This window comes from Crinia signifera, chromosome 8 (genome assembly GCF_055691185.1).
Source record: "Crinia signifera chromosome 8, ASM5569118v1, whole genome shotgun sequence".
NCBI lineage: Eukaryota > Metazoa > Chordata > Amphibia > Anura > Myobatrachidae > Crinia > Crinia signifera.
Window position 1 is genome coordinate 47717382 of NC_139224.1, and position 72089 is coordinate 47789470.

The window sequence follows — 72089 nt, forward strand, 5'->3', positions numbered from 1 at the left end:
CTCCACGGCCAATGTGGGCTCCTTGTTCCGCCCCCCTACTGTGGAGCCATCAACCAAAGTCCCTTGCCGTGATGCCCCGTCACAGGGGTATTACACAGGCACAATGGGGATCCATGGGCACAGAGGGGAGTGGGTGAGCAGTGCAGGGGAGCCGGCGGCAGAGCTCCGGCGCCAGGTGACATGCCGGCACCCGGAGCTGGTGCTCCGCCCTAGCTATGCCTCTGTGCTTATGCCCCCAATCAATACTCTTTACCCTTTTTTAAGAAGATAATTTCTGTACTGACACCCTACAGTAGGAGCAAGTTTCATCTTTGCTCCTTTGGCCATGGCTAGCCATGGCTAGCCATGGCTATTCTATTGTTCTCAGCTGCAATACGTATTGTATTGCAGTTGAGAACAATAGATTAGCCATGGCTAGCCATGGCTAGCCCCGCCCAAAGGAGCAAAGATGAAACTTGCTCCTACTGTATATGCATTTGCCTTTACCTTGTATCCTCTAACCACCTTGACAGACAGTCACTCGAACACCCCATGTAAATTACCCAAACTAGGAGTCCCAGCATTATGCAAAACTTTACACCTACTAGACACCTGGAGAGTCACCCACCCGACAGACTGCAATTTTTCTTGCATCTCTGCAGCGACGGGGAGGATGTCCCGCATAGACTACATCCTTCTTTCCCATTTTCTCTTACCCAAAGTAGAATACGCTGAGATGGCCCCAATTGTTCTCTCAGACCACGCTGTAGTTCACATACGACTTCATATTAACAAAAAACTACCTTTCTCCAATTATTGAAGATGCCTCTCAGCATTGGCATCCTCCACTCACCTCAGAGAACTAGTTAAAGAAGCATGGTACAACTACGCTAGAGACAACTCTGCAACGGCGGAGGCGGACCCCCTGTTGTTCTGGCAGGCATCCAAAGACACTATTAGAGGAGAGTTGATCTCCCACATGGCATTCTTAAAAAAGAGAGCGAAGCAGGAGCAATTACAGGCCCAGCTGACTATTGCAGATGCCTTCCGGGCCTTCAGGGTCTCCCCTTCAGCCAACACAAAAACAGAATATTTGGAAGCTAAAGCTACTTATGAAAGTAGTGTAGAGAGGTCGGAGTCTATTTACTCCTTTACAAAAAGAGCCCGCTTCCATAGATACGGGAACAAGTCCTGTAAACTACTTTCCTCCCTCTTGCAGGGACAGAGCCCCTCGGCTGTAATACGTCCCTTACGTAAACCTGATAATACCATATCATCTACAAATATACAGAGAGCCAAGGTCCTCTGCGAGTTTTACACCAATCTCTACTCGAAACCCCCCTTGAGCAAAATAACTCCAACAAATTCTGGGAAAACCTTATCACCCCACAGATGTCACAGGAAGACTCAGACTCTTTAACACAGGCTAACTCTCACCAGGAAGCCCTGCAAGCTTTGTCAAATCTTAAATTAGGCAAGGCCCCAGGCCCAGATGGGTTTACTCCTGAATTTTATAAACTCCTAGCCCCCAAACTGGTCCCCTTTCTCACTAATGTTTTCAATACTATTCTATCATCTAACTTCATCCCAAGGTATTTCAACTCAGCCTCTCTCCGAGTAATTCCAAAGCTGGGTAGAGACCTATCCTTACCTAGCTCCTATAGGCCAATCTCACTATTAAATATAGATTATAAGCTACTCATGAAAATATGGCTGAGAGACTCAAGCTGATTTTACCCAAACCAATACACAAGGATCAGACGGGCTTCGTCACGGGAAGGAGCTCTGTGACCAATATCAGAAGAGTCTTGTCGGCAATATACACGTCCCAGTGTGCCGTGTTGGAAGACCCAAAAGCAATACTCTCCTTAGATGCAGAGAAGGCTTTCGACATGGTACACTGGGACCACCTCAGGGACACAATGAGACGTTTCTCTTTCCCGGAGAAGTTTATACATTTAATAGCATCTTTTTACGCCGATGCATCATCTAGGATTATATGTAATGGCCTGTTGTCGGATCCCTTCCCTATATTGAGAGGGACGAGACAGGGTTTGCCCCCTGTCTCCACTATTATTCGCCCTGGCACTTGAACCCCTGGCAATAACGTTAAGAGAATCCCCTGAATTTCAGGACATACAGATCCGCCATATTGATCTTCAGATTTCTCTATTCGCGGATGATATGTTGATATTTGTGTCCCATCCCCAACATGCCATTCCATTGATATATAAGAAACTACAAAACTTTGGAAACTTCTCAGGCAACAAAGTCAATATAGATAAATCTGAACTATTAACCATAAGGGGCCCCGCACAAGTTTTTCCAACTACTGACGTAGTACACTCCATAAAAAAACAACCTTCCCAAATAAAATATCTGGGTGTCCAGATCCCCAATAAATTGCCAGATCTTTATAAAATAAACTTTCCCCCAGTTATCTCAAAAATACTCCATACATTAAAGCTGACTCCTACTCCCCTTACGAGCTGGATAGTGCAATGCTCTTTCCTTACTCACCCAAGGCACTCATACATCTGAACAGAAAACCCTTTAAGTATTTATCATAACCCCTTATTTAAAGATATCCATGATGATTGGCTCCTGGTAAGTTCAAAGACAAACATTGACTTGACACCCTCAGAGCTAATTCCTATATGTGGTAACCCTTTATTTCCCGCAGGAATAAACAATCCCTGTTTTAAAAGAATGCAGAACAAGGGACTTCAATTAATTTCACAAGTATTCGACCCAGGAGGAAAAATCCTATCAGTTTCTACTTTAAGGAATACATTTGGCCTACCTAGTAATGCATAATACAACTACAGCATTTTGTCCAATCATCTTCCCCCAAAACGATTGTATCAGCTCCACACTACCTGCTACACAAATGGGCTGACGGGATTTTAAACAACACTTTCAAACCAAAAATGATATACTGTACACTGAACTGCAGAAGGATTCTTTATTAGCATTACATGATAAAACTCGACAGACTTGGTCAAGGGACTTTCCATCTATACAGTCTACAGACATTTTTGATTATTATGCACCCACAATGAAGACCCTTGAATCCTCCGCTCTCCAAGAGGTGCGCTTTAGAGTGGTTCATAGAGCTTATATGTCTCAGAAACAGAGAAGCTACTTTGTCCCTAAGGAAACAGGCAGATGTCTGAAATGTGGCTTTCACTCAGCCACCTTTCTTCATCATCTCTGGACCTGTGGGTACATAAAAAAATTCTGGTTTAAAATGTTGTATTATGTGGAGAGGGAACTACACCTAAAGAATAAACTGCAACCAGTCCCGATTTTGTTCTTAAATTTTAATGAATGTAACCTAGCGGCTCACCAGAGCCACTTAATACCGTTTCTAACAATTTTATTCACGGTCGCAAAAAAGGTCATCTTGAAGTCAAGGACCAGTAAATATACACCCAATCTAACAGATGTGGAAGAACAGCTTAATAGCTATATGGCACTAGATAGATATAATTCCACCCACCCAACCCAATCGCTATCCCGTAACTTCTTGAAGAAGTGGGAGCCCTTCATCCGCACAAAGTCATCAGATCTTCAAGATGGCCTTTTGTAAATACTAGATCTGGGACCTGCTCTAGAATGATGTCCCGGTAGCACGCTCCATCAAGAAATAAAATGTGGATAGATGCGGGGGTCTCCTCCATGCTACTACTAATATATCTTTACATGCACCAATCATCTTTCATGTGTTCTGACAGCCATTGAGAGTTTAGTATTATTCCAACGTGAGTTCATGTTAGAACTATATGCTACGATTAACTGTAATCTCTCAATTCACTTCTTCATCGCCTGAAGGACTATGTCTTATAGTGTTCATTCTAGAACCCGCCATGTTTGAAAACCCGTGCAGTTCCTCTTCCATGCCTGGGGTGTCGCTGTCTGCTGTAGTGCTTCTATCACAGTGTGGTCTGTATATCAGCCCTGATATGCAAACCAGACCTGTGATAGAAACACCAGAGCAGACAGCGACACCCCAGGTTGGGAAGAGGAACTGCATGGGTTTTCATATATGGCGGGTGCTAGAATGAACACTAGTCTTATGTAATTGTCCACTGTATGCTCAACTGTACAGATACCCATGTCATATCTCGTGAACCTTAACATCATCATATCATCATAACCATTACCTGTGTCTTTTCTACCCCCCCCCCCCTCCCCCATTTGTTCAACTGTTACGTTAATCTTTGGATGCTATTGTTATCACAATGCTTTGATTATGTAATTATTAGAAAAACCTAATAAATATACTTTTCAAAAAAAAAAGAAATGGGACTGTAATCGCCCCGTGTGAATGGTCCATAAGTGTCTTTGTGTACTTTGAAATTAGAGCATACATAAAAAAAAATATTGGAAATATAAAGAAAATTATAGAATATTTTCCTTTAACAAAATGTAATCTAAATACTTCGCTCATTAGTGCAGCCACCATATACAGATCTAATCGGCGATAACACTTGTGCTGTTCTTTCTACATTGCAAAGCAGCATCTCACGGAAAGGTCTTCCCAAACCTGCTGCAGAAATTCTCGCACATGTGTTGCACTTGTAGGATACTTTCACCCTTCTGTTCAGTTCATCCCAATCAGCTGGATAGGGATAATGCTGGAGACTGTGCTGGCCACCCCATGATTTGAATTTTCATCTGAAGCAGTGACACAGCTGGGTGATATGTTTTTGGTCATTATCTTGCTGTAGGATGTACCTTAGACCAGAAGGTACAGGATGGTGCTGTAACAAGTTGTGGTAGATCCTTTGGTTCACAGTACCGGTCACCCTGTTTATGTCATCAACACCATATCTAGTAAAAGAGCCCCAGGCTATAACACTTCCTCCGCCATGGTTGTCGGACGGTGTCACTAATGTTCATTTATTAAGCATCAGCTTGTAAATGTCACATTTGAATAGACAGCAATTAAACCCCTACACAGAGGAACCATCTCCATGGCTTCTTAATACTATAAAACACCCTGCCTGAGGAACCAAAAATTGAAAATCCGGGGGGAGGCGGCGGGTAGCGGTGAAAGCACCATAGCCACGGGGCGTGCGTGAGTGTCTCGTGCGCGCACGCCCCTGGTGAGAGCCGGCCGCTAGCAAGAAAGAGGCCGGCTCCATCTGTAACTAGGAGAAACATTACTTTTAACAAGAGAGGCATTATTTTACTCTAATCAATGTGTGTCTCTGTAGTGTGGACTACAGGTCAAAGGTTTTAGAGTCACTTTCCCAGTTTGTATTGAAAGGTTTGCATGTTATGCCCCATAAACACACGGCGACGGGAGCAGTGTGCTGAGTGATCTAGTATCTACATGGCTGGAATGGGAGTTCTGTAGATATAACAGACGCTGACACATTGTTCATGATCTTTTTTTACCTAGTGCTGAATGCAAAGTAGTTTTTTACACTCACCTTTTCAATGATGTCTCGTGTATTCGGGCACAGATGACGGCCCACCAAAGCCGAGATATGGCACTTGCCGGGATATTGTCCTGTTGACATCTGGAAAAGGACAACCCCAACAGAGTACCAATCTACTCCCGCATCATATCGCTCTCCCATCAGGATCTGTTAATAAAAGGTAACAGTTCACTAAATGACACTGTATAAACAGGAGCGCACATCTGGGCACAATACACCTGCCATCAGATGTTATGACAAATGATACCATATATGTGAGATGACTGAGAATTCAGATCATGTATACCATTTATAGACATTTTGGGTACACGGTTACCGGGACAGATGATCTGGGCACACAGTTACCAGGATAGACGCGGTGGGCACACAGTTACCAGGATAGACGCGGTGGGCACACAGTTACCAGGATAGACATGCTGGGCACACAGTTACTGGGACAGACATGATGGGCACACAGTTATCGGGACAGACGCTCTGGGCACATAGTTACCATGACAGCACTGGGCACACAGTTACCAGGACAGACACGCTGGCCACAGTTACCGGGGCAGATGCACTGGGCACACAGTTACTGGGACAGACGCGCTGGGCACATATATATAACATAAGTTCTGGACTCCGACCTCCCCTGACTAGCCAGCAAATCACACACCTTAGATGTTATATTTTATATACATTTCAGAAGATAACTCTTCAATGTACACTTAACTTAGATAGGGCCTGATTCTGCTTGGATCACATATGATAAGCTGCTCCCAGCAGCTTATCATGTGTGATTCTTAAGCAATGAAAATGCAGGAAGGAGGAGCAAACCACCACCTGGCTGCATTTGCAAACTGCAATGTGATTACAGTTTAGAGGAACATTGCAGCCATCAGTTGCGGTGTTCCTCTGAGACTTTAGCCTTAATAAGTCTCACCTTTCTCAGGCTTAAGTTCGCTGGCCTGCTTGCGAGGTCAAGGAAACTGCCCCTGGCAGTGCTGTCCTTGATCTGGCCACTCCCGAGTAACGGGGCAACACATTCTGTTTTTAGAAACGCTGGCTGCTCTACCCACGTTCATTGTTCTGCGCTGTCATTGCATGCGCAGAACCCAAACATAGGGCATAAAGTGGGTTAGATCGCTTATGCAATCCACCCTTAATTAGTCCCATACTTACCCAATCAGAGTTAGAGAGTTGATGTTACGGTCTCTCGGTATCCAGTACTTGATGGGCATTGGAGAACATACTGTAGGTGTTAGATAAGGGGCGATATTCTTCCACCTTGTGCAATTTTGGCTGACGGAGGGGCCAGGTGTTCTTCTGGAAGCTGGAAGTTGTTCTGTGGCTACTGAAAGAGGTAGCGGCTGCTCCTATGTGAGATGTTGTTCCTCCAGCATCTGGGGAAGTGGTGGTACCTTCAATGTGGTGGCTGCAGGTAGAAATTGGGTACGAATGAGTCCTGCAGATATTCTAACCTCTCCCAATTGATACCTGGGAAGAAAGGATGGTCTCCCATCTCACCATTATCACCCAGATGCATCTCTGGGTCATCACACAGGAGCTGGAAAGAGGAACTTGAGTGTAACTTAAAGTTTTGGTTTGTTTCCTTACAGCACATACAGATGAAGCGCCCCTGGTTCTTGGTCGGGGATTGCCAGCATGCTTGCGCTGGTGATCGCCGACACAGAGGCGCTCCATCTGACTGGGACGCGCGTGCGTCTCACACGCACGCGTGTCCCAGTTTCCGGACGGCGCCGCTGCGGGTCCCTGCCTGTCTTCACTTCAGGGAGACGGGCAGGGATAGGGGGGACAGTGGGTGGCGAGGGGCACCGGGGAGGCGGTGAAAGCACCGTAGCCACGGGGCGCGCATGAGCGTCTCGTGCGCGCACGCCCTTGGCGAGAGCCGGCCGCTGGCCAGAGAGAGGCCGGCTCCATCTGTAACTAGGAGAAACATTACTCCTATGATTTTAACAAGAGAGGCATTATTTTACTCTAATCAATGTGTGTCTCTGTAGTGTGGACTACTGGTCAAAGGTTTTAGAGCCCCATCACTTTCCCAGTTTGTATTGAAAGGTTTGCATGTTATGCCCCATAAACACACAATCTAGTATCTACATGGCTGGAATGGGAGTTCTGTAGATATAACAGACGCTGACACATTGTTCATGATCTTTTTTTACCTGGTGCTGAATGCAAAGTATTTTTTTACACTCACCTTTTCAATGATGTCTCGTGTATTCGGGCACAGATGACGGCCCACCAAAGCCGAGATATGGCACTTGCCGGGATATTTTCCTGTTGACATCTGGAAAAGGACAACCCCAACAGAGTACCAATCTACTCCCGCATCATATCGCTCTCCCATCAGGATCTGTTAATAAAAGGTAACAGTTCACTAAATTACACTGTATAAACAGGAGCGCACATCTGGGCACAATATACCTGCCATCAGATGTTACAACAAATGATACCATATATGTTAGATGACTGAGAATTCAGATCATCTATACCATTTATAGACATGTTGGGCACACGTTTACCGAGACAGATGCACTGGGCACACAGTCACCAGGATAGACGCACTGGGCAGCCAGTTACTGGGATAGACATGCTGGGCACACAGTTATCAGGACAGATACTCTGGCCATACAGTTACCTTGACAGATACGCTGGGCACACAGTTACCGGGACAGATGCTCTGGGCACATAGTTACCTTGACAGCAATGGGCACACAGTTACCAGGATAGACACGCTGATTTGATCTTGATTGTGGGTGATCTCTCCCCTGCTTGTTTCGCTGGGTTAAGAAAACCATTGAAAACCTCTGATTGGTGTAGTTCTGTTTATGAGCTTTTATCTTGTACTTTCGAGCTCTAAAATATACGTTTGTTTGGTATAAAGAATATCCCCTGACTGTAAACCTTTATATCTGAATCTGTACTTTGCATGGCCCCTGATGAAGTCGTGTTGACGAAACATGTTGGGCTTCTTTTAATAAAGAAAATATTTGTGTGAACGAAGTCTTCATCTTACTGCTGAACTTCACAAACTCATCATGGAAAATCAATAATTGTCTAATCATTCCTTATGTTGATGCATGCTAGGTGGCATGATTTGAGCGCACTCTGATCTTCCCTTTTAACTTAGATAGGTCCTGATTCTGCTTGGATCACATATGATAAGCTGTTCCCAGCAGCTTATCATGTGTGATTCTTAAGCAATGAAAATGCAGGAAGGAGGTGCAAACCACCACCTGGCTGCATTTGCAAACTGCGATGTGATTACAGTTTAGAGCAACATCGCAGCCATAGGTCGCTGTGTTCCTCTGAGACTTCAGCCTTAATAAGTCTCACCTTTCTCAGGCTTAAGTTCGCTGGCCTGCTTGCGAGGTCAAGGAAATTGCCCCTGGCAGTGCTGTCCTTGATCTGGCCACTCCCGAGTAACGGGGCAACACATTCTGTTTTTAGAAACGCTGGCTGCTCTACCCCACATTCATTGTTCTGTGCTATCATTGCATGCCCAGAACCCAAACATCGGGCATAAAGTGGGTTAGATCGCTTATGCGATCCACCATTAATTAGTCTCAGACTTACCCAATCAGAGTTAGATGTTATGGTCTCTCGGTATCCAGTACTTGATGGGCATTGGAGAACATACTGTAGGTGTTAGATAAGGGGCTATTTTCATCCACCTTGTGCAATTTTGGCTGACGGAGGGGCCAGTTGTTCTTCTGGAAGCTGGAAATTGTTCTGTGGCTACTGATAGAGGAAGCGGCTGCTCCATAGTGAAATGTTATTTCTCCAGCATCTGGGGAAGTGGTGGCACCTTCATTGTGGTGGCTGCAGGTAGAAGTTGGGTATGAATGAGTCCTGCAGGGGGGCGTGGCCTGGAGTAGCTGGTGGTCGGACGTGTTTACCAGCTCTCCCACAGAAATCCTTATAAATTATCCTGTTTGTGGCACAGTTGAGGATATAAAGCTGGATAGGACTCTGGGGTAACCACTCCTGCAGCCCCCAGTCTATCCTGGCAGTTTCTACTCTGGACGCACACATACTTACAGCTTCTGAAGATCGGGCGTGACCTGAGGCATGGGCTCCGGACCGCTGACGCGGTGATCCTGTCCCTGCGGGTTGCGGTGTTCTGCTGTGCCCGGCGGCGGCTCTCTTCTTTGGCCCCTGTCTTCATCCTCCTGGTGCCTGGCGGGGATCCATCGGGCTCCTGGTTGGTCCCTCATCGGCTGCTAGTTGGTGGCGTAGCTGGGTTGCTCCGGCGGGCTGGGCACGGATGCAGCCATCTTGGGATCCTCTTGCTCCTACGTCTCAGCCTGGTGAGGATGGCTTGTTGCCGGCTTGTTTCCTTTGCCCTATCCAGTTGCGGTACGGCGTTTCTGTGCTTATTTGCACTTCTGCTGTCGGTCTCCCCTGAGTGATTGACGGTGTGCTAGCCGCTACCAGTTCCTATTAAGGACTCTCTAGCAGCAGTTCCACTGATCTCCAGATATGACTGCAACTATAACTGCCCAATATACAAGCATGGAGACACAGATTGAATAATCCTGCGGGCTATATACAGTATGCCTCCACTGACCGGCTTATTAATAGACTCGCTGATATACAGGTGAGTGATTCCTCTGTTCCCTGTGTCACTGAAGAGCTTATTGCTGGAAATATGAAAATCCTATCTCCTGTGACACCTGCAGCAGCTGTAACTGCCTACACTTTGGGGCTTTCCATGATGGAGATCTTTGGTTCTGATTGTACAGATCCTTTAGCTCCTAAGACAGCTGACTATGTGGACTTATACTTTTCTGCGGTCATTTCTGCACCTGTGGCCCCTAATACCTCTTTGCCTGGTTACCTTGGGGACATTGCCCTTTACCCATTTACTCCTGATGTGCCTCACATTTATAATCTATACCTGTTGCTATACTGGATCGCACACCCTAGACGTCATCCTGGCTATCTCCGTATGATACGGGCTCAGATCACTTATACATGGGTGACATTCCTGGAACCTGTGACATGGCCGGACTGATGGTCCAAGATTTGGACTCTATTACCGTTTGACATGCCACCTCTGCTATGTTTTGTATCTACCGTGTATATATTTTGTTTTATATTTTATTTCTATATTCTGTCTTATTTTTTATTTTATTTTTTGAGCGATATGCCGGACTGATGGCCTAAGATTTAAATCTTTCTGTCGTTTGTCACGTTTCCTCTGTTATGCTTTGTACCTACACACTTTGCTTTGTATACTATTTTTACATACTGTATTATCACCTTTGAGCAACGTATATTCTGGTATATTCAAGATTAGTGTATAAGTGTAAAAATAAAGCAGCCAGTGTTTACCCTGCACAGAAACAAAATAACTCACCCAAATCTAATTCTCTCTGCACATTTTACATCTGCCCCCCTTCAGTGCACATGGTTTTGTCCATCTAAGAAAGATTTTGTCAGAAACAGTGAACTAGAATAAGGGCCTCAGTTCCTGCTGGAGCCTGCTGAAAAATAGCCCTGAGTATACCAAAGTTGGGGCTAGGTTATACAGGGTGGGGGGATAATGGGAGGGTTACTTTGGGATTTAGTGGTTTTTTTTGTTTTTGTTTAACGCGCTAATATACATATACTAATTGAATACTCCTGAATAGTTAAGTGGTACCCTTGACTGTACTTTGAGACAGCTGTGCTCGTACATTTCACTGTCATAACATTGTCTAACTATACTCCTGCTCATCTATGCTAGACGTCTACCCGAATGGTGCCTTTGGGTATATATATGACTTAATTTGCATCAGTATTATCCTGCACTGTTTGTTTGTTTACTACGAGGCTGCTCTTGTAATATGTTACCACCTGACTGGGTACCACAAGCATACTGTCACGTCTAAACATGTAGTTAGTTTTTTTTTCTGTATACAAAAATTAATAAAAACTATTGAATTTAAATGAATGAGTCCTGCAGACGTTCTAACCTCTCCCAATTGATACCTGGGAAGAAAGGATGGTCTCTGATCTCGCCATTCTCACCCTGACGCATCTCTGGGTCATCACACAGGAGCTGGAAAGAGGAACTTAATTGTAACTAAAGTTTCGGTTTGATTCCTTACAGCACATAAATGGGAGAAGTATTACTCGTATGATTTTAGCATCAAACTCGAACATGTTATGCCCCATAAATACGTGACGACGGGAGCGGTGTGCTGAGTGATCTAGTATCCACATGGCTGGAATGGGAGTTCTGTAGAAATAACAGACACTGACACATTGTTCATGATCTTTTTTTTACTTACTGCTGAATGCAAAGCATTTTTTTACACTCACCTTTTCAATGATGTTTCATGTATTCGGGCTCAGATGATGACCCGCCAAAGCCAAGATATGGAACTCACCGGGATATTGTCCTGTTGACATCTGGAAAAGGACAACCCCAACAGAGTACCAATCTACTCCGGCATCATATCGCTCTCCCATGAGGATCTGTGGGATGGGGAATAGTGTAAGAGCCATAGAAAAGGCAAAGGAAGACAAATACAGGTATAATAGAGTCATAGTACGAAGAGACAAAGTGATGGGCATCCAACAAATATAGTACAGGGTATGTAAATAAGTGTGTGTGTGTGTTTGTGTGTCATTCCCTAAACTGTAAGCCCCTATGAGATTTTCTCCTGCATACAATAACACACAGTTATACCCCATTATGCCTAGATCTTACATTGTAGCCATAGACTCAAGACGACCTCTTTCACACAACAGGTCGAATAGGTCTCCCTTGCTGGTATAGTCCATGATGAATGCCAAGATGTCCTCAGTCTGGAATGTCAGGAGGCCATGTACTAAGAATGGGCTCCCAGATGTGGATTTAGGGCTCTGGTCTCCATTCATGCCTTCAGTTCTTCACTATCTGACAATCCTTGGTTGTTTAAGACCTTTATGACTACAGCCGTCTTGGTGATGTTATCATATGCCAGTAGGACCACTCCATAGCTGCCTCCGCTTAAGTTACGGTGGATGATAAATATCTCAATGAATTGAGATTCGTCCTCGGGGCAGTCTGGTGGTGAGATGCTGCTTGGTCCTTGTGGAGTAAAATAAGACACAGATTATGAATTTATTGTTTAACAGATAAGGACACTAATATTATGATAACTGAAGTGGGAATACTGGGACCACAACATAAAACACAATGTAGGGTTTTACAAAGCTGAATATGCTTACAGCTAATAGGAAACACCATGCCTCTTTGTACAAACAATACTTTTAATGTACACATTGTTTAGAATTACCTCTTTATACCCCTTTTTTTGGTTATTTTGGTCAAAATAAAATTAAATCGATTTTGGGACATCTTTGCTAAGTTGCACATATTTCTAGCATTTCTCTTACAGAGCATGTCAGTTGTTCTTCCCATTTCCAGCTGTGCAATCCCCTCTACTTTTTCCCTATCTGTGGCAACAGCTGTCCATTCTATGTATAGTCCAAGCTCTCTGCCCTTCTCCTGTCTATTTCAGGCTCTCTGCCCTTCCCCTTTATTTGGTCTGGGCTCTCTTCCTTTCTCCTGTCTGATCCAATCTCTGCCCTTCTCCTGTCTGATCCAATCTCTGCCCTTCCTAACCCACTAAAACTGTAGTTTTAGTGGGTTAGGAATAGATAGTTAGCGGGGGGGGGGGGGGGGGTTTGGGATCCAAGTATACCCAGGGCTATTTTTCAGCAGGCTCCAGCAGGAACTGAGGTCCTTATTCTAGTTCACTCTTTCTGACAAATATTTCTTAGATGGACAAAACCATGTGCACTGCAGGTGGGGCAGATGTTACTTGTGCAGAGAGAATTAGATTTGGGTGGGGTTTTACTTCAAAGTGAGATCTATATTGAAGTGTAAAAATAAAGCAGCCAGTGTTTACCCTGCACAGAAACAAAATAACTCACCCAAATCTAATTCTCTCTGCACATTTTACATCTGCCCCCCTTCAGTGCACATGGTTTTGTCCATCTAAGAAAGATTTTGTCAGAAACAGTGAACTAGAATAAGGGCCTCAGTTCCTGCTGGAGCCTGTTGAAAAATAGCCCTGAGTATACCAAAGTTGGGGCTAGGTTATATAGGGTGGGGGGATAATGGGAGGGTTACTTTGGGATTTAGTGTTTTTTTTTGTTTTTGTTTAATGCGCTAATATACATATACTAATTGAATACTCCTGAATAGTTAAGTGGTGCCCCTGACTGTACTTTGAGACAGCTGTGCTCGTACATTTCACTGTCATAACATTGTCTAACTATACTCCTGCTCATCTATGCTAGACGTCTACCCGAATGGTGCCTTTGGGTATATATATGACATAATTTGCATCAGTATTATCCTGCACTGTTTGTTTGTTTACTACGAGGCTGCTCTTGTAATATGTTACCCCCTGACTGGGTACCACAAGCATACTGTCACGTCTACACATGTAGTTAGTTTTTCTCTGTATGCAAAAATTAATAAAAACTATTGAATTTAAATGAATGAGTCCTGCAGACGTTCTAACCTCTCCCAATTGATACCTGGGAAAAAAGGATGGTCTCTGATCTCGCCATTCTCACCCTGACGCATCTTGGGGTCATCACACAGGAGCTGGAAAGAGGAACTTAATTGTAACTAAAGTTTCGGTTTGATTCCTTATGCCCCATAAATACGTGACAACGGGAGCGGTGAGCTGAGTAATCTGGTATCTACATGGCTGGAATGGGAGTTCTGTAGAAATAACAGACGCTGACACATTGTTCATGATCTTTTTTTTACTTACTGATGAATGCAAAGCATTTTTTTACACTCACCTTTTCAATGATGTCTCATGTATTCGGGCTCAGATGATGACCCGACAAAGCCAAGATATGGAACTCACCGGGATATTGTCCTGTTGACATCTGGAAAAGGACAACCCCAACAGAGTACCAATCTACTCCGGCATCATATCGCTCTCCCATAAGGATCTGTGGGATGGGGAATAGTGATTTGGAGGAGTGGGGAGGGGGAGAAGAGTTGGAGTAGATCCGCACTGGTATTTATTAGGGGTAATGAATAAGGGTGATTGGGAGATCTGAAATATAAACTGACTAAGTTCCTATTGGAAAGGAATAGTAGGTCCCAGAGCACTCAGACAGGGTATGTCATGTGGTGCCTCTGTGTGGGACAGTCAGTGGTGCGCCCCGGAGTAATGATTGTAGTCAAACAATGCCAAGGGAGGAGGAGAGAAAAGAAAACTCTGGGTGGGGGCACCCTGATATAACAGATCAAAGAACGTTTAGGTTTAACAATAAAATATAGCTTTTATTCGATATGCTTTAAAATATATAGATCCCTGTACAGGAGATAATTATTTGTATAAAAAAGCGTAGCAAAAATATTAGAATGATGAAGAGACCCTGGTCAGGCTCAGGACGACTGAAATCCTCATTAGTCCCCTAATAAGCACCAGGTTATGGTCTGATTAGTGTGGGGAAGGTGTTAAATCATCGGATTTTTTCTGAACCAGGTTTTTTTGTCTCACAGCAAAGCAGGGATATACAGCAGTGTGTAGTATGGTCATATGACTACTGATACATTAACTGGTGAAAACATGTAAGAAAAGAATCATGTATCACAGGTATGAGCGTTAGGCAAGCAGTGAAAATAAGCGATAGTAGAAGAGAAAGGAGTGAAAGAGATCCACTGGTAAATACCAGTGGTTAACCTGAAGGTACCCCACCGATGTGGTATCAAAGTACCGGAGTGTAGTGTGCTGCTGTGCTGGGTTGTATGCGTTCGCTGCTGGCTGCTGGCGTCCCTGCTAGGGAGAAAAAGCCGGTCACGTGAGTGCACCACGTGTCCTGGCACTGTCCTCTGACGTACGTTTCGCTACGCTTGGTCACAGAGGTGACCTCTCCAGTGGATCTCTTTCACTCCTTTCTCTTCTACTATCGCTTATTTTCACTGCTTGCCTAACGCTCATACCTGTGATACATGATTCTTTTCTTACATGTTTTCACCAGTTAATGTATCAGTAGTCATATGACCATACTACACACTGCTGTATATCCCTGCTTTGCTGTGAGACAAAAAAACCTGGTTCAGAAAAAATCCGATGATTTAACACCTTCCCCACACTAATCAGACCATAACCTGGTGCTTATTAGGGGACTAATGAGGATTTCAGTCGTCCTGAGCCTGACCAGGGTCTCTTCATCATTCTAATATTTTTGCTACGCTTTTTTATACAAATAATTATCTCCTGTACAGGGATCTATATATTTTAAAGCATATCGAATAAAAGCTATATTTTATTGTTAAACCTAAACGTTCTTTGATCTGTTATATCAGGGTGCCCCCACCCAGAGTTTTCTTTTCTCTCCTCCTCCCTTGGCATTGTTTGGATGGGGAATAGTGTAAGAGCTATAGAAAAGGCAAAGGAAGACAAATACGGGTATAATAGAGTCATAGTACGAAGAGACAAAGTGATAGGCATCCAACAAATATAGTACAGGGTATGTAAATAAGTGTGTGTGTGTGTGTTTGTGCGTCATTCCCTAAACTGTAAGCCCCTATGAGATTTTCTCCTGCATACAATAACACACAGTTATACCCCATTATGCCTAGATCTTACATTGTAGCCATAGACTCAAGACGACCTCTTTCACACAACAGGTCGAATAGGTCTCCCTTGCTGGTATAGTCCATGACGAATGCCAAGATGTCCTCAGTCTGGAATGTCAGGAGGCCATGTACTAAGAATGGGCTCCCAGATGTGGATTTAGGGCTCTGGTCTCCATTCATGCCTTCAGTTCTTCACTATCTGACAATCCTTGGTTGTTTAAGACCTTTATGACTACAGCCGTCTTGGTGATGTTATCATATGCCAGTAGGACCACTCCATAGCTGCCTCCGCTTAAGTTACGGTGGATGATAAATCTCTCGATGAATTGAGATTCGTCCTCGGGGCAGTCTGGTGGTGAGATGCTGCTTGGTCCTTGTGGAGTAAATAAGACACAGATTATGAATTTATTGTTTAACAGATAAGGACACTAATATTATGATAACTGAAGTGCGAATACTGGGACCACAACATAAAACACAATGTAGGGTTTTACAAAGCTGAATATGCTTACAGCTAATAGGAAACACCATACCTCTTTGTACAAACTATACTTTTAATGTACACATTGTTTAGAATTACCTCTTTATGTCAGGTCCCCTGGCCGCCGGTTCTGCAGAGCATTGCGCCGCGTGCTTTACTCACCTGCACGGGCGCTGTACTCCTGGCGGTGCTACACCCGTCACTCAGCGCTTCCCCGACTTGGTGTCACTGGCAGGGACGGCGGTATATCCTCTGGGGGTCCGGCTGTTCCCGCAGTCGGCTCCTGGGATGGACGCCGCCATCTTGCTTGTGGCATTAGGCAGAAGGGGGCAGGGTCTGATATAACCTCTGATTGGAGGTTGGGCCTGTGACATCACTGCCTGGAGGAATAAAAGGCTAGGCAGCCTATTCTCCAATGCTGCTGCTACTTCTGCTTTCTGCTCAGTGTCCTGCTGACAGCCAGTGAGAGTGTACACAGCTCCAGGTCTCTCTGAGTCCTGTTTGCAATCAGAAGCATCTCGTTATCCTTTGAAGTGCCTGCTGATTTCAGTTTACCTTCCAAGTGTCTCCTGAGTTCCGTTAACCCTTCGAGTGCCTCCTGAGTTCAGTTTACCTTCCAAGTGTCTCCTGAGTTCTGTTAACCCTCCGAGTGCCTTCTGAGTTCAGTTCACGTTTCAAGTGTCTCCTAAGTTCTATTATTATTTCAAGCGTCTCCTGATTACAGCTATATCCATCTGTTCCAGCAAGCGTCCTAATCTCCTTGGAGGCTCCTGATTGGAGGGCCGCGACCTGCTGGGTGGACGCAGCTAAGTCCAAATCCCCTTGCGGGGGTCCCTGGTGAAAACCGCCACTCAGTTAGACTCCGCGCCTCTGATTAGGAGTATAGCCAAACTCCTTGGAGACTCCTATGAGACGCCAGTATATTCGACCAGCAGTTCTTTCTCCACCATTGGCATCCGTGTCAGAATCCACGCCCCCAGTGGATCCACAACAATCCGTTGTGATACTTTATACCCCTTTTTTTTTGGTTATTTTGGTCAAAATAAAATTAAATCGATTTTGGGACATCTTTGCTAAGTTGCACATATTTCTAGCATTTCTCTTACAGAGCATGTCAGTTGTTCTTCCCATTTCCAGCTGTGCAATCCCCTCTACTTTTTCCCTATCTGTGGCAACAGCTGTCCATTCTATGTATAGTCCAAGCTCTCTGCCCTTCTCCTGTCTATTTCAGGCTCTCTGCCCTTCCCCTTTATTTGGTCTGGGCTCTCTTCCCTTCTCCTGTCTGATTCCATCTCTGGCCTTCCACTGTCTGATCCAGGGATTCCGACATTCAGTATACCAACATCGAAATCCCGAATGCCAGTACTCCGTCAGGCAGGCAAGTGCATCAAATCCAATTGGGGCTCACTGCGCTCGCCATGCTGTGGGCTCAGTGGCTTGCTGTGCTCGCTACAGGTTCTATCCTCCTCTATGAGGGTTGTGGACCCCCACAAGGGAGAATAGCCCAGTATGTCGGGACTCTGATGTCGGTGTACTGACTGTCAGAATAATTGGGAACCCCTTTGCCCTTCCCTTGTTAACAGCAGTGCCTTGGCCCTTCTCTTCTTGTCTGGTCTAAGCTCTCTGCCCTTTTCCACCCAGCACCAATGTTTCCTTTGTGCCCCTCAAACTTTAGACACAGTATTGCCCTGCACCTTGAGCAATCTTGAACAACCGAATAGTGCTTTTTATATACTGTATGGATCATATGCATTGTGTCAGGGCTGGGGTAATTGGTGTCCCCAGCTGTGGCAGCAGTGAGCCAGTGGAGGGTTCTGGGAACTTCAAAACTGGGGGTTTGATGTGATGATGGTTTATATGACGCTGGGAGTTGTCTGATCAGAGGCGTGGAGTCTATGCCCACAGATGGTCTTCACCTCTGTCAGAGTTACCACACCTAACTGTGCTATCACTGTGGAGTTAATGCTCTGCAGCAGGGACTGGGAGTAGAGCATGAGACTTGGAGAGGTAATACTTGGCCTGAGTCACATGACACACTCTGGGCTCCGGGGATTGGAGTGCATGGGTCAGCCAAAGGTGGCCATACATCTACAGATTGATAATGGATGAGTGACAGTTTTTGGCAGTTTTCCAGCATTTCAAAGGAAATGGTCAACTGTCATTTACTTTCATCCATTATCAGGTTTTTGTTCCAAACAGCCCAATCTGACAATCGATCTGTAGATGTATGGCCAGCTTAACCCCGGGTGTCATGGCGGTGCCCATGTAGCTGCACACCGACATTTGAAAAAATTCACAGTCGGAGCAGTTGGGGGACATGAGGACCAAGGTTGGGAACCTCTTTGCTACATGAACAATAGAGACAAGACCCACAGAGTGAGGGTGTTTCCAACATGTATCCAACCATCTCCAGTTGACACCTTGGCTGGCTTTCCCAGGGGGGTTGGGCTCTCAAGCAAAAATGCAAGCACCCCCCCTCCCACCACCCTGAGATTTGGGTGTGAGGTCAATAAAGTAATAATAATATTAGGATCAGGCTGCAATTTGGTTAGGTAAAGGTGGAAGTGTCAACATTCAGACTGTGGTTTCATTGTGTAAATGACACAGTTAATGTTGATATTTGTGCCCATTCACCAACAGTTTTTAATCAAAAATAATACATATAATAGCAAATATTGACATATATTTAATGCCCCTTTCCCACTGCAGCTAAAAAACGGTAAATTGCCGATTTTCAGTGCAATTTACCGTTTTAAGGCTGCAGTGGGAAAGTGACAGAGTTGTTTAAAGTTAAATGGTATTTCAACACGTTTTTAAAGCAGAGTCCTACACGTTAAAATAACGTTTAAGAGGCAGTGGGAATGCCTCTTAAACGTTATTTAGCCTCCAGGCAGTCCCAGTGCCTGATGAGACCTTGTAGTTCTCACTTTGTGCATGTGTAATGTGTGCACGTGCATAATAATGAGCCGCTAATTACATATGCGCATATGTAATGAGCGGCTCATTAGTATGCACGTGCACTCATTACACATGCGCAAAGTGAGAACTACTAGGTCTCATCAGGCACTGGGACTGCCTGTATCCTGCATGGACCCCCGCTGCCTCCCCACTGCCCACAGGTAAGTACAAGGGGAGGGGAGGTAGGGGCACAGGGCAGGTACGGGGGTTAGGCACTATTTACACTGGGGGGGGGGGGATTAGGCACTCTTTACACTGAGGGAAGGGGGGGGGGGTTAGGCACTCTACATTTTACACGGTTCACTGCAATGGGAATGGTACTTAAATGGTATTTAAAACGGTAATCTGCTGCAGTGGGAATGCTAATACCGTTTTAAATACCATTTAAGATTACCAGTACTTTAAACTGGTCTGCAGTGGGAAAGCAGCATAATATAAGTTGATATTTGTTATTATTTCTCTTAAAATGAGTAGAAATAAATAGGTTTTACTTACATAAATTTATCAGTGGGAAACCTGTGCTTGGTGATGTCTCATGATGTCTCTTGTCTGCAGACGGATGGTTGACAAGCATACCCTCAAGCGTAATTATACAAACACGCGTCCCTCATTGTAATTCCACACACACATGCCCCCCCTTAGTAATTCTTCATACACCTGCCCCTCCTTAGTAATTCCACACACACATGCACCCCCCTTTAGTTATTCCACACACACATGCCCCCTCCTTAGTAATTCCTCACATACCTGCCACTCCTGAGATATTCCAAGCACCAACTCCCCTTTAAATATTCGGTACTTCTGTACTTTCACAGCGCCAGCATGGCGCCGCGCGTCAGAGTCCCCTTGCGGGGCTCGCTTCGCTCGCCCACGCTGCGGGCTCGGTGGCTCGCTACACTCGCCACGCTAATTAAAATCAACTCCATGCCAACATGGATAGTGGAGGTATGAACTATCCATGTTGGCATGGCGTTAACTTAGTTTATTTTACTTACCGTATATGCCGGCGTATAAGACGACTCGGCGTATAAGACGACCCCCCAACATTTCCACTCAAAATACAGAGTTTGTTATATACTCGCTGTAAAAGACTACCCCCTCTTCCGCACACCTTCCACAGACTGCTGCTATTGACATGGAGTCAGGGAGACAGGGAGGGCAGACAGGGAGCAGGGACCAGTATTATAGTACCGTACCATATATTAACCCCTTGAGTGGTGGGTTTTGCTGGGGCAGGACAAACCTATCAGGGCAGGTTTGTCCTGCCCCAGCAAAACCCACCACATACAGTTTTAAGACCCCCTCATGCCGCTGTCCCCCCCCCCCCCCCTCCCCCAGGCATAAAATATATTGTAGGGTAGCTCTCCTCAGCCCCCCCACCCCCCTTCTTATGCACACGGTACCTTGAAATTAGAGTATCCAGGTATGCCAGCGCTGCTCCTTCCGTTCTGCCTAACCGCCGATCACGTTGAGCGTTGAAGTCGGCGGCAGGCTCGGGTAATTTCGGCGCGGCTCGGGGGGACTCGGGAGCGCTCAGGCACACAAGTCCTCCCGAGCCGCGCCGAAAACACCCGAGCCTGCCGCCGACTTCAATGCTCAACGTGATCGGCGGTTAGGCAGAACGGAAGGAGCAGCGCTGGCATACCTGGATACTCTTATTTCAAGGTACCGTATGCATAAGAGGGGGGTGGGAGAGCTACCCTGTAATAATTGTATGACGCACCCGGAAAATAATAATACCAGTATGTCACGCCGTGCACCCGGCGTATAAGACAACCCCCCACTTGGAGGCATTTTTTTCTGGGGTAAAAAGTCGTCTTATACGCCGGAAAATACGGTAGTTAGTGGCGAGCGTAACCCGGAAGTACGCGCGGCGCCATACTGGCACCGTGAAAGTAAAGAAGTACCAAATATTCCACACACAAATGCCCCTCCTTAGTTATTGCTCACACACCAGCCCCTCCTTAGATATTCAACACATGCCACTCCAAAGGTAATCAAAACATATTGTGCACCTGCCTTGTAAGATGGCGCTAACAGAAGCCACACTGTCCATGAGGTCCTTTTGCGCATGCGCCTGCTATGCACAGGCTGATCTGACGTGCCTGGCGCCTGCTACGTACAGGCGCATCCCAGTGTCGGCTCCACAGGACAGCACCACGTGCGGACACAGCGCCGCGCACGAGCCCCCTCGCATGTCACTACACACAGTGACAGTGCTCCCACCTGTGATTTCAACTTGGTTAACCGCTGTGACCCATGCGGTATACCTGATAAGTGCCGTGGCACACCTGTTGAAAATGGGTGTGTTATGGGCCCCATACATCAGCAATCACAATTTATGGATTTCCAGATACAGGGATTTTTTGGCCAGATAAATGGATTTTACAATCTATTTGACTGCCCACACATTACAGATTTATTTCAGTGATCGGCAGATTTTTCCATCTAAAGATTGCATCTTCATATCTGGAAATTGCCCAATCGATTGTCATTTCAGCTGTTCATAATGTAAATAAATGAAGAAGACAAATTGGGAATGCCCACACATATAAAAAAGATCTGCAGATAATACCAGATTATTAAATATGTTTAAAAACCTGATTAAGCAATCGATTGGCGATTTTGATTGGGATTGCAAAAAGGGGGAGCCCACACATCTAAAATTAATTGTGGCAATCATCTCCATATCTGAAAATTGTCACAATTAATTAAGTGCAACTAGTGAGCAGTCAGCTACCTGTGCATACACCGAATAACCTAAATTTGTTCTAGCATTATATCATAGGTAAAGTATTAATTAAACTTTGGTTTTTCTGTGTTCTTCTTCACTCCTGCCTTACTCTTCCATTTCTTCTATTCAGCCCAAGCTGCTCTTTCACATATGGGTCTGTAGAGATAGAGAACTTTAATGTTAGCATTAGTAGTTTCTCTAAAACTACTGTGCCCCGATCTTCCAAGCCTAAATTCTAAAATACCTACTGTAAAACTTGTTTTTTTTTAAAGCAAAAAACAGAAATCACCTTTAGTAAAAGTGTTTTTAGTAACCAAAAAATGTCATGAGGTGTCGTTTCCCCCAACCCCCCCATAACCCCCCCCCCCCCCCCGGTTGGGCTCTTGGACCGGTTCTGGTTCAAGTAATACGAGGGCCAAGAAAACTAGGGGTCCCCTGTATTTTGTAACCAATACAGGGCTCCAACAGCATATAGGGTGATGCCACAGCCGGGGGAGACTTTATCCCTGGTTTCTTTCTGTTTGCTTCACTTATTTTTTATCTCTGCTTCAGATCTTGAGCTATCTTCTGTGCTATGTTTCCATCGCTCTTTGTTTCTGCGCTATGCCCCAGGTCTCTCTTTCTGTCCCACGTCTCTCTCTCTCCTGTAGGTATCTCTAACCAGTGGGTTACATCCTGCCATTAATGCAGAAGACATCTCAACAGGATATTGCGGCTTCACTAGCCATGTACATTTTCATTGTCTTCTAGCCTTGGATGCTGTGGTCATTGCTCATTCTGGAATGCCCATTCAGATTCTTGCCTGGCCTGACAATTCTCATCAACAACACATCTAGTGCTGTCACACTCCGGAGGATGTTTTGCCCTCCCTGATTGTGGCGCAGGTCTCTTGGCTAGGTGGGGCAGAATGGTTGTCATTTTGTTTTATTATTGTCCCTTGGGCCTTGGCCCAATCAAATCTGGTTTTGCCTCTCACTGTAGGGACAGTTAATAGCAATGTTCTTCTTTACACTGCTGCATGCTTAATTTCCCAGGTCTCTCTCTCTCTACTCCAGGTCTCTCTCATTATTCCTTTCTTCCTCAGGTCTGCTGGGCTGGCAGCATGGCACAGTGCATGCGTTGGGAAGATCTGTGGGCAGCTGACAGCATGGCACTGTGCATGTGTTGGGAAGATCTGTGGGCAACTGACAGCATGGCACAGTGCATGTTGTTGGGAAGATCTGTAGGCAGCTGGCAGGTTGGTACAGTGCGTCTCTGAGATCTGCTTGCAGCGTGGTACAGTGCGTGTGTTGAGGAGAGCTGCTGGCAAGGTGGCACAGGGCGTGTGTTGGAGAGATCTGCATCTAGGTGCATCACACACAGCCGCGCAACATCTCCTGTATGTGTACACGTCACCCGCAGTGTAGCAGGTCTCGCCCTGTACAGTGTCAGCGGCTACTTGCTGTAGCTACAGGTTGGTACACACTATTGGGTCAGTATATAAGGACTGGAGGCAGAAGAATCACCGCCTGTCACACAGGCACAGTCGGTCTTGGTCTATCTACATTCTACAGTCGGGTGGGTCTACTACTACTACCTACCCACTCCCAGCTCTCAGACCTGCGCTTGCGCCGATTGGCCGGCACCGCCGGGTTAAGCAAGGAAAACATTACCACGTGACCGCGGCGCAGCGCGGGACTGTCACCCATCCATGAATTCCTACACTGCAACCACACATGATTACCGCAATCTGATTCGCTGACACCACCCCGCTGCTGTTTCTGGATGATTGGGGATATTTTTCCTATCTGTCACCTGACCTCGCGTCACTACCGGCTTCGTCAAGCTTGTCAGACCGGGAGACCTTGTAGGCTGTGAGCGAGGAGGTGTGACTGGTCCTAAGCGCCGTGTGTAATGGGGAGAGAGGTGTGACTGGCAGCCGGCACTGTGTGCGTGCGGGGAATGAGGTAGATGTGACTGGGAGCACTATGACTGGGGTCACTGTGTGTTTTGTGGGCAGGGGGTGTGCACTGGGTTCACTGTGTGTTGGGGGCAGGGGGTTTGCACTGGGTTCACTGTGTGTTGGGGGCAGGGGGTTTGCACTGGGTTCACTGTGTGTTGGGGGCAGGGGGTTTGCACTGGGTTCACTGTGTGTTGGGGGCAGGGGGTTTGCACTGGGTTCACTGTGTGTTGGGGGCAGGGGGTTTGCACTGGGTTCACTGTGTGTTGGGGGCAGGGGGTTTGCACTGGGTTCACTGTGTGTTGGGGGCAGGGGGTTTGCACTGGTTTCACTGTGTGTTGGGGCAGGAGGTGTGGACTGGGGGCACTGTGTGTGTGTGTGTGTGGGGGGTGTCGACTAGAGGCACTGGGGTGGGGGGGGGGGGTTGCGCAACTGGAAGTATGTGGGGGAGAGGTTGGTGGGGAGGAGGTTGCGCGACTGGGGGCACTGTGGTGGGGAGGAGGTTGCGCGACTGGGGGCACTGTGGTGGGGAGGAGGTTGCGCGACTGGGGGCACTGTGGTAGGGAGGAGGTTGCGCGACTGGGGGCACTGTGGTGGGGAGGAGGAGGTTGCGCGACTGGGGGCACTGTGGTGGGGAGGAGGAGGTTGCGCGACTGGGGGCACTGTGGTGGGGAGGAGGAGGTTGCGCGACTGGGGGCACTGTGGTGGGGAGGAGGAGGTTGCGCGACTGGGGGCACTGTGGTGGGGAGGAGGTGGTTGCGCGACTGGGGGCACTGTGGTGGGGAGGAGGAGGTTGCGCGACTGGGGGCACTGTGGTGGGGAGGAGGTGGTTGCGCGACTGGGGGCACTGTGGTGGGGAGGAGGTGGTTGCGCGACTGGGGGCACTGTGGTGGGGAGGAGGTGGTTGCGCGACTGGGGGCACTGTGGTGGGGAGGAGGTGGTTGCGCGACTGGGGGCACTGTGGTGGGGAGGAGGTGGTTGCGCGACTGGGGGCACTGTGGTGGGGAGGAGGTGGTTGCGCGACTGGGGGCACTGTGGTGGGGAGGAGGAGGTTGCGCGACTGGGGGCACTGTGGTGGGGAGGAGGTGGTTGCGCGACTGGGGGCACTGTGGTGGGGAGGAGGTGGTTGCGCGACTGGGGGCACTGTGGTGGGGAGGAGGTGGTTGCGCGACTGGGGGCACTGTGGTGGGGAGGAGGTGGTTGCGCGACTGGGGGCACTGTGGTGGGGAGGAGGTGGTTGCGCGACTGGGGGCACTGTGGTGGGGAGGAGGTGGTTGCGCGACTGGGGGCACTGTGGTGGGGAGGAGGTGGTTGCGCGACTGGGGGCACTGTGGTGGGGAGGAGGTGGTTGCGCGACTGGGGGCACGGTGGTGGGGAGGAGGTGGTTGCGCGACTGGGGGCACTGTGGTGGTGGGGAGGAGGTGGTTGCGCGACTGGGGGCACTGTGGTGGGGAGGAGGTGGTTGCGCGACTGGGGGCACTGTGGTGGTGGTGGGGAGGAGGAGGTGGTTGCGCAACTGGGGGCACTGGTGGGGGAGGAGGTGGTTGCGCGACTGGGGGCACTGTGGTGGGGAGGAGGTGGTTGCGCGACTGGGGGCACTGTGGTGGGGAGGAGGTGGTTGCGCGACTGGGGGCACTGTGGTGGTGGGGAGGAGGTGGTTGCGCGACTGGGGGCACTGTGGTGGTGGTGGTGGTGGGGGGGAGGAGGTGGTTGCGCAACTGGGGGCACTGGTGGGGGAGGAGGTGGTTGCGCGACTGGGGGCACTGTGGTGGGGAGGAGGTGGTTGCGCGACTGGGGGCACTGTGGTGGGGAGGAGGTGGTTGCGCGACTGGGGGCACTGTGGTGGGGAGGAGGTGGTTGCGCGACTGGGGGCACTGTGGTGGGGAGGTGGTGGTTGCGCGACTGGGGGCACTGTGGTGGGGAGGAGGTGGTTGCGCGACTGGGGGCACTGTGGTGGTGGGGAGGAGGTGGTTGCGCGACTGGGGGCACTGTGGTGGGGAGGAGGTGGTTGCGCGACTGGGGGCACTGTGGTGGTGGTGGTGGTGGTGGGGAGGAGGAGGTGGTTGCGCAACTGGGGGCACTGGTGGGGGAGGAGGTGGTTGCGCGACTGGGGGCACTGTGGTGGGGAGGAGGTAGTTGCGCGACTGGGGGCACTGTGGTGGGGAGGAGGTGGTTGCGCGACTGGGGGAACTGGTGGGGAGGAGGTGGTTGCGCGACTGGGGTCACTGTGCAGAGGAGGGGAGGTGGTTGCGCGACTGGGGGGCACTGTGCAGAGAAGGGGGGGAGGTGGTTGCGCGACTGGAGGGCACTGCAGAGGGGGGAGGTTGCGCGACTGGGGGGGGGGGGTCACTGTGCAGAGGGAGGGAGGTGGTTGCGCGACTGGGGGCACTGGTGGTGGGGAGGAGGTGGTGGTTGCGCGACTGGGGGCACTGTGGTGGGGAGGAGGAGGTGGTTGCGCGACTGGGGGGCACTGTGCAGAGGAGGTGGTTGCGCGACTGGGGGGCACTGTGCAGAGGAGGGAGAGGTGGTTGCGCGACTGGGGGGCACTGTGCAGAGGAGGGAGAGGTGGTTGCGCGACTGGGGGGCACTGTGCAGAGGAGGGGGAGGTGGTTGCGCGACGGGGCACTGTGCAGAGGAGGGGGGATGTGGTTGCGCGACTTGAGGGCACTGTGCAGAGGGGGAGGTTGCGCGACTGGGGGGCACTGTGCAGAGGGAGGGAGGGAGGTGGTTGCGTGACTTGGGGGCACTGTGCAGAGGGGGGAGGAGGTTGCGCGACACTGTGCTGGGGGAGGAGGTTGCGCGACACTGTGCTGGGGGAGGAGGTTGCGCGACACTGTGCTGGGGGAGGAGGTTGCGCGACACTGTGCTGGGGGAGGAGGTTGCGCGACACTGTGCTGGGGGAGGAGGTTGCGCGTCTCGGGGCACTGTGTGAGGGAAGCTGGGTGCTACTTTGTGGAAGTAGTAAGGATGGTGAAGTTGTGTCTGTGAACTATCATGTGGAGGAAGTATGGATAGTGGATAGGTGGGTCAGAGCTATCTTATACAGCAAGGTTTCCCGAAATCTGACGCTGCAGTAGAAGTTTAATGGATATTCATGCTTGATCACAGGTGACTAAATTAGTATCTGTTAATTTGATTTAACCCAGGGGTGTCCAAACTTTTTGCAAAGAGGGCCAGATTTGGTGAGGTGAAAATGTGTGGGGGCCAACATTTCAGCCTGAACCATGAATCACATCAGAAGACTAAACAAATACCTTGTCTTACCTGCTCCAGTGTGAAGGGTGATACTGAGATCTTGACTGCAGTAAATAGTACAGGTCTGCTCCCCCCTTCTCTGCATGTCCCCCACTCTGCCCCCATTCAGTGTATTTCCTCCAGCCTGCTCCCCCTTCTCTGCATGTCCTCCACTCTGCCCCCATTCAGTATATTTCCTCCAGCCTGCTCCCCCTTCTCTGCATGTCCCCCACTCTGCACCCATTCAGTATTTTTCCTCCAGCCTGCTCCCCCTTCTCTGTATGTCCCCCACTCTGCCCCCATTCAGTGTATTACCCCCAGCCTGCTCCCTGCATGTGCCCCATTCAATCTATTTTCCCCAGCCTGCTCCCCCCCCCTTCTCTGCATGTCCTCCACTTCTCTGCATGTCCTCCACTCTGCCCCCATTTAGTGTATTTACCCCAGCCTGCTCCCTGAATGTCCCCCCACTCTGCCCCATTCAGTGTATTTACCCCAGCCTGCTCCCTGCATGTCCCCCCACTCTGCCCCATTCAGTGTATTTACTGCAGCCTGCTCCCTGCATGTCCCCCATTCTGCCCCAATTCAATCTTTCCCCCAGCCTGCTCCCCACTTCTCTGCATGTCCCCCACTCTGCCCCATTCAAGCGTTTGGGTGGTGGTAGCCGGCCATTTTCTGGGAATGGAAGAAAAACCTGCAGGCGTGCCCAGGCACCTTCATGGAGGGTGTGTGCTGTCAGCTCTGGCCTCGATTCGGCTGTCTGTCGTAGTGTTGTGGAAGGTTCAGAGCTATGCACACTTGCACAGACTGGTAAACTCATTCAATGATGAGTGAGTTGCGTATGGACTTGCAGATTAAGTTTTCCCTCTGTCTGGGCAGTGACCATCTGATCCCAGCAGGACTATGCCATTTCGCACAGCAGAAATCAGGTCTGAATAACCCCCTAATGGTGTGTACACACGGTCAGATGTGCCTTCAGATACTATCCACGATCCGATCAGATCGTGGATAGTATCTGAAGGCACATCCGATTTGCATACAATCTTGACTTGATAGTGCAGATCTGCACTATATAGTCAAGGCAGACAAGACTTTCTGCCTTGTGATACGTGAACGCGCATCAGAATCGGATCGGGATTTGAAGGGTTAAAACCCTTGCGATCTGCATCCGATGCGATGTTGACTATATCGTCAACATCGGAAGGCAAAAAGTACCATGTGTACACACCATTAGTAGTGATCTCAGTCACCAAACATCTTTTTTTAAAAAGAAAAAAGTAGCTTCTTTTAACTTCTGTTCTGCATCATCTCAAAATATTCATGTCAGGGTATTGGGAAGTGATTGGAAATGTCTGATTGAAAGAATAGAAGAGAAACCTGGGATGGAAGCCCTCTAGGAAGCATTGTGGATTGGGGTGGTCTGGCCCAGATGCATTGTGGAAGTGGAGCTGTGGTTGGGAACCTTTTATTGGCGGTATGGTAGACTAAATAGAGAGCACTGCTTTAAGGTAGTCCAGCAAGAAACCTGAAATTTATATAGTGTAATGGGGCCTACACACTAGGGATGGCAAAAGTGCAACATTGCATCGATAGTGTAAAACTATGCAATGGGTGACCATCGGTAGTTTTACATATCGATGGTCATCTATTATGTTTGCGTGATTAGCCTGTAGGCCAAGCAAAACACATGGGCGGGGCTTTGCTCAGTGTCCCAGCACTTTGAAGAAAAAAAAAATGAAAAACATTAGGTCTGCTGTGCCATCGATGTAGGGAAACCATCTGGTTCTCCCCCATCGATGGCAAAAATATTCAACATCGGCCATTAACCATCGCTGATTATGAATCATCGATTGTTGATGGCCATCGCTATTACACACTGGGAGATGAGCGTTCTGAGCAATGCTAGATCGCGCTGCATACAGCGTTGCACATCGATGTGCGCTAAATGATCTGTCAGGGCCCTGACACCGGCAATTCTAGATTTATTCAGCCTGCTGGATATTAATTTCCGGTGCGATAGCGATGCCTGGGGCCGGGATCTAGTGAGATAGCATAGAAAATGCCTGGGGATTGCAACGTGTGTAGGCCCCATTACTTTCAGTCATACTCCTTTCACACTAGTAAGTGCTCGCAAGCCGGGTACAAAATCGCAGGTGTGACCCGGCTTAAAAGCGCTTTCACATTAGCTGCACGACCTGGCATAAAGCCAGGCGGGTGATGCAATCGGGAGGCCGGGGCAGTGCTGGGAGATGTCAGCATCTCCCAGCGGTGCCTTTACAGTGCATTCAATGGGACCCTGGTCGAGTCGACCCAGGTTACCTGTTCACGCTGTCCCTGGACCCGCTAGCATCAAGACCCGGAATGAAATCCCGGAATGTTGGGTCCGGGACAATCTTTCAGGACCCTTTCACACGGGCCAATTTCCCAGGTTGTTGATATTGGCAGTGTTGTGGTCATGTGCAATAACCTGGGTATCCTTGTGGATAGAACTGATGAAGTGTCAGTGATAACCAGGGGGATGCGGTCATTTGGTCTACTGCATTATGGTCTACTGCATTATGGTCGACATGCTAAAAGGTCGACATGACTCTAGGTCGACATGGGAAAAGGTCGACATGATTCTAGTTCAAAAGGTCATTAGTTCGACAGGTCATTAGTTCGACAAGGTCATTAGTTCGACATTGTCTATGTCGACATTCACAAGGTCGACATGGAGTTTTTCACTGTTTTTTGAGCCAACATGTGCCGACAGGCGGTATTTCATGCCCTACCATCCACTAGGGCGTGGTGGGAGAATAAAATAGTGTGCCAAGCGTAGCGAGGCACCGTGCCCGACGCATTGCGAGCGCAGCGAGGGGATGCAGTGCACTTTAAACTGTGTCCATGTCGACTGTTGACATTCAGGTAAAAAAACTGTGAAAAACCCCATGTCGACTTTGTGAATGTCGACATAGACAATGTCGAACTAATGACCTTGTCGAACTAATGACCTGTCGAACTAATGACCTTTCGACCTAGAATCATGTCGACCTTTTCCCATGTCGACCTTTTAGCATGTCGACCTAATGGATTCGACCTAATGACTTTCGACCATAATGCAATAGACCAAATGATCCCAACCCTAACCAGGGTAGAGGGAAATGCTTTAGACCAGTGATTCTCAACCTCGGTCCTCAAGGAATCCCAACAGTGCAGGTTTTCCAGGTCCCCACACAGAATCACAGGTGAAATGTGACCTGGAAAACGTGCACTGTTGGGGGTCCTTGAGGACCGAGGTTGAGAACCACTGCTTTAGACCATACATGCCCTGGAGAGAAAAAGTGGAACAGATTCTGTAAACTTGCCATTTAGCCTGTGTATGTTGTGTGCAAGTCCTGAAGGTGCCCATACACGTTACAATTATTGTATACAATATCGCATCTCAGTTTTGCGATGAGATCTAGTACAAAAAGTATGTGCTGCAACTTTTTGTACTAGATCTCATCTCATCGCAAAACCGAGATGCGATGGGATGCGATATTGTATACAATAATTGTAACGTGTCTGGGCACCTTTAGTCCGATGTGAATGTGTTTTGGATGAAAGTTTGATTGCCAGCTGGTGTGGAAAGAATTTTGAAGAATGTGCTTTCAGCATTTTGGATTAAAGTGTAACTGAGATGGAATCAGTATACAGGGAAATGGGATAGGGTAAGGGCAATTGACATCCATCATAGATTCCAATAGAATGGAGTGTTTGGGAAAGAGTGCATTGGGATTGTGGATATGGGAAGTGTAAATTGGGTACAAGGATGAATGATGTGAAAGTTAAGCCCCATACATACTAGGTGATCTTGTAAACAATATTGCTCAGAAAGGGCTTCACCCTCTCCCTGCATGTTCAGTTCGAGGGAGGTCCCCGTTAATATTGGCCGTCGCACCTTGCCAATATCGGCAATGGCGGGGAACGGCTAGTGTGTATGGTGCTTTATTGTGATCCAATCACATAGCAATGTTCATACAGTGCTTCAGTATATTAGTTTTCATGTCATTTATTCACTGAATAAATGACATGAATCGCATTCCATCGCACCTCCCGCAAAATCGCATGCGATTTTATAGGGTATGCGATGCCATTACATTAGGTTTAAAATAATATGATTGTATGTCCTAAAAAATAGGTTTTACGCACCCCCCACTATCCACGCCACTCCGAAGCATGGGGAGCGGCGGCGCAACTTTTTCATACCCCCCACTATCCACGTCGGCGTGGAGTTGATTTCATATAGTGTGGCGAGCGGACGCGGAATACATGTAAAGTAATCCGCGTCCCCTCGCCGGGCTCGCTGCGCTCACCACACTATATGAAGTCAACTCCACACCGACGTGGATAGTGGGGGTATGAAAAGAACGTAGGACGCATTCCGCCGCCGCTCGCCACACTTCGGGGTGGCATGGATAGTGGGGGGTGCGTAAAACCTATTTTTGGGACATACAATCATATCATTGTATAGCTAATGTAATGGCATCGCACACCCTATAAAATCGCGTGCGATTTTGCGGGAGGTGCAATGCGATATAGTGGGGAACAAAGAGCATTGAAAAAATTACATTAAAAAATCGCATTGCATGCCGCTATAATGGCCCAAGCGATGCGATTTCCCTATGGTGCCGTACGTAGAAAATCTAGGCGCCGTTCTAGGAAACAAGTACCCGTTTTTTCACTGTACATCCTGGTCAAATCATAGCTATACGCACACACCAAAATAACCAAGAAGAAATTAGATTTGAAGTTCTTGAGCAGAAAGTCACAAGATTTGCTTGTGAATCTACACTTTTCAGTTCTCTCCAGTGTAACTGTTGCACTTTACTGGACAAAGATGTATAATTTCCTATTTGGAAAGCAAAAATGGCATAAAGTAGCATAGCAATATGGTGAAAGTGATAACATTAATAATAAACCTCACCCTACACTTATTCCAGGTTGTTCAGCAGATTATCGGTCTGAGGAGCCCAAAACTACAGAACTGGTTTTCTGGTTGAACAAATTAAAGAGGAAAGCAAATGGAAAGGTATTGTTTCTAGAAATTATATTACCAGTTACTTTGTAGATTGTAGAAACAGAAATCTGATTATATTTATAGGTATTTGTGTGCTTATTTATGAAAGTAAAATTATATTGATCTATATCGGCACTATGTATATAATAATGAAGGACCAGGAAAATGCCAACGGTTTGCTGATTTATTCCAGCATCATCAGGGCATACTGTGGTAATGCTGAAATAAATCCGCAATAAACAATATTGACTTTTACCTGTGCTCTGCATTATGTACCGCGTGCCGCTGACCGTAGCTGCTATGATCTGGACTTTTGGTTGGGGAGCATCCTAGGAGGGCACTGGGGACCCCCACGAGGGAGAATAGCCAACGGCCGTCGGGAATCCGGCCGTCTGTGTTTTAACAGTTGGGATCCCAACGTTGGGTTAATGACTGTCGGGACCCCGTCCGGCACCCGTGAAAATGAGTCTGTATAGCGGCTATACCTTTGGCATATTCTACTTTGTACATGTTTGAAATTAATTCCTGTGAGGTTAAATTAGCAGCCTAGTGTCTCTAACAGTGTTTTGCTGGTTGAGCAATGTGATTAGGATGCAAAATTTAGAAGGCTCTTATGCTACACTTCCAAGTGTGGCTTATACCCCTTTTACACCAGAAATCCTGGATCCGACCCTGCATTTGGAACAAGGATCCACGCCGGGTCAGATCCGGGATTTACCTCGTTTACACTCAGGGCCTACCCGCAGTGTAGATGGAGGCGCTTGGAGATGACCTCTCCAAGCGCCGGGACCGCCGATCGCCTTGCTGGGGGCAGCCCAGCACCAAGGTAAGCTGCTGGGCCCCCGTGCACCCTCCCAGCCGTCGTCCAGGAGGTGAATGGATGTTGCACACAGGCATTCATTCACCTCCTCTGCTGCAGAGTACAGCGGAGTACAGCAGACAGTGGAGGCTGTGTGTGCCCCCATCAAACCTGCGGACGCTGCGGTCCGCATGTTGGATGTCCCTCATTGATGTAAACGGGAGCCAGGTTGCCCATTTACACTCCCCTCTACCCAGGTCAGGACCTGGGTAGAAGTCCTCTGTACACCGCCCCTGACCCGGGTCTGACCTGCCGATGACCCGGGTTTTTGTGGTGGTGTAAAAGAGGTTTTAGTCGTACCTGGTATCTTTAGCTCGAGGTTTTAAATTTGGTCAGACTTGCACAAAGTACCACACCTCCGGCAGCTTGCAGGCTATTATATTTGGCCCCAAGCATTAAAATCAGTCTCTTTCAGTATGTTAAAGAAGTTTAAGCTGGCCATACATCAGGACAACCAGCATCCAATACTGATCGTGTCCTGATTTCCCTTGAACTCCCCGGCAGCTTACCAGACACCAGGGTTCGCAAATACTCGCTATAGCGAGTATTTTACCCACTTTGAAGCACCAGGGACTCATTTTTTATGAATGGCTGGGTCCCCTGGGACCCAGCGATTTTGGCTTGCACGCTGTGTTAATATGTGTGACAAGGGCAGAGGGATCTGTTTCCCCCTCAGAGCTGCCTGTAGAAGAGGAGCCTATAGACTCTGCTGGGATTTCAATCTCCCTATCCCTCCTGTTCCTGCTGCCATTACTTTTACAATCCTGATTGGTGCAGCACAGGTGTCCCTATTCCGACATTATGCCTTTTTCTAGTATATGTGTATCTTGCTTTATGTGAGTGGGCAAATTTGCCAATTGATTAATTCCCCCCCCCAACCCACAATAGCCACAGTTTTGGGGTGCACAAATCTATGTTTGCTTACCAACAAAAAAAAAAAATAGGCTCAGGCTGGCCCTTGGCTCAGGGTATATGCCATATGGAAGAGAGGAGGAGGCTTCTGTATGTGCCATGCTGGGGAAGGGGAGAGGAGGCTTTATTCCGTTGGGACCTAGAAAAGGTCAAGTAGGACCCCGATTTTTGTAAGTGAGGGGTCCCAGGCAGGGCTGTGGAGTCGGAGTCGAGGAGTCGGAGGCAATTTCGAGTACCTGGAGTCGGCAAACAATGCACCGACTCCGAAAATTATAATTAATGACTTCTCTACTGTAAGAATAAAGACCAATGCATGCAGTGCCTCACGTAAACCGCAAAACGAACACGTTAAGTGACCGTGAAAAAGCATGCTTTTCATGTGCTTCACTATATGGCACGCAATGCACAATTCAGAGCACCAATACTTATAAATGTATTCTCGCTTGTAGGTTACAACATATTTCCAACGTTCAATAAGGTTTTCAATACCTCGTTGATAGAAATCACCTGGTGTAGACTCAAAAAATTCATTCAACCAAGCTCTCCCACCATACGCACAACATCTTTTTACGCGGATGAAGATCTTGTTTCATGCGCGGGGTCGTTTATTTACTTTGGCTAAGCCATTCCTTACGCTGGTTCATATTGATGTACAGGCACCATTTTTCATCGCCAGTAACGACTCGGTAAAGAAATCGTTTCTTGTGTCCATGAATTGAACAGTGACGAGCAAGCAAACCAGCGGAGATTGTGGCTCGTTGATTTTCGTTGTCGTCACAAAGCATGCAGAACTCATGCTCCACCCTTCTGAACCTTTCCTATTGTTTTTGTTCCCAAAACAACCAAATAATGTGGTTTTTATCTTTGAACTGGTAAAGTTCCTGTTCCTGATGTTTATGCCTACTACTACTATCCAGCCATTTAATTAATGAATATTTTTTTTTTATAAAACTTTGTTTTCATTGTGTTTGTCCTTTGCTTAACTGTTCAATACAGTAGACTGTTGGCTTCCCAGCCTCTAGTTTCTGTAGTAATAATATGTATGTTGCCTTTCTTTCCTTCAAGGAATGTATCAAATACATTCGCATATTAATACAGAGGAGTCGGAGTCGAGGAGTCGGCATCAGAAGTGCGATGAGTCGGAACATTTATCTACCGACTCCACAGCCCTGGTCCCAGGGACCCATAATTTTGGCGGGTTTTCGCGATCACTGGACACACAATAGATCTTTTGTGTAATTTCACATAAGATCTGTTGTAAGATCTGCAACTGCCAGCATACTAATCGTTGGTAGCATCTTCAGATCATGTGTGCAGCACATGAGATCACAGGATCCACCTCCTGACCCAGGGGACCGCACATTGGATCATAATCGTACCAAAACACCTTACGGTGTGCACTAAAAACACACACAATGCATCGCATGATCTGTCTAAATTGTACGTTCGGACCTGAAAATGTTCTAATGTATGGCCACCTTTAAATGGTAATATTTGTTTAGAAATACTGAGGACATTTTTGTTTTTGGATAAAGTTATGCATAAATAGACTTCTAAAGTCATTATTTTCAATTTGGTGAAGTTCGTGTTTCTGGAGAAAAAAATAAACTAAGCAACACAAGTACAAAATGGAACCACACAAAAGGCGACCCTCACAATAAATGCTGCCCCTTGTGATGCACTCCAGTTCCTGGACTTCCAAGTCTGTCACCCAGGAGTCCCTCTACCTAGGCGAACAGTGACACCGGGGGTCATGGGGCATGTTGGAAGGGATCAGTGTCTGATCCCTCACACAATCCTGCTCAGAGAAGACCATAGGCATCAGGGCGGCAGGGCTTTAAGCATATTGAGAAATCCAGTATATACCCAGAAAATGGGGGGGGGGGGGTTTAGAGCATTTCTGTATTAGTACGTCCCACCCTGAATGACGTGGCAGTTACATGCCTTTAGGCGCCTCCATATGACTTATAGGCTGCAATCTCATCCACCATTACGAAAGTTACGGCTTCTTGACTTCCAGTAGGCCAGCTGCAGAAACATGGTTATATAGAAGGTTGATGTTCTACTGGTGTTTGTCCAGTATTTGTGTGCAAGCAGCTGTGCAGACACTCCTCCAGTGGGTGTCTCATTACGAGTCCCAGCTGCTGCGTACAAATTTGCAGCTGCATTGGAATTGGCTTATGTCACTGAATCGGGCCCACTTTCGGATGTCAAGGAAATGTTCTGATGGCTTTTGTGTAGTGTTTGTGGTCTGCCTATTAATGTGCTAAACTCTGCTTGTATGCATATGCAACATGTTTGTGGCATGCCGACTTGGGAGCCATTGGCATTTAGACCTTTTACAACTCATTTCATCTTGTGATTTCCCTCAATTTGTACACTGCACAATGAGAAACCTAGAAATTACATTTGTGTCGTTATAGTGTACCTGCTAACAGCTGGAAAGCTGTTCAGTGGGTGCATGACTGTAATATGTCCATCTGATCCTGCGTATACTGCTGTGATGTATTTGGGTATGTGTGTACAAAGTCAGTCTGAACAGCATGTGATTATGCATTATTTGTTTTCCAGGCAACAAACGTCAATACATAATTAAACCGATCATTTCTGTGACTTCACTTTGTAGTGTCAATACAGTTACAGGCAACTGGGTTGAGTTGCATTTGCAATGGCGTAGAAACTCTGGAAGCTGAACTTGCTCCTCTTGTGACCTGTTCTCGCCCCACAACACTAATCCATGTGTGGGATATAGGCACAGTTACTTGCTGCCGCAATCTAGAGCCATATCTAAAAATAAACATAAATTAAAATGCTTACTGGCTAATGCAAGAAGCTTAGTGAGTAAAATCGGGGAGCTTGAAACGGTGATCAGTAGGGATGACTACGACATCATTGGTATTACAGAAACATGGTGTAATGAGTCGCATGACTGGGCATTAAACATGGAGGGATATACACTCTACAGGAAAGACAGGGAAAATAGAAGGGGCGGGGGTGTGTGCCTATATGTAAATAATAACTTAACATCATGTGAGAAAAATATGAGCACAGACCTGGAAGACGACAACTCGGAGACAGTGTGGGCAGAGATAACCGACAATAATAAGAAACCAAAAAACAAATTTATAATAGGGGTATGCTATAGACCACCAAATATAAATGAAAGGGAAGAGTCTCTTCTTTTAAACCAAATCAAACAAGCATCAAATCAGGGTCAGGTATTAATTATGGGGGATTTTAATTTACCCGACATTGATTGGGAAAACGAAACAGGTAAATCAGCAAGAAGCAATGGGTTCTTAAGCTTACTTAAAGACCAGTTTATTACACAAACGGTAGAAACTCCAACTCGTGATGAGTATTAACAAATAACACAGACTTAGTTTCAAACACAAAAGTAATTGAACAATTAGGGAATAGTGATCACAATATGGTTTCACTGGAAATCAACTTCAGTAAATTACATCAAAAAGGATCTGCAAAAATACTAAACTTCAGAAAAGCGAACTTTGAATTATTCAGGGAAGCCCTAACAGGAATTGGGTGGGAAACGGTTATGGAGGGAAAAAATGCAGAGGAAATGTGGGATACTCTAAAAAAGGTGCTTGATTCACTAACTATTGAATACATTCCTAAAGTAACTAAAGGTAAATTCAACAAAAAAAGCCACCATGGTTGGACAAAGAAGTAAGGTCAGCTATCAACAATAAAACCAGAGCCTTTAAATTCTATAAAAATAACTTGAATGAGGAGGCATTCGCAAAATACAAAGAATTAAACAAAACTTGTAAAGGGGTAATCAAAGCAGCTAAAATATTATATGAAGAGTGCATAGCCACTGAAAGCAAAAACAACCCAAAGAAATTTTTTAAATACATAAATAGTAAACGTTTAATTAAGGAAAACATAGGCCCACTAACTGATACTAGTGGAAAAAGTGTTACTGAGGACAAGTATCCATCTTTGCGGACGATACAAAACTTAGCAAAGTCATCAAATCACCAGAAGATGTCACAATGCTTCAAAATGATCTTGCAATTCTAGATGAGTGGGCAAAAAAATGGAAGATGAGGTTCAATGTAGATAAATGTAAGGTTATGCACATTGGGAGACACAACCAGTGTGCAAGTTACAACCTTAGCGGAGAGGAACTGGGTAATTCCATACTTGAAAAGGATCTAGGAGTCCAAATAGACAGCAATCTAGGATGTAGTGCCCATTGTAATGTAGCTACAAAAAAGGCCAACAAAATTCTGGCATGTATTAAGAGGGGAATGGAAACTAGGGACTCAAGGGTAATTATGCCACTATATAAAGCATTGGTGAGACCTCACCTAGAGTACGGAGTACAGTTCTGGGCCCCACACTATAAAAAGGACATCATAGAATTAGAAAAAGTCCAAAGGCGAGCAACAAAGCTTATTAGGGGAATGGAGAATTTAAGCTACGGGGAGAGATTAAGCAATTTGGGACTATTTACATTAGAAAAGAGACGTTTAAGGGGGGACATGCTCAACATGTACAAGTATATCAAGGGCCAATATAAGGAACTGTCACACACCCTATTTTCTACTAGAAAGGAATCTAGGACGCGAGGGCATGAGTATAGATTAGAAGAAAAAAGATTTCATTCAGCTAGTAGAAAGAATTTCTTTACGGTCAGAACAGTCAAACTCTGGAACTCTCTTCCCAGAGAGGTGGTAACGGCTGGCTCATTAAATGCGTTCAAGGCAAAGTTGGACAAACATTTACTGGAGAAAAACATCCATGGGTACAAATAAGAAATATAATTTGTCTGTAAAATACCAGAACCAACCAAATCAGCAATGGATATCTATACCAGGTTGAACTAGATGGACGCAAGTCTTTTTTCAGCCTTACCTACTATGTAACTATGTAACTAGTCATGCCTAATTGAAATTGACTACTAATGGTGTGTACACACAGCATATATGCCGTGCTATGCGAGTCCTGATACGATCAGATAATATCGGGACTCGCATAGCACAGCATGCATGGAGTGGCACAATTTAGTATATAATATAGTGCAGATCTGGGTACATGTGTATGATCACGGCGCCCACGATATTAGGTCGCACGACATATAATCGCATCGCATGGCATACACCCGATGCACAGCGATGCGATTTTAAATTGTATAAGCCCCCTATACTATGTATAATTGTATAAGCACCCTAATGGGGGCTTACAATGTTAAATGCACCCCCACGCCACCCCCACTATGAACGCCAACCCGAAGCGTGGCGAATGCAGCGGTACGCGTCCTACGACCTTTTCATACCCCCACTATCCACGTCGGCGTGGAGTTGATTTTATATAGTGTGGTATTCCGCATCCCCTCGCTGGCCTCGCTGCTCTCGCCACGCCTCCGGGTCGCTGCGCTCGCCACACTATATAAAATCAACTCCACACCGACGTGGATAGTGGGGGTATGAAAAGGTCGTAGGACGCGTACCGCTGCGCTCGCCACGCTTCGGGTTGGCGTTGATAGTGGGGGTGCCGTTGGGGGTGCTTTTAACATACTAAGCACCCATCACGTTTAATTATCTTATAGGGGCCACTTTTAACATGGAAAAACTCGTTAGGGTGCTTATACAATTTTAAATAGCATACCGTTGTATATGCGATAGAATGGCATACAATGCCATACAATGCAATGTTATACAATTTAAAATTGTATAACATCGCCTGCCATTGCGTAACATCGCATTGCATGCCTTATGGTCTGCGATGTGATGGACGCCGTGCTAGTACACAAGTACCCAGATCTGCACTATATAGTCTTGGCTGCCCTCTATTTGACTGCCGATGTTCTCACACGGGAGCACACATCGGCAGCGCATCGGGCTCGCAAGCCCTAAAAAAACATCGGCAACATCGGAAGCCATATCGCACCCATGTGTACACACTATAACAGTCTTTAAAATTCCATCTACAGTATGACACGTTTCCTTATGCAGTATGCTTACATATAATAGATGCTTTGTAGTTAGTGTTCCAAATACATTATAAGAAGCGACATTACAGTAGTATTCATTCTAGCACCCGCTATCTTTGAAAACCCATGCAGTTCCTCTTCCCTGCCTGGGGTGTCGCTGTCTGCTGTGGTGTTTCTAGCACAGATTTGCATATCAGTGCTGATACACAGACCACACTGTGCTGAAAGCACTACAGCAGACAGCGACACCCCAGGCAGGGAAGAGGAACTGCATGGGTTTTCAAAGATAGCGGGTGCTAGAATGAACACTACATTACAGCACAGTTGCAGTTTTTCAGCCCTGCAACAGACAAGCTGCAGAACCTAGTAACAATGGTCTCCAATATGTTGTAACCAAAAAGATTGCCCTTGATCCCACGTGATTTTATAATATTTATGGTATTACATTTTTTTTTTTTTTTTTTTACATGCCCCAGTGTTTTTTTAATTAAGCACTGTAGTGTAGAATTATTTTTACTTCTATTACAAAAAATAAAATAAAATAAAAAAAAAACCCTGAAGATCTGTACATAAATTACCTTTTATCGCAATGGTGAACATTACACCTGGTAGTGTGATCTGGACAGTAACAAGCCAGGAACTCTACCCATCTAGACACTTCTGTTTCACAGAAGCATACACTAGGAAGCCCCAGCTATTCCTGTGACAGATTGTCCTGCGTATGGTGCGTTCTCTCTCCGGATCAGCCTGTGACGTACATTGACTCACTGAAGTGATCTGGCATCATCAGCAGCTTTCGCCAGCGTTCTCCGGACTGGAAGCCTCCTATTTTCATCAACACCTTACCTCTCAGCTGGTGAAATTTTTTTCGTTGAGCAAGTCGAGGAGACAAAAGAGTACGTGGATTGTGAACAATTTTGTTATTTTTTTTATTTTTTTTCCATTTCCCTGAAGAATATTTTCTCAGTTTGCAATGACCGGATCCTGATCTGTAAAGGCCTTGTGCCAGCGCCTTTTACACGGCTTCAGATTTTTGACATTGTGCCATATTTTTCCCCAGTTTTCATCTGTGTTTTGGGCATTTTGGACCAACGGCTTGTACCCATCTGTGTGCTGAAATACAAAAAAAAAAAAAAAAAAAAAAGCATTAGATTAGGTTTTGATGATAGGCATACAAGCCAGTGAAAGGCTGTCTGGGATATATGCCAAGCGCTGGCAGAATACTAAATGACCGATTTTGTATTAATGTATTGTCAATAGACCATTCCTGTCTTAAAGGACACGGTACAAGAAAAAAATCAGGTAGAACAGCGTTGTGCTGACCCGTTGTTGTTGTTTTTTTAACGGTTTCATTTATTTTTCTTGCACAAAAATACATTTTGTCTTTTTGAAATGAGGTAATCCTTTGTAACCTTCTACATCACTGGGTAGGTTCCTGCTAGACATTATCATTCGGTGGATGTGCCCCATGTATCTGTTCTGTGTCTTTGTGTAGAGAGATGATCAATCTGCTATAGTGAGAGCTGCAATTATCTTACTGTACTTCATTATATTATTGTTGTTGTTATTTCCTACTAAATACTGTAATACTTTGTTCATTTAGATTTTTCTTTTTTTTCCAGGATTAGCTCTTCCATTACAGTGATGTTTTCAAGTGTAACCTATTTGGCAAGTATTATGGTTTTTATTCTGTATTGGTAGAAATAAACGTGTATCATATATTTATTTTTTTAAAGCATGTTCAAAAATGTGTGTTCATTATGCAATTGGTGTATTGTACTCCATAGGACCCTCTCATTGTACTCTGTTCACTGTAATCTGCTGTTATTAAACAGTACCATTCTCCACATATATTGCTTCATCTTAAAAACCAAATGCATTGTATTCTAGATCCTGCTGCATGAATTGTTGGCACTGATATTTATTATTGCCACCATTTAAAGTAGCTTTCTACTTTTTCCCATAATAATTTGGCCACTGAGTTTTACTTTTACCCCCAACAGAACAACGTAGCACGTTTAACTTTATGCTTATAAAGATATTTCAAAGCAATCAAAACTTTAGTGCTTCAGCGTCACTTCTGTTTTATGTACAGTTCCCGTACATTGGTTTTACACATGTGCCTTGGGTACAGAAACATTTGAGGCTGTGATGTTGGATTAGGTATTTTGGAGAGCCCAACCACAGATTCTCAATGTGTGTATTAATCTCTGTCTGCAAAGGTCACTGACCCAACACCAGACTTTCTGCTGGCATGTACCCACTGCTCTCCTCTCTCTCACACAAGCACTGCCAGAAAGGATGAACACTGGTCCCTTTTGGGGGCCAGTTGTGACTAGAAGGAGTTTGGTTACCAAATAAAAAATGGCAACTCGTTGATGACACTAGGGGGTCGATCCAATTAAGCCTGATGTGTGCGAATCATCACGTCACTGGCACATTTTACGGCGGGCTGAATTCGCTGATAAGTGCTCGCACCTCCATAGGGGTGCGATTTTCAGTTAATTTGGCCCTGCGAAGGCTGCGATATAGGCTTAATTCAGGTGCCGTTTTCAGGGTGAATGGCAAATCGCACCCTTCGGGGTTAATAGGATCGACCCCTATGTTCAATACAGGGCTAACAAACTGTGGCTCCTTAGACTGTGTTCTTGCAATGAGGCTGTAAATGTAAATCAATAGATGAAAGTAACTGAGCAATTTCTGAGAACAGCAGCATATTTTACAGTGTTTTTTTGGCCATGGTTTTAAACAAAATATAGCAGCATATCACAGGTTCTCATAGTTGGTCATCAGGACCCCACACAGTGCATGTTTTGCAGGTCTCAAAGAATAAAGTAAAATAATTAGCTCCACCTGTGGATCTTGTAAAATGTGTCAGTGAGTACTTGGTGCACCTGTCGGGTGACCTGGAAAATGTGAACTGTGTGGGGGTCCTGAGGCCCAAGTTTGAAAACCACTGCAGTATAGTATATGTAATCCTCTTATAACTGAGTACCTTCATGATTAAACCACTGGTTCTCAAACTCTGTCCTCAGGTCACGATTTTTAGGTCACCCGACAGGTGCACTCATTATTGACTGACACATTTTACAAGATCCACAGGTGGAGCTAATTATTTCACTCAATTCTGTGAGGAGACCTGCAAAACATGTGTGGGGTCCTGAGGAGCGACTTTGAGAACCTGTGGGTTAAACTAAAGGTTACAAACTGCAAATGATACAAGAGAATGTCCAAACATTTTTACATTTCATGGATGGAGAGGAATAAGTATTTGTTTTCTTTCCGTCACAAAGCAGTCCTGCGTGTTCCATGCACTATTTCAGATGTAATTGTTTTATTTATTTTATTTCTTTCGTTTTTAGAAACCTAGATCTAAGAAGATATTCGGGCCCAGTTACTGCTCCGTGGATGAAGAAACCCCCTCCCCTGCACTGTGGGATGAGGTAGTAGGTTGTTTAGTTTTAGAATCACACCCAACGCTGGGAGATAACTATACAATCTACTGTCTTTCCTAAAGTGGCAGACATCCCACCGCATTGTGCCTTATACCTTCCTCCCACCGCAGATCAATGATCTTTAGATCATGTACGTTATGTTTGTATATAAGAGATTTCTAAAAATGTGTGTTGTAGTCCTTTATTAAAAGACGGTAAGTAAATCTACATCATTGTCTTCTCTGAAAGCATTGCTCTGTCGGGGTGAGGTAGTAGATTGTATAGTTGTGGGGTAGTGATTTTTACCTTGGTCAGGAGATAACTATACAATCTATTGCCTTTCTTGAGGAGTATGATTGCAGCAAAGGCTTCCCTTTGGTTCTAAACTTGCATTGGCCTATAAGAGGAATGTCTGTCACCTAGAGCGCCCTCTGCTGCACAAGTGTGCAAATTACTTGGTTTTATTTTATCATTCTATTTTGTCATCTCAATGACTGTATTGCATTTCTATCTTGATATGTGGTAAATTTGTGGTATTTGATCTGCTAAAAATTAAGATCAGAGCAGACCTAACATGCATAAAAATGGGTTATCTATGTATTATATGGCATGTTGCAGCAAACCTGAAGCATGATGGACCTCTAGGAAGAGGTAGTAGGTTGCATAGTTCTAGGGCAGACATTTTGCCCAGGAGGAGATAACTATACAATGCTGCCTTTCCTAGGGTTTATTAAAGCAACAGGAGGCGTGGCATCATACAGCTGGAGGCGCCCTGCTGTAAACAGAAAAGACCCTCAGACTTATACAGTAAATATCTTGTTTTATGGCTTGTTTACAGGGTATTAAGGACAGCTGACACAAATATACACAAAAATAAAAAGTAAATAGCAGTTGCATGTGTCTGAATAATTTTTTGGTGTTCTACTCACGGGCATGCATTGGACCACTTCCAGTTTTTTGTTTTTTTTTGTGGTGGCCGAACCTAAATCTGCCTGATGCAAAGATTTGATTTCGCTCATCATGGTGTGCAGGGTTTTTACCATCGTCTGCCCGGGGATATATGAAGCAACGATAAGGGAGGAGTGGCCCATGTCAACCAATCAGAAATTAAGTAACATCTGTAATTTGCATAATATAAAATTATACACAGCAGCTGATTGGTTGCCATGGGCCACTACTCCTCTGACTCACTTCTCCTCCCTTATCACTGCTTCATACATCTACACTCCTGTTGCCTCTTGGCTTCAGGCATTGACTACATATGTTATCTGAGCAGCCATTGCAGAAAGGGTGAAATCAGATCTGCATTTATTGCTACCTGGGCTCTGTAAGCAGTGACCTTACAGTCACTGGGAATGTACTGGTGACTAGTAATGATTCAGCACCCTTGCTCATTATAATAATTCCTAGGCGTTGTACAGTCCTGGGGTAGATGTATGAAGCAGTGATAAGGGAGGAGAATTTAGTAAAATGCATGGTACTTTATCACCCACCAATCAGCTCCTGACTGTTAAGTTACAGGCTGGGTTTAAAAAGATACAGTTAGGAGCTGATTGGCTGGTGATAAAGTACCATGCACTTTATCACTTCTCCCTTATCACTGCTTCATACATCTACCCTGAGTACCTGGCTGGTATGTTATGTTGTTCATATGGCCAGTACAGGTTAAGTATCCCTTATCCAAATATCCGTTATCCAAATTATTCTGAAAACCATACATTCCAGAAAGTGGGGTAAAAAATTCTTGCTAAAAGCAGTACTGGGGACATCTGTAACAGCACTACTGAAGACATGATATGTAACTGGCACTACTGGGGATATCTGTAACAGTACTACTGAGAACATGATCTGTAACTGGCACTACTGAGGACATGATATGTAACTGCCACTACTGGGGACATCTGTAACAGCACTACTGGTACATGATATGTAACTGGCACTAAATATGTGCAAGAAAACGATTGCTTAGCATTCAAATTCAGTATCTGAGATAGTACACAAACGTTGTTTCACATTTTGAAACTCTTTTTATGCACAAATAAAATATATTTGTGTGTATTTCATGTGTTTGATATGTTTGTACAACATAAATGCAAAATACTTCAAAATACATCATTGCAATATAAAAATATTCTGAAATAAGGAATAATCTGTTATCCAAAATTCTCAGGACCAGAAGAACTTTGGATAAGGGATACTCAACCTGTATAACGTAAGTTTATTTGGCGGCAGATTCAGTTAAAGGGGCCTAAGCACAGTTATAGTCCTTTGATTACGGATAGTACCCTTGGAAGGCTGCAAGCAGAAATCAACTAAAGTATATTCATCGAAAACCCATTAAAGGGGGCTGTTCACAGCTAATTACATGGTAATCTGCATAAATACATATTTAGTAAGAGTTGCAGTATCTAGCTTACTGTGTCACATTTTACATTTTCATTGTTTCTTTACCCAACTGTTGGCTCCTATATTGGTTCCTAAGGCACATAAAACCAGATATATAACTGCCAGAATCATGGATAACTAAATATATTCGCAGAGGGCGGCGTATCTTAACTGCATTAAATAATCGAGGCAATTGAATATACCCCATAGTTTTGCATTCATGCCTTCAGGGCTTTCTAAAGCGCTGTTCCTGACCTGATGATAGTGTCTCTTAACATTTAGCAGTAATATAGCTGTAGGTATACAACACAATTGTGGTGTGGCGCCTAAATGTCCATAAAGTGAATGATCCGCTGCCAAGTGAAGCAAGAGGAGACGATAAGTCCAATTTCTTATTTATTGAAGTAGATCCGGCAATTGAAGAAGCCCTGGCGGAAGAAAGAAGAAGAGATGTTGCTGGGCAGGACTGGCTAGCGGTGGAAGCGAGGTGCAGAGGACCAGATAATGCTGCAGTTGTGGAAAGATATAGAACTAATTGAAGCTTGCCCCTTGGTGCCTTCGAACACCATAATAGGCAGCTTCCACCACATTCACTTATTTAACTCGCACTAAACCTTAAGCCTAGCTTGGCACTAGGTCCGTAGTCAGACTGATAATCAATGCTCCTGGTAAGTGGCCCTGGAAATATCAGTATGGCTTGAGGCTTGGGTCAACCACTGAACACCATAATAATCACACCACACACTGTAATGCTTACTACATATTACGCCACATAAGTGCCGCTTACCTATATGCTCGTTTGTACAGGTTGCATGCTTTTGTAACATGCTGGAAGCTGTGCAGTCCCTGCTCATCCAGCAGCAAGAAGTGGGGGCTCATTGCACGGCGCCCCAGAGAGTGGAGGTGCTGCTGCGGGGCCGGGGGAAAGACCTGCATCCTTATGGGGGACTTGCTAAGCCCCTCTATGAGAATTAGGTAGCCACTGTCTACCTTGCTGTACAGACTCCAATCCAGGAAGCCGGAGAGTCAGGAGGAGCGGTGACTATGTGGGGACTCGGTGTCCGGCAATTGTTAGGATGGTGCAGCCAGGGAATGAATTAAGTCGCTGTTTGCATTCATTGGTTGGGGCAGCGCTGACTATTTTTATTGGCTGCTGCAGGATCTGCTCTATTTAAAAAAAATGGGATCCCTAACTGCCAGTGTTTTGCAATCACTGAGGGGGGTTGGGCACCACATCCCACACTTCCACTGGCCTGATGGGAGAGGGAGATAGGTGGTCGGGCGTCACTGATCTGCCCACGACCAGATTCTGCTTCCTCCCTGCAAAAAAAATCTGGTGTCCAGGAAGCAAAATCTGGTCACACTGGTGATCTGGCCTCCGGTATTTGTGGAGCCCTGAAATACCGGTTGAAGCAAATCTACCCAGTAATTTGTTCAGTGTGAAAGGGTTAACCCAGGTCGCTGACCCTGCCCTTTATCAGGGTCGGCTACCTGGGTTGACCCTTTCACAGTTAAGAAATACCCATGCAATTCATAAAATTACCAGGTTAACATTATTAACCCGGTAATTTGCTGCTTAGGGTGAAAGGGGGTCAGACTGTAGTCGGCAAAATGACCCAGCACTCAAAATGCTGGGTAATTGCTGGGTCGCATGCCTTCCTTATTAAATACATAATGTATACACTCATATAAATGTATTGTGGTTTTTCCCCTTCTGATTGCCCAGATACCTCAAACTGAATGCTCCATGAGCCATCTCATCTGTCACATCCACCTATTCTACCTGGGTGTGGCGCTGGTGCGGGATGCAGTTAAAATCCCGGCGGTCGGGATCCCGACGCCAGAATCCTGACACTTTCTCCCTCCGTGGGTGTCCACGACACCCCTGGAGGGAGAATAAATTAGCGTACCGAGCGTAGCGAGGCACCGGGCCCGCAAGGGGGGCGATCCACATCCCCCCCCTTGTCGGGATTTTGAACGCCGGGATCCCGACCGCCGGGATTTCATACTGAATCCGCTGGTGCGACTTTATTTATACTGTGAATGCCTCTTACCCCCAACAATTTTCCCCTTTGGTCTGCAGTTTCCTGTAAGCATCTGCTTCACTATGATGAACAGTGTAGATGTAGATCTTAGCTCCAGCTGCTTGTTCCATGGCCAGCTTTAGTATCCCCAAACATTTTTGTGCTAATCCCTGAATCTGCTAACAAAAAAAATTTGATCAATGGGGGCGATTCAGGCCCGTTCGCTGATGGCCGAATTGGCTCCCCTGCCCGGTGTTTGCACATGCGCGAATATGCCCATGAGCAAATCTCTGAAGCAAAAAACTTCGGCGAGTATTACAGCGTTTCCCGCAAACAGCGCCCGTAGAAAAGCTGGGTGTACCCCTGCGAACACAGGCACGACGATGCCTGCTTGGGACGGGCAGCTGATGTTCCATGGTGTCAGTGCCCGCCCGAATTCGGCCATCTACGGGCAGAATTAATGTCAGTCTAGACCAGTGGTTCTCAACCTCGGTTCTCAAGACCCCTAACAGTGCATGTTTTCCAGATTTCCACACAGAATCACAGGTGATATAATTAGCTCCACCTGTGATCTTTTAATGTGTCAGTGACTAATGAGTGCATCTGTGTACCTGCCAGGTGACCTGGAAATCGTGCACTGTTCGGGGGTCCTGAGGACCGAGGTTGAGAACCACTTGTCTAGACTGACTTTGATTTGCGAAGAGGAAAAAAATAATTCGATGTTGAACGACCATCGAATGATCTCTCGTTCAGTCGTTTGTGAGCGGATATGCATATGAGCGCATCAGCTTACATGCTAGTGAGCAGGGAGGGAGGTTGGGGGCATTCTGCAATCAGCATTTACCCACTCGTACACAGCCTAGCGCACAGGTCTGAATCAGACCACACATATCACAATATGGCACTACTGTCTTTGTAGAATCAGTTCTACAGATGGAGCGGTAGACATCTTTGGCCGCTCGCCAGATCCCTTGCACTGGCGAGCGCCGGCGATAGAGACTGGGACGTGGTGCGTCTCACACGCACGTGCGTCCCATTTTACCGTCGGCTGGGGGACGGGAACCCTGTCCGTCTCCGCTTCAGGGAGACGGACAGGGTTAGTGGGGGGTGCAGCAAGGCGGCGGGGACCCGGGGCGACCGTCGGAGAGGGGGCGGGGGTAGCCCCGTTGTAAAAGGATGTGCGCACATCTCCTGCGCGCGCGTCCCCTGGCGGGGGATGGCGCATGGCGACTCTTCCGCCATCCACTGCAAAGATGTCTCCCGCTACATCTGTACATTTCAATGACACATCCACGCGAGGGAAGCCACAGGCAAACACTGGTATATATTAAAACCACAGTAATGACTTTTGTTGCGTATTCCATTTGAAATACTGTTAATATTTTATTTCTCTACCGCCGTCCCCAGTTATACAGTACATTTCTCCAAAACCTGGAGCTGAAGTATTTTAATTCTCTGTAATCTGGTGTATACCCTGCAAGTATGATGAGAGTAATGAGCAGAAATGGGAACATAAGGAGATAAATGGGGGAGATCCGGCCAGAGACAACAATCACTGCATTTATCTTCATGAAAGTGGGCGGAGCTGACAGGCTTGAAGTGATGAAATGTCATCAATCAGGATTCTCTGATAGATGCATTACTTTGTTTGCCTAATACTTAAATGTTTTTAGCAGTTATTGTACATCTTAATACTGTGCATTTTTCATGAGCACAGCAGCAGGTGACAGCCTCCCTTGTGTCTGAGGCCGGGACCTCCACTGTAACATTTTTCAGTATTTCAACACTTTATAAGTCATCGTGTTACCGCTAACATGCCAATGGCTTAGGGAGTGTTGAAATGCTGCCTGCTATTATATAAACACTTTCTACCTCATTACCCACAGAACATCTAGAACGTATGTAGGAGTTCTGTGTTGGGTTAGTAGCTTGCTCCTTTTTATATTGTATTTTTATGTATAGGCAGCAGACCTGAATCATTTCTGCGTTCATAGACAAAAGTAGCCATCGATAATTATGCCAAAATATGTAGCTCAACCTTCCATGTTTGTGTTTCAGAGACAGCTCCAAAGAGCACGGGCTTCTACAGGGATCCTCCAAACTTCAGGGTACATATTTGGTCCTTAAACTAAAAAAAACCCTAAGTGGGAAAACTATGTAAAAGTAAAATGATACTTCCTATAAAGTCTATATTTGTGCCATAGAATTGTGTGGATGTGCATCAATATAGTGTACTACATCCATAGTACTAAACTACCTGGTGTGGATAAGAGCAATTCTGTTATCCAGGGACATGGAATTTTGGGGGGACTAAGTAAGAACTGGACCCAGACAAGACCTTGGAACATCGGACTGGACATCAAACTATGCTTTCCGGAGCTTGTAGTGTCTGGTCCAGGGGGGTGTCCGATCCGGGGGGTGTCTTGTCCGAGGGGGCCTGAGACAGCTTTCACCAGGGACGGGGAGATTACAGCCTTCCCATTTGGTACAGACCATTCTGGTTTGTATTACACCCCCGGACCATGCAGGGAGGCTTCTCCTCTCCCTGGTGACAGGTGTCAGAGTAGCCCCACTGGACAGGACACCCCCGGCAATGCACCCCCCGAATGGAGCCTGTCCGGTCCGGCGGTATCGTGCGGTCCAGTTTTTACCCATACCCAATATTTGGTAGTATAGATCCTATTCGATTTTCTGGCCCAAGTGCAATACCGGCGTGATGCATGGACCAGTGAGCTTGTGGCAATAGCCACTTGATTAAAAGAGCCAATATTAAAGTAAAACCAACCTGGATGCAAATAATCCTGATACCATTTACAGGTACTGTATGTGACTCCAAAGTCAGTCTGGCATACTAGATCAGGGGTTCCCAACCACAGTCCTCAAGGCACATCAGCAGTCCTGGTTTTAAAGATAGCCATACTTGAGCACAGGTGATTTGGCCATCTGTGCTTAAACATAGACATTACTAAATTTACTAAGATGGGAGTTCTAATAAAGATCGGATGTTGCCCATTATTATTTATTTATTACCAGTTACTTATATAGCGCACACATATATTCCGCAGCGCTTTACAGAGAATATTGGAACATTCACATCAGTCCCTGCCCCAGTGGAGCTTACAATCTATATTCCCTACCACATGTACACGCACACACAGACAGCCAATTAACCTACCTGTATATTTTTGGATTGTGGGAGGAAACCCACGCAAGCACGGGGAGAATATACAAACTTCGCACAGTTGGGCCATGGTACCAATTAGCTTATACTTATTCTATTAGCATTGTCTACAAGATAATAGAATCTGTTTGGTTGCCCATAGCAACATCCCATATTCAAACTCCCATCTTAGTAAATATGGGGTAGATTTATGAAGCAGTGATAAGGGAGGAGAAGTGATACAGTGCCTGGTACTTTATCACCGGCCAATCAACTCCTATTTAAACCCAGCCTGTAACTTAACAGTCAGAAGCTGATTGGCCAGTGATAAAGTACCAGGCACTTTATCACTTGTCCTCCCTTATCACTGCTTCATAAATCTACCCCTTTGTTCCTTAGTGTGACTTGAGGGTGGAGGTTGGGAAACACCGTCCTACTGTAGATCCTTTTTACTGAAGCTTTAATTTAAATTTACACCTAGGTGACCTCGTCTCTGGTGGGTCCCTAATAAGAAGTTTGAATCTGGGATGAACCCAGTAAGGGGGTCATTCTCATTCATTTGGATGGGGCCGAATTCTGGCCAGTTCCGATGTTTGAGGATCTGTGCGTGCGGAATGTGTTTTATGCGCATGTGCAGCTCCCCTTTGCGAACGGCTTCAACGACTTGCATAGTCGCCGAGTTGTTCACAGGGATCAGTGTGGGGTAGACGGCGGCAGGGTTCACCCAAGGGAATGCCCAGAGATTTATGAGTGTCCCCATGAAAACCCTAGGCGTTCCCATGGCTATGCGGTTGGGCCAAGGTTGTCAGCCGCCCACCTTGTCTTCATCCCGGCACTCACAAATAAAAGTCAGGTACCACTGAGTTTTATTTGCAAAGCCAGGAGAAATCATTCGATGGTTGGCAACCATCGAATGATTTCTCCTGCAGCGGAGAAATGCAACGGGTTTTCGTACCACATCCCCTCGCATGGTTGATCAGCGGTGCTGGGGGGGGGGGGGGGGGATTCGGCGGGTGCTCTCTCTCAGGTGCTCGGTGAGCTGCAATCTTCGCAGCTTACCGAATAAACCAGAATCAGGCCCTAAGTCCGTGAAAGCCAGGCACCACAGGGCAGAACACTAGAAAACGTCTAATGCTGGCCATGCACCAGGCGAATAGGATGCAATATGTAGCGTTCGATCCTATAAAAAGTGTTCAAATCGTATGTATGTGACAGCAGGTCCAATGTGATGCGGGGTACCACGGACATCGCACCGGAGCCTGTGCGTCGCAGCTGCTGCATTCGCAGGCTTGGGTAGGATCACATGTGATATATCATATATCATATATATCATATATGACAGCAGGTCCAATGTATGTGACAGCAGGTCCAATGTGATGCGTGGTACTGGGGACATCGCACCGGAGCCTGTGAGTCGCAGTTGTTGCATTAGCAGGCCTGGGTGGGATCACATGTGATATATTGTATGTGAAAGCCACCAAAGCCGTCCGCACCCAGGGTTTGTGCATGCGCATAATCACACATGCTCATGCACAAACCCCAAACATCAGGGATGGGCCCCAAACGAAAGGGTCTCAATTGGCCCTTAAATGAGTTGGATGTAACTGGCAACATTTTCATAGTAATTAGCAGCTTAGCAGCTCTTCCAACACACCCATGAGGTGGCTGCTCAATGTCGTTTTTTTTGTGGGGTGTCGCCAGTAGCCCTAATCCCCAGCTTGTTCACGTCAATTCCCTCCAGTTTCAAAACAAAAAATAAAGTAAAAGAGAAAAACACTGTAAATGTGTAACAATGATTGTTGGAACTAAACATTTGAAAAAAAGGTACGTGTGTATTATCACGGCGCCCATCGCATCGCATACCACTAATTAAGGGATGCGATGGGATGCGATGGGACCAGATTTTCGGGTCCAAAGACCCGCACTGTACAATAAAATATCGCATGCCATTAAAATGGGCGTGGGGTTGATCTTGTGTGGCGAGCGTAGCAAGCGCACGCCGATTACATGTGAAGTAATCCGCGTCTTCGGGCTCTCCACACTATCTAAAATCGGTACTTGTGTATAATAGCGGCGCCCCCGATGTTGGTCGTGCAATGTTTTTATCGCATCGCATCGTATGCCATACAACCGATGGCATGCGATGCGACGCGATTTTACACCACTATTCGATTAAAAACTGTACAAGCACTCTAATGGGTGATTTTAAGCACCCTAATGGGTGCTTACAATGTAAAATGCACCCCCACGCCACCCCCCACTATAAACGTGAACCCAAAGCGTGGCGAGCGCAGCGAGCCCGCGAGGGGCGGCGGTACGCGTCCTACGACCTTTTCATACCCCCACTATCCACGTCAGCGTGGAGTTGACTTTATATAGTGTGGCGAGCGCAGCGAGCCACCGAGCCCGAAGCGTGGCGAGCGGACGCGTATACCTGTGAAGTTATGCGCATCCCCTCGCGGGGCTCACTGCGCTCGCCACGCTTCGAGCTCGGTGGCTCGCTGCACTCGCCACACTATATAAAATAAACTCCACGCCGACGTGGATAGTGGGGGTATGAAAAGGTCATAGGACGCGTACCGCTGCGCTCGCCTCGCTTCAGGTTCACGTTTATAGTGGGGGGTTGCGTGGGGGGTGCATTTAACATTGTAAGCACCCATTAGGGTGCATTTAACATTGTAAGCACCCATTAGGGTGCTTATACAATTTATAATCGCATCCCATCGCATTGTATGGCATTGTATTTAAAAATTGTATGCCATTGTACAACATTGCGTGATATCGCATCGCGTACCATCGTATGCCTTATGGTATACGATGCGATGGGCGCCGCTATAATACACAAGTACCCTAAAATCAACTCCACGCCGACGTGGATAGTGGAGAGTCCAGGGGTGCTGCTAAGTGTGCCATATCAGTCCAGTGTTTGCGCCGCGCATTTGTATCACTTAGAATAGTCATTTACTTACCTCGGTGCAACCTTTTGGCCTAAAAACCACATTGTGGGGTGTAAGGTATTTAGGATAGACTGCAAATGAGTCGAGATTAATGTTATTCAGGTTAATAATAGCGTCGGAGCAAAAAAAAAAAAAAAAACACATACTGCAATTTTAGAGATTTTTATGTTTTTTTTTTTTTTAATACAGATCCAAAACACGAAACATAACGAAACACGAAACACTGAAGGGTGGTGTTTTGGAACAGTTCCAGATCCAAAACACTGCCGGAGATACAGATCCAAAGCACGTTTCACAAAACACTAAAAGTGGCCGGTGCACATCCCTACTTTTCACAGATGCCATCATATAGTGTATAAGGCAGTGGTTCCCAAACTGTGCGCCGTGGCTCCCTGGGGTGCCTCGGGACACATGCAGGGGTGTCCTGGGTTGGTGGTCCAGGACCAACTCAAATTATTAATGGTTAATTATTTATAAGCAAAACCAGTGCTGGTGGCTGCCAATCATAAAATGTGTACAAATAGAAGCAATTCCTGCCCTTTTTCACATAACTGACCCTAAGAATCGCATATAAATCCAATCTAATTAAAATAAATTTGGCCTAGGGGTGACGCAAAAAAAATTCTTATACTCTAGGGTGCCGTGATTAAAAAAAGATTGGGAACCCCTGGTATAAGGGGATGGGGGGGATCTTGGACTAGACATCCTAATTACACATATACTGTAGTAAGAGGTGCCATCGTGCTGAGATCTGCATTCGCACAAAGAAAGAAAAATATCGTGGTGATACACACTGTATGGCATTGATGCTCTGGCTGGGGTGCAGGGATTTTTAGTTTTTCCTATAGATTGTTAACATCAGCATGTAAGTAAGGGTTGTTATGGCAGGATTAAGGCTTTTGAATGTGTTTTTAAGAAACTTAGGGCCAAATTTATTAAGTCTTCATAATGATATAGTACCAGCCAATCAGTTCCCAACTGTCATTTCCCAAACACAGATGTAACATGGCAGTTACAAGCTGATTGACTGGTACTTTATCTCTCTCCACTCTATTCACTTTTTTAAGGTTTATTACATCTGGCCTTTAGCTATAAAATTGTAATAAGAGATCGACACATGAAAAAGGTTAAAATACCTTAGGCCAACATGGTCAAAGGTCGATACACGCAATAGGTTGAGACGAAAAAGCTAAGTGTGTGTTTTTCACGTTTTTGGGTGTCTATGTTGACATAGATTGACACGGACACCGTATCAGTGCACTGTGTCCCCTTGCTTGGGGCACTAAATCTACCTCTATTTCCACTTGGATGGTAAAGTATGAAAAAACACCTTTTTTTTAAACAAAATCAATTCATGTTGACCTTTTTCATGTGGACATTTTCCATGTTGGCCTATTGCTTGTGTGGACCCTTTGACCATGTTGACCTAAGGTATGTCGTGTGACCTTTTTTGTGCGACGACCTACAGCCTGTCAACCAATAGTGGGAAACCTATTGACTGTCAACCTGAGGACTGTATCACCCCTCCCTCGTGTATTGGGAGCACTATGGGGGAGATAGGACCCTCACCCTCAGCTATGGATGACTTATACCGCTTTCACATTGCAAATGCTGAGTAACAATCGGGATTCGGACATGGGTCCATCCCGGGAGCGACCCGGAATTTGCGCTAACGGCTTATTGTAGGGTTGTTGAAGTCATCCGGGGGGGAAGGGGGGGGGGCCCAGAGCTGCAGCGCGTCAGACGAGGGCAGGAGGCAGCACTAAGGTGACACTGCTGCCTCCTCCATAGAAGTGAACAGGGGTTACTGTATCTGTTCACACTACCCAGCCACCCGGGTCCGAACTGTGTAAAACCCTGCCCAGTTGCTGGACCCGGGTTCTTCCTTTTGGCACTTTCACACGACCCAGGTCGACCTGGCAACAACCCGGATCGGACCCTGGTTATTTGTGCGTTGAGAAAGGGATATTAGCGATTGCAAGAGAAGACTCCCAGGTTTGCAGATGCAAGATGGGGTTGATCAGAGCAGATGTAGTACCCACCACATCTATAGAAAGTGTATGTTTTACTTGGTACATGGTAATATTGGGTGATCACAGCTGAATTTGTCTAATTTGGTTATACAGGTCGAGTATCCCGTATCCGAATATCCGTTATCCGAATTATTCCGAAATACGGACATTCCAGAAAGTGAAAAAAAAAATTTTTTTTGCTAAAAACTCACTGGGGACATATGTAACAGCATCACTGGGGACATGATATGTAACTGGCACTATATATGTGCAAGACAATGATTGCTTGGCATTCAAATTCAGTGCTGAGATAGTACACACATTTTGTTTCACGTTTTGAAACCTTGTTTTTTGAACAATTAAAATATGTTTGTGTGTATTTTATGTGGTAATAAAATATATTTGTGTGTATTTTATGTGTTTATACAGCATAAATGCAAGATACTTCAAAATACATCATTGAAATATTAAAATATTCCGAAATACGGAATAATCCGTTATCCAAAATTCTCCTGGTCCCGAGCATTTTGGATACGGGATACTCAACCTGTACAAATATAAATTTTGCTGACACTGCCAAGGATATTGCAGCAATCATACTGTATGTTCCTTGATCTACAATTGCACAGTACCTTTTGGTATTCTTCATTTACTGTGTTTGGGAGTGAAAACTATTTGGCGTAGCAGATTCACATAAAATCCCTCATGCTTTCCCAGGCCCACCCACACAATTTTATAGCAAATTATGCATGCAGTCTTTCCATTTTCTCTAATGGCATTTTGGATTTAAATAAATTCACCACAGTCTCTATTTCTGTCCACAATACATCATGTTCCCTGTGTAGGTCACTAAATGCTTCTTAATCGACACTTTTAGTTGCTTGGTGTGAGTGGTTGTGAATTCCAAGGAGTTTAACAACAGCGTTAAAAATGAGATATGAGTGAAGAAGAGGGCAGCATATTAGTAGATGGAGAAAATAACATAATTCCACATTAAAGAAATTCTCAATTTATCCAAAAAAAAAAAAAAAAAAAGAATTTGCACTTTTTTGTTGCACAATAATACAGCTAAGTAAATCTGATCCTTAGTCAGAATCCAATTTAATGCAATAACTTTTCTTTGGGAAAAAAATGGGTTAATATCAGGATTTAGCCTGATAGTAATTATCAGGTGGTTGTCAGGTGGCATAGACTTGCAGGGTGGTTATGGTGCATTGTCCGAACAATGGAGGAGTGTCTGGGGGGAGGGGAGTGTGTGCGGCGGGTGCATGACTTCATATTTGGCCGCTGCAAGGGCTACTCCTGCCATGCAAACTCCTGCCTATGTAGCAAAGCTCTCGCAAATGCGTAGCGGGGAGGAACCTTGCAAAACTAATCAAGCTGAATCAGACCCAAAGACTGAAAATCTGCCAGAGATAATATATTATCTAATTGGTGAAACCTGAAATTTTCGAGGTTGCCAAAAAAGTTGTTGAATAATATATGTTGCATATCTGAAAAGACAACATAGAAATGAAGGGAGAGATTTAATGTCGAACTCCGACATTTTTTTAAGGGGAATTAACTTACAAGGCATGGTTTTGCCTTGTAAGTTATTTCCCGTTTAAAAAAAAGTCAGAGTTCGGTGGACAGCTGGCACTGCCACTGAACTCGGACGGCATTAAATCTCGCCCAATGTTTTTACTTCATGTAATATTTGTTTTACAGCAAACCCCACCTGCATCTAAAAGTTCACATGGGTAACCCCACCCATACCCAGATGTATGACCACAATTGGCCACAGTGGTGTTTGACAAGCAGCAGCCGTACTCTGTTCATACAGTAGGATAGATGGCAATGACCCAGCCCACCATCGGTAGCACATTCTTAATAGGCTGAAATTGAAGCAATGGGCATGATTGACCAGTGCTCATTAGGGATGGTCATCGTTGCCTTTGCCAGCGACGGCAAAAGGACAACTGGCTGTCGATAGTGTATTACTATGCAATGAATGACCATCAATGTTTTTACATATCAATGGTCATCCATTTTATTTGATTATTGGCCTGTGGGCCAATCAAAATACAGGGGCGGGGCTTCACAGGTGTCAGGGGTGTAGATATGCTCCATGTCCCAACCCCTTTGGAAAAAAAAGCAAAAAAAAAAACTATTTGTTTAAACTTGACAGCGATGGTTGGAAACCATCTAGTTCTCCCCATCGCTGGCAAAACTATTCAACCTCGGCCATAAACCATTGATGATTTCAAATCATTGATGGTCAATGGCCATCCCCAGTGCTCATCTCAGTCCCCTTAATGACTGATTCTGGTATATACACCAGAGCAGCTTTCCATATTCTACATGCAGCCATTGAGAAAGCCTGGTAGTGGCAAAACACATATCTGGTGCCTGGAAGGGCATTTGAAGCTGCTACTACCATTTGGCACACTGCAGTTGCTTCCTCAGGTGAGTCTGCACTCCATATATAGGAACAGATAGCCTGGGGAAACATAGCATAGCTCGGTGCACTGTCTTCTGGTTCTAAATGGAATACATATTGGAGTTCTACAGTATATGCAGAATCTCTGTAAACTCTGGCAGCAGCACACACTTAACCTTTCCCTTACTATCCTAGTATACTTATTTTCAGGCACTCTATTAGGGAACTTTTCCCTTGGCCATTCCCTTCCATTTCCCTAAGGGTTATTAACAGCAGATGCCCCTGAAGTTCCTTCTGTACCCAGAGATTGGAATTATGGATCCATTTACATGTCATTCACTGCATAGCACATGACATGCAGCAGCTATTCATGTTCTAAATATCTTAAGGTACACCACTGCTTCCAACTGCTATAGGGTACATAGGGCCTGGATCAGCCCCGATTGTAGACGTGCAGAAATCCCTATTCCGGATTTCTTCATAGCCCTGAAACTGTGATTACAGGAGATTTGTTTCAGTACCTGCCGGGGTTGTGGCAACCGACCTCATTGGGGGGAGGGCAGCAGAGGCTGTGTGACATTGGCCCTTATTCTGATTGAAGCGGTAACGGCCGCATGCGGCCGTTCCGCCGATGTTTTCGGTCTGCGCATGTGCAGAGGCCACTCTGCGCATGTGCAGCCGAAATCGCCGTACACGTATTTTGTCCGCCGCAAAGGGGGTGGATAGGGGCGTGAGGGGCTACGAAGCCTCATTTGCATATGCATACGCCCCGCGTTTCATGGGCGTTCCCATGCAAACGCGGGGCGTACGCATGCTAATGAGGCTATGACGCGTGGGTACAGGGCGGGCATCTGACATCGCCGGATGTCAGCTGCCCGCCCCAATACAAGATTTCACACGGACAAGTGTCCGTGTGGTCTTGTGTTGCGGGACCTGGTGGAGCGTGCGGCCCTGCATTCGATGTTCGGCGACCATCGAATGCAGGGGCTGCTCCCACCATGGAGGAGGCGTATCCCCGTACACATTCATGCGGATCGCCACATGGCCGCGTACGGACGGCCGTGGCGATCCGTATGGAAGGCAGGGATTCGCCTGGTGCGGTCAGAGCCGCATATGCGGCTCCGGCCGCACCGATCAGAATAAGGGCCCTTGTCGGCCTGCACCTGGCTTTGCAGGTAGGCTGCCGGTAAAGTGTGAGTGCTTCACTACACAGCGAATTGCTCACACATTAGTGATGCTGGCTAATCGCGGGGAAGCATCCGGCAGCCTGGGTTGGGATCATTTGGTCTACAGCATGATGGTCGACAGTCATTAGGTTGACACCATTAAGTCGACATGGGAAAAGGTCGACGTGGTTCTAGGTCGAAAGGTCATTAGTTCGACATGTCATTAGTTCGACAGTGTCTAGGTCGACAGTCAAAAGGTCGACATGGGGTTTTTCACTGTTTTTTTTACTCGACTGTCATCACAGTCGACATGGACACAGTTTAAAGTGGACTGCACGGTGCCTCGCTAGGCTCGGCACACTATTTTGTTCTCCCACCATGCCCTAGTGGATGGTAGGGCATGAAATACCGCCTGTCAGCACATGTCGGCTCAAAAAACAGTGAAAAACCCCATGTCGACCTTTTGATTGTCGACCTAGACACTGTCGAACTAATGGCCTGTCGAACTAATGACCTTTCAACCTTTTCCCATGTCAACCTAATGACTGTCGACCATCATGCTGTAGACCAAATGACATCCCAGCAGCCTAGTGCTGGCAGCTGTAATTTTGCAGAGTTTCACAAAATTACAACTGACTCTGAATCAGGCCCATAATAAGAATCTATGGATTAACCCACAATACAATAGTGACATTGGACTCTCTTACCTTCCAGATGTTGTTTTGTGATTATACCTTTGCAATTGGGGTTTCTGTTTTTGAAATCAAGAATTAGTCTAAATACCACAAACTTGTTTATCTCTACAATTTCCTTGCAGAGGGTATTATTCCCTAATTCCCATTAGGGTATTATTCGGAAAGTTTGGCTTGTACTTATGTATTTGCTTGCCTACTTTTACTCCTATCTACGTATGATTAATAGCAGTGCCGTAACTAGGCATTTTAATGCCCTGTACCAGAAAGGGAATTGGCGCCTCCCCCAAATAACAAAAACAGTAGAGTAGCTTTTTCAGCTAAGCATCATTTCATATTAGCCAGCTTCTGTTAAATATATAAAATATTCGGTACTTGTTTCCTAGCACGGCACCCATTGCATGTCGTATTTAATGGTGTGCGATGTGTGCGATGCGATGCGATATTCCCATTGAATTAACAGGAGTGCTTGTACAATGAAATATAGCATCGCATGCCAGCAAACAGCATGCGATGCGATGCTATTTTTAATTGTACAGGGACCCTGATGGGTGCTTACAATGTTAAATGTGCACCCCCATTGTCAACGGCACCCCCACTATCAACGCCAACCCGAAGCTTGGCGAGCCCGCGAGGGGCGGCGGTAAGCGTTCTCCGACCTTTTCATACCCCCACTATCCACGTCGGTGTGTAGTTGACTTTAGATAGTGTGGCGAGCGCGAATCGTGGTGAGCGCAGCGAGCCCCGCGAGGGGACGCGGAATACAAGCCCGAAGCATGGTGAGCGGACGCGGAATACATGTAAAGTAATCCATGTCCCCTCGCGGCGCTCGCTGCGCTCGCCACGCTTCAGGCTCGAAAATCAACTCCACGCCGACGTGGATAGTGGGGGTATGAAAAGGTCGGAGGAAGCGTAGCGCCGCATCTCGCGGGCTCGCTGCGCTCGCCACGCTTCGGGTTGGCGTTGATAGTGGAGGTGCCGTTGACAATGGGGGTGCATTTAACATTGTAAGCACCCATCAGGGTGCCTGTACAAGTAAAAATCGAATTGCATCGCATGCCGCTGTATTGCATGCGATGCAATAATATGCACTTCGATCAAAATCGTGGGCGCCGTGCTAGGAAACAAGTACCAAGTATTCTCCAGTTGTAGTCACAACTGAAATATTCCAATAGGCACATAAAAGGGCAGATAGCGCTGCTTCTACATTTTAACAAAAAATCCTTAGTGTGTAAGTGTGTGTGCATGGGCAGGCTAAATGGGCCAAATTGTTCTTATTTGCCATCAAATTCTATGTTTTAATGTAACTAATAGTGATGGTGTCCGCACCAGCTTTGTCAACAGTACTAAAAATTAGACACTGACTCATTACAGTACACTGCTGTTGACCAGGGCCATATCATAGCCAGAGGTGGCCATCCAACCAGGCCAACCCCTCCTTTCTCACATTTCCACTCTTCTTGTTTCTTCAGTTCTTCTTCTCTGCTTGTTGGTGGGGCTCCAACATCAAGATCTAGTGATTGGCATAAAAACCAGAGGTAAGGACCTAGTTTATTATGTCAGGCATGCCAGTCCTGGTCTCCCAAGACATTCAGGGGGAAATTTACTAAGCTGTGTATTCTACTTCACATGTGATGTTGCTATGGGCAACCAATCAGATCCTGTCTACTAACTTCTGGAGGGTGATAAATAAATAAGAAGTAGATTCTAAATGGGGGCCCATAGCAACATCCCATGTGAAGTAGAATACACATCTTAGTAAATTTCCCCCTCAGTGTGTTGTCTGCATGCATAAGGAGTGGTGACTGGTTGAATAGTTAATCCCCCCCCCCCGACTCTCTCTTTCTCCCCTGTGTCATCTGCTCAAAGCTTAGTACATCTCGGCCTCCCCCCCCCCCCTCTCTCTCCCCCTTGTCTTTCTCTCTTCCGCACACTCTCTACCTCCAACTCACTTTCTCCTAATTTACTCAATTTTTCAAAGACTTTGCCTGTCACCAACTGCATCTCCCAGCTTCTCTCTGCTTGCTGTCCTCTTCCTGCCACCCACTGCTGATCATACTCTCTCCATCACCCTCTGTCTTTTACCCTTTCTCCATCACTCTCCTCCCCTTGTTACCTCCTCCCAGTGACGTGCGGTGAGGTCATTGCCTGGGGAGGCACTGACCTCACCGCACGTCACTGCACATACATAGGTATGCAGCGGCCGCCCGCCGCCGGTACATGCGCGCCCCACCTGCCCTCCCACCACCCGGCGGACTCACCTGTCATCTTCTCGGCGGTGACGGCGGCCGGTCCGGGTGAGTGACAACGGCAGTCTCCCAGCAGGCGCCGGACTCCGCGCTGCTGCTGCATCCTCTCACGTTCCTGCATGTGTGATTGGGCCAGCAGATCCAGTGCTGGATCCGCTGTCCAATCACATCTGGGGGCGTGCGTTTATACTGGTGCCGCTGTCATTGCGGCACCAGTATGAATGCCGCTTCCCCATTCATATTCAATGGGCTTTTACAGCCCATTGCTGCACCCTGCCCCCCTGCCCACCCCTTCCCACCCCACGCTGCCCGGAATCTCAATGTTAACAGCGGGAGGCACCTCTCCCGCTGTCTCCCACCCTCACATGCAGCAGTGTAAGAGGGTGGGAGGCAGCCGGAGAGGGAGAAATGATGAAAATAATAAAAGAAGATATATAAATATCTTCTTTTTATTATTTTCATCATTATGACAGGGGAGGCTCTGCCTCCCCTGCCTCCCCTGACTGCACGTCCCTGCCTCCTCCCTATTTCCCCACTGCTTCTCAATGTAACCCTCTCTATCGCCTTATGCTTCTCCGTCACCCACTGCTTGAAGCTCTCCCCATCACCCACTGCCTATCCCTACCATCGTCTACCTTTCACCTATCACCCACTACCATATGGTCACAAAAGACTTCTCAAATTGGGATATATTTAAGTGCATATGTGATTAGTATACCCTCCAACATTTAAAGGGCAGAAATCAGTACACATTTAGGAAGGGGCATGGCCATGGGTAAAGTGGGTGTGGCCTTGGGTAAAGTGGGCGTCGTCATGTCCCCAGGCACCCTGCTCCCCGGCCTAGCACCTGATGCAGCTCATGTCACATGGTGGCTTGGTGGGCTGCTGACATATTAAATAAGTATACTTATTTATTAACTAAGTATATTAAATAATGGTACTTATGTAATATCTGGGCTCCCGTTTTTCTTATGGGACCGCGTCCCCTCGCGGTGCGCGCTGCGCGCGCCACGCTTCGGGCACGGTGGCTCGCTGCGCTCGCCACACTATATAAATTCAACTCCATGCGTAGTTGGATAGTAGGGGTATGAAAAAATGGGGTGCATTTAACATGGGAGCCCAGATAATACATAAGTACCTAAATAATTATTATTTAATATAATTAGTTAATAAACAAGTATACTTATTTAATATGTCAGCAGCCCACCAAGCCACCATGTGACCTGAGCTGCAGGCCTGGCAAACAGGTGCGTCACATGCTGGATAGACAAGAAGACTGGAGTGATTTTCAAAGTGCAGCCGGCTGAGCAAAGCCACCTACTTGCTCTGCGCTGTAGTGGATCATCTGTGATGTGTGGCACAGGCTGAGGCTCCGGACCAGGCAGAACCAATACATCCTGTGGTATGGATCCCCCCCTCACGCGCGCCGCGGCTCAGCTGCCCACCGCAGCCCTCTCCCCCACAGAGATTTGTGCCCTCACTGGTTTCTCAGTCTGCGCAGTGAGGGCAGAGACGGCCTTTCCCCTGGGTGCGCGGTGCTGGTGCGTGACGTCATGATGCACGGGCTGGCCCGCAATGCACTCATGGGAACAGGAGGGGGAGAGGGGAGAGCCAGCGGACCAGGCAGCACATGCCACAGCGGGGCCTGGGAGCTCCAGGAGGACTCAGAGGAATTATTTTGCGGCGCACCCACTGTAGTGACAGAAAAACCGGTACATTCGGTACAAACTGGATTTGCCGGTACAGATTGTTAAAAATGGTACTGTACCGGCAAATTCAGTACAGTTGGAGGGTATGGATTAGTGCGTACATGATAAGTTGCGGTATGTACGACATTGTGGGTTGTGATTCTCATTGGAAGGTCCTTACTCTTCCGATCAGTTTAAAGCTACTTTGCACAAGCTCCATGATGGTTAGAAAGTTCATGATGCACCCCATGTAACGCAAAAACCTGACTTCTGCCAGCTAACATTAGGTGCAAAAAGAAATAACCCCTTAGAAATGAAACATCTGTTTACAAGCTTGTGCTCCTCTGGCTGGTGATCCTGTGAGGCTGTCTGTGGCTGGGTGAGAGTAAAGTGTTAGGCTGGTGATGTGGTTGTGTTAGAGGACAGAAGATGTCAGGCTGGTGATGTGGATGTGTTAGGGGGTAGAAGGTGTCAGGATGGTGATGTAGTTTTGCTGCGGGTAGAAGGTGTCAGGCTGGTGTTGTAGTTGTGATAGAGCAGGGCTGGGCAACACCGGCCCTCCAGATGTTAATGAACTGCACATCCCAGGATGCCTTGCATCAGTTTCAGCATGGCCACATAGCAAAACTAATGCAAAGCATCCTGAGATGTGTAGTTCTTTAACATCTGGAGGGCCGGTGTTGCCCAGCCCTGTGATAGAGGGTAGAAGGTGTCAGGATTAGAGATGGGTAAAGTGACTCACAAAAGAGAGCGGGGATCAAACGAGTGATCAGTGAAAATATCTGGTTCTTTTGGGTATCTCACTGGCTCACTTTGGAAAAAAAAATCCCATTTGAAATACAACTTTCATCTTAGTAAATTTCCCCCAATATGTTAATTTGGTAAGCCGAATATATCAATTCAGCTAGTAACCAACAGTCAGCAGAACAGCTGAACACTGATAAGATCCCATATGCCGCCAGCTGGACCCACTTGTCCGATAATGCCGCTAAAATGATTATCCCCACAGCGTCAAGCCTCAATGTGTTTAACACCACACACACAAGTGTGGATATTAAGCCAGATGGGAGGACCGTTTGATACAAGACAATGATGTACTGTAGCACACAGCTGTTAGTGTTCACTGGTGTAATAGAGGTGTGAGACACTGACAGATGGAGCCCAGCTCAATCGGGCAGCCCCATTGGCCGGGCAGCCCCATTGGCATATGGGAACTCCCAGCGTTCCATGGACGTTCCCATGAGAACGCTGGGCATTCCCAGGCTAATGAGGCGGTGACGTGGGTGCAGGGGGCGGGCAGCTGACATCACCGGTCCATGTCCTTGCACAGGGCACCCGCAGTTTAGAGTGACTATATAGGTCACTCTGAACTGCATGCACTGGAGAAATCATTCGATGGTCAGCGACCATCGAATGAGTTCTCCCTGCCTGCAAATGGATGAATATGTAAATCATCCATTCGCAGCCGTGCGGGGGGCATGGCGTGCGAGGGGGGGGCAGCCGGCACTGTGGTCAGTGGGCGGCGTCTGATGGACTTGCAAGGCTGCGAATTTCGCAGCCTTGTGAGTCATTCAGAATAAGGTCCTCTGGACTGAGTTAGTACAGCTCAGCTGCCACTGTCCTGCTTCTCTCTATCCCCCTACCTATCATCCTGCATCTCCCTATCCCCTTCCCTACCACCCTGCATCTCTCTATCCATTTCCCACCATCCTGCATCTCTCTATCCCCCTCCCTACCACCCTGTATCTCCCTATCCCCCTCCCTACCACCCTGCGTCTCCCTTTCCTCCTCCCTTCCACCCTGCATCTCTCTGTCCCCTCCCTACCATCCGGCATCTCCCTATCCCCTCCCCCTCCCTACCACCCTGCGTCTCCCTTTCCCCCTTCCTACCGCCCTGCTTCTCTCTATCCCCCTACCTATCACCCTGCATCTCCCTATCCCCCCTCCCTACCACCATGTGTCTCTCTATCCATTTCCCACCGCCTTGCATCTCTCTATTCCCCTCCCTACCACCCTGCGTCTCCCTATCCCCCTCCCTACCACCCTGCATCTCTATATCTATTTCCCACCGCCCTGCATCTCTCTATCCCTCTCCCTACCACCCTGCGTCTCCCTTTCCTCCTCCCTTCCACCCTGCATCTCTCTGTCCCCTCCCTACCATCCGGCGTCTCCCTATCCCCTCCCCCTCCCTACCACCCTGCGTCTCCCTTTCCCCCTCCCTACCGCCCTGCTTCTCTCTATCCCCCTACCTATCATCCTGCATCTCCCTATCCCCCTCCCTACCACCATGTGTCTCTCTATCCATTTCCCACCGCCCTGCATCTCTCTACCCCCCTCCCTACCACCCTGAGTCTCCCTATCCCCCTCCCTACCACCCTGCATCTCTATATCTATTTCCCACCGCCCTGCATCTCTCTACCCCCCTCCCTACCACCCTGCATCTCTCTATCCATTTCCCACCGCCCTGCATCTCTCTATCCCCCTCCCTACCACCCTGCATCTCTATATCCCCCTCACTACCACCCTGCATCTCTCTATCCTTCTCCCTACCACCCTGCATCTCTCTATCCATTTCTCACCATCCTGCATCTCCCTATCCCCCTCCCTACCACCCTGCATCTCTCTATCCCCCTCCCTACCACCCTGCGTCTCCCTATCCCCCTCTTTAATGCCCTGCATCTCTCTATTCATTCCCCACCACCTAGCATCTCCCTATCCAATCCCTACCAGTCATATATCTCTATGCAATCCCTACCGCCTTGTTTATATCACCACCACAATTCAGCCCTTTGTGTATTGCAGAGTATGACAGACTAATAAAAGTAGGGAAATAAATATATATTTTAAATGGCCTGACATTTCCGTGTCATTTGGAATTGTGATGTCACATCCCCACTCACATTACAACCCCCCCTCCCCCGCAACCATGCTACCCATAATCACATTGCCCCCGTCATCTTTTTCTAGATCCGCCCATGCCTAAAACACTCTTAACAGTTCTGTAACATGCCATTTAGGTATTAGCCACTGTGTGAAGCTTAATTCTCGATTTAAAGAATGCATCTTAAGGTTGAGCACATTTTAAAGTGGAGCATTGGAAATATTAAATACTTGGCAAATATAAGACTTTCATGAGAGCTTAGATGCAAACAAAACAAGTTGCGACAAGACATAGACGCAGGCAGATGGGGAAGCTCTGTGCTGTTCCTTACGTAGATTAGCCAAAGGGACCACACAGAGCTGGCTACATGGTGTAATGTTGCCTGGGTATTTGTGTCATAATGAGTGCGACACACTATACTGGATAAACAAGTAACATTCAGGCTGGTTGGTGTACTGTCACAATATATATTATGAAGCATGGTGCACACTAATGTAAATTGACTTTAAAAGCTAAATAAATACTGCATTTTAAGTGGCATCCTATTTCCTCCCAAGTCGTAGAATTGTACGTATCATTTGCTCCTATACTTATGGAAAGCAAACCTCAGCAGCATAGCGATGGCTTTTACAAGTGATGACAACTGGTAGGAAACACTTGTAAGGAGCTGATACTTGTTTTATGGCAAAATTCCATTGTTAACCCTATAATGGCAATCTAATACATTTAGATGTTTTTGCTGGTGGGTGCTCAAGCCAAAAATATAGGGGAGTGGCTTCATTGCAAAGGGGCGTGGCCACAAAATAATAACAATTTATATTAGTCCCCCAAATACATAAATCCTCCCACCTCCCGAAGGTCCCGGACGGCAGGATTGTATGCAGTCCTTTCACATGCGTATTGAATGCGACACCGTACCCTGCTGCCGGGAAGGGGACCGAGGCGGAGGTCGGACGGACAGCAGGTCTGACCTCCAGCTTAGGTCCAATGCGCATGGGACAGGGCTTCGGACCCAAGGAGGCCGTCAAACCCCCCTGACGATTTTTCAGCCAGATCTGTCGGGATCGGGTGAAATCGTCTCAAATCAGAGTAGTGTACTGTTACCCCTCAGTTCCTCTTTCATCTATCCTCTATCGCCACATTAGAGCCAACCTCCCCCCCCCTCTTCCTCGCAGTACCATCCCCCCCCCCCTAATTTCCCAATAGGTTCAATGTACCCCTTAAGAGCTAAGAGACAATTCTCATTACCCTCCATGCACATCCTCAAACACAGAGAAAGCAATAAGTGGATCCTCTGGATCCCTCCCCGATAACAGCGACTTGTTTATTTGAGTAGCAGAAACATTTTTCCATTCAATTATGCATTTAAATAGGGTTATTGTATAATATTTACTGTCCTTAGCGAATAGTCTAAATCAAAGCATTTTATTGCCACTCTGAGTAGTTTAGTGTTTTGAGGTTTTATCTCTGGGTCTCTTGACTGACACTTTAAGAGCTGCATCTTACATGTCTTTACCATATTCCTAAAACTCTTCCAACAAACAATTAAAACACTCATGTTGATGAATTTATCTGACAATTATTTGATAGTGTTTGAATTTGGGAAAAAAAACCCCACAGTGAATACTTCATTATACAATTTCTCCACAAAAGAATTCAAACAAAGGGACAAAATCTGTTTAAACCATACTCACAAGCTATTTAAAGCATAGTCACCAATGTAAAAGCAACACGCTTTTATAGATGACTGCTTATTTCAGCTCGCTAAAATCATTTTCTTTGTACTTCAATGAACAGTGTGTTTTAACAGGATTCTAGAAACATAAAAAGGATTTTATTTGAAGCAAGTGACTCTTCCCTTCACCACCACACTCTCCCTATAAAACAAATATTGTCAGTGTACGAGACTTGGTTAAGAACAAGGCAGCCTTAAACCTGCCAAGTGCTTGTAATGAAAGGGACTATTCTTTTTATCACTGAATTCCAGTTTGATGCGACCACAGATTGCATTAAAGCCTCCTGGAGCTGCCTGAATGGTACCATGACTGTGACATAATTGTTGAAGAGGATGTTAGTGCCATCTATTGAACCTGTGCTGGGAAATTTGAATTTGTTTCTTTGTTATTAACATGTATGTATGTACTAATGTACATTCCCTACCAGATCTGGTACCAGAATCATCATTCTTAACATTGATGCACGTGGCCCGATTCATAACAGATCTCTGGGATGCAAAGGCTCGGAGCCCAGCCATCAGGTAAACGCAGCCTCGCCACAGTCTCTTTGCAGCCGTGAAAAAAAGGACAAAAACTAGGGATGTGAACCCGGGCATTTTTCAGGTTTTGTGTTTTGGTTTTGGATCTGTATCTCCATCGAAAAAGTCATAAAAACATCTAAAATCACAGATTATGGGTTTTATTTATTCCTACAGTATTATTAAGCCCAATAACATTAATTTCCACTTATTTCCAGTCTATTCTGAACACCTCACTGCTCACATTATTGATTTTAGGCCTAAAAGGTTGCACCGAGGTAGCTGTATGACTATGCTTAATGACACAAGAGGGCGGCACAAACACGTGGCATATCTAGGAGTGGCACTGCAGTGGTAGACAGGATGGCAGTTTTAAGAACTAGGCCTCAAAGAGCACATAATGCAAAGAAAAAAGGTGGAATTGTTGTTGCCCCCCCCCTCCCCTCCCACCCTTATGTTGTATAAACAGGACATGCACACTTTAACAAACAAATCATTTCAGCTACAGGGACCTCCACACTTATGGCTGAAATGATTGGTTTGTTTGGAACTCCACAAAACTAGCTGCCAATAATCTCATGCTGCACAAACTAGCTCTACATAGGCATGATGCCGTCCTCATCCTCCCATTCCTTACCTCCATCAGTGTGTGCATCCTTTCTTTTCACACTCTACCATCTATATGATATTTGGTAGTGGGGACATAGCACTACAATTAACAGTTTAAAACCTACTGCATTAATGTCGTATACTGGATGCAAATCTAATACCAACATACTGTAGCTGTTATGGTGTTAGTAATTCCCTGTGCAACTGGGTGACAATTGTTACAAGTAGTCCCAATTCCAAAGGACTATTAATTAGTAAAAAAAAAGATGCTACTGAAAAAAGATGTTGCTGTAGGAGATTGCAGGTGCTAGGAGTGAGATTATGTCACAGCGTCATAGTAGAAGCTGGCGAAGACAAGAAGGAGGAGCAGAGGAAGAAGATGGTTCATGGATTCTTATTGGCTGAGCTGAAGAAGACAGACTGGAGTACAATACTGGCAGGAGTGAGATTAGGTCAGAGGTCAAATTGACTAGGCAGTCAGAATCCTGGAGCAAAACTAGAGACAGCCTCAGCAGTGAGATAAATTGGAAGCCAGGACAATGCCACAACACAGGACAGCACCCCTGGACTTATATGGCAGCGGGGTAGCACCCCTGGAATTATACAGCAGCACCCCTGGACTTATACAGCAGATAAGCAGCTCCCCAAGAATGATACGGCAGATAAATAAAAGAGGGGCAACATGGAATTGTCCTTGGGCCCTCCCACATTCCCTTATGTTGTATAAACAGGACATGCACACTTTAACAAACCAATAATTTCAGCAACAGGGTCTTCCACACAACTGTGGCTGAAATGATTGGTTTGCTTAGGCCCCCACAAAAAAAAACCAAGCAATTCATGTTTGCACAAACTGGCTTTACAGAGGCAAGATGTCGTCCTCATCCTTCAATTCCAAATTCACCCCCAACTCAGTGTGTACATACTCATCTTCACAGAGCATTAATTTGACCCACTGGAATACACCATCACAGGACCCTGTATAGCAGGCCTGGCCAACCTGTGGCTCTCCAGATGTTGTCAAACTATGAATCCCATCATGCCTTGCCACAGTTTTGCTATAAGGGAGTGTTAAAACTGTGGCAAGGCATACTGGGATTTGTAGTTTCACAACATCTGAAGAGCCACAGGTTGGCCTGGCCTGCTGTATAGAGTCTGGTGGCAGTTTCTGGTAAAGAAAAAATACATGTAAAAGACTGTGCTAAGAGAATAAGGTGCTGATACTACTTGTTTAAAAAAAGAACCAATGCTATTTTTAATAATAAACCATATAAAATATATAAAATAATAAACCAGATAAAATATATAAAAATAATAAAACATAAATTCGAAAAACAATTATGCAAAAAATATCAAAGAAGTGGCAAATTATCTAAAGTCCATATGGTACCGTATTTTTGTTTGTACAGTGTGTCCTATTGGACAATATTTACTGTCTTTGTCCGTTCCTAGTGTGCCTCACCAGATGGTATGCCGCAGCCGTACTTGAATTTTTAAGATGTGTCATCTCTGCAGTGGCTTTATTGAGGATGCAGTCATCCTGCTGGTTGTACCCAATGTACTGTGGGGAGAGTCCACTGGGGAAGATGTATAATCCCAGGCTAAAGGCAAAAGTTTTCAGAGGCTGGTCCGTTCTCTCAGTATAAAAAATGAAGTCTTGCAGAATGCAGGTTGTAGCAGTGGCGTAACTATAGCACCGCAGCCCCCGCGGTCGCGGGGGGCGCTGTGCATATGGGGGCGCCGGGGGGGCTGCGGGGCTATAGTAATCCCCCATCCCCCGCATGCTTACCTGTCCGCGCTTCCCGGCTCCCCTCCTGGCTTCAATCAATGCTATGGAGACGGACCACGATAAAATGGCCGCCCCATAAAGCAGACTGTTCTCTGAAACTGTCTGCGGTATTGGGGTGGCCACTTTATCGTGGTCCGTCTGCATAGAATTTATTGAAGCCAGGAGGGGAGCTGGGACGCGCGGACAGGTAAGCATGCGGCAATGGGGGGAGGGGGCACGGGGGGGCGGACAGACGGGCG

At 46.4% G+C, this 72089-nt stretch overlaps 1 protein-coding gene and 1 long non-coding RNA gene across 12 annotated transcripts; one reads left to right on the forward strand and one right to left on the reverse strand.

Annotated features, from left to right (window-relative positions):
- Positions 1 to 2930: 2930 nt before the first annotated feature.
- LOC146026010 (uncharacterized) lies at positions 2931 to 23962 on the reverse strand. 11 transcript variants are annotated; one of them, XR_014454337.1, is made up of 10 exons: positions 16664 to 19409; positions 16031 to 16393; positions 13953 to 14381; positions 11550 to 12492; positions 11406 to 11475; positions 7627 to 7782; positions 6933 to 6972; positions 6588 to 6840; positions 5421 to 5576; positions 2931 to 3198 (listed from the first exon to the last, which is right to left on the reverse strand). XR_014454337.1 is itself a non-coding variant. In XM_083156312.1 (9 exons), exons 5-9 carry the CDS (start codon positions 11564 to 11566, stop codon positions 3187 to 3189), a joined length of 411 nt encoding a protein of 136 aa, XP_083012438.1. In that variant the 5' UTR covers positions 11567 to 12492; positions 13953 to 14022; positions 14226 to 14381; positions 16031 to 16393; positions 16664 to 19409; the 3' UTR covers positions 2931 to 3186. The 11 variants fall into 11 exon arrangements, 8 of the variants coding, with proteins under 8 accessions (XP_083012438.1, XP_083012441.1, XP_083012439.1 ...); XR_014454336.1 differs by having other exon boundaries at positions 6588 to 6972; XM_083156312.1 differs by lacking the exons at positions 6588 to 6840; positions 6933 to 6972 and having other exon boundaries at positions 13953 to 14022; positions 14226 to 14381.
- A 3032-nt stretch (positions 23963 to 26994) lies between these two features.
- LOC146027004 (uncharacterized) lies at positions 26995 to 44455 on the forward strand. The gene is made up of 3 exons (XR_014454622.1): positions 26995 to 27240; positions 32325 to 32413; positions 41754 to 44455. It is a non-coding gene; the product is annotated as an uncharacterized LOC146027004 (long non-coding RNA).
- The last annotated feature ends 27634 nt before the right edge of the window (positions 44456 to 72089 follow it).

Bases quoted from the DNA above. Each gene is read 5' to 3' on its own strand.
- LOC146026010 (XM_083156313.1), bottom strand. The intron at 7,783-11,405 runs GTATCAATTGGG...TTTTATTAACAG, and splicing joins AGACCATCCTTTCTTCCCAG to ATCCTGATGGGAGAGCGATA. The intron at 5,577-7,626 runs GTGAGTGTAAAA...TTTTATTAACAG, and splicing joins CACGAGACATCATTGAAAAG to ATCCTGATGGGAGAGCGATA.